A 72,089-nucleotide genomic window follows, 5' to 3' on the forward strand; every position below is an offset into this window, starting at 1 on the left:
TCTTACCCGCCAATACTTAAATCTACCCGCATTTGGCGGGTGTAAATGTTATGCCCTGATTGGAAAACCTCCCTGGTGTGTGTGGTTGAATCTGTGTTTGAAATTCACTGCTTGACTGAGGGACCTTACAGATAATTGTATGTGTGGGGTACAGAGGTGAGGTGGTCCTCTGTAGCTCAGCTGGTAGAGCACGGCGCTTGTAACGCCAAGGTAGTGGGTTCGATCCCCGGGACCACCCATACACAAAAATGTATGCACACATGACTAAGTCGCTTTGGATAAAAGCGTCTGCTAAATGGCATATTATTATTATTATTATTATTATTATTATATTATTATTAGTCATTCAAAAATCATGTTAAACACTATTGCACACAGAGTCCGTCCAACTTACTAACCACATTTTTACTCCTGAACTTATTTAGGCTTGCCTCAACAAAGGGTTTGAATACTTATTGATGCATTTGTAAACATGTCTAAAAACATAACATCTTGGGGTATTGTCTGTAGGCCACTGAGAAATAATCTCAATTGAATTAATTTTAAATTCAGGCTGTAACACAACAACATTTTGAAAAAGTAAAGGGGTGTGAATACATTCTGAAGGCATTGTAATTTCAATGATAAATATTCCTGCTGCTGGAATGCCAACGAGTGGTGTCAGTTCTGTCTCTTGTTTGTCTTGAATTGGGTTTAAAATGACTGTGCTCTGAATCGGAGTGGTTTATTTCTACTAATGATGAACACAGAAATGTGCCATTTAGCTTTATGCGCTTCTCAGTCAGTCATTACGTACCTGAGTCAATTGAGTAGATCAAGCAAAGATCAGACAGGCCAGCCAGCGCAGTATTTTAAGTTTTGTTTTTATATCCTGTTGCTTTTATATAGGCTAGTCCTAGCCTACTGTTTTCTTGTATGAAGGTCAAAAGATGTTTCCTCACGTTAAAAGAAAAGTTAAACAAATAATTTCATCCTCACTGCCTGTGTAGACTACTTTACAAACTGTCTAATCATCAATTCCTTTTGGTCAAGGATGGGCAACTCCAGTCCTCTGGGGCCTGATTGGTGTCACTTTTGCCCCAGCCCAAGCTATCACACCTGACTCCAATAATCAACTAACCATGATCTTCAGTTTAGAATGCAATTAGTTTAAAATCAGCTGTGTTTGCTAGGCATGGGGAATAAGTGTGATACCACTCGTGCCCTGAGGACTGGAGTTGCCCATCCCTGCTTTAGGCAAACCACATTATAAAACATGGTGTGTGCGGTGGTAAATCCATGTAGTTTTCAGCAATGCTACGCATTCTCACCTTCATGACCATGTCGATCTCCACACCAAAGGTGTCCTCAAAGTGCCATCTCCAGGCCTCGAAGTCATGTGGTTTGAGATCCACCAGGATCTGGCTGAGGGCATCGTCCAGAGCCCCCGTTCTCCAGGTGTCCATTCCCTCCAGAAGCTTCCGGATCTCTGCCACTGCTTGCCGAGAAAGTCTCACTTTGGCGTCGTAGTGGATATCGTTCTTGAGATCGGTGGGCTGGTGGTTAGACAAGGAATGGAATAGAATAGTACATAAAGTATATGCACTTGGCATACAGACAGCATACTACATTCCAAGGTGGTAACATACATTTAAAATTGTTTTACATAAAGAGAATAAGATACATCGATTGTCGGCATTCATAAGAGTTGAGAGAATGCCAAAACATACCAGGCCAACTTTTTCAATCTCCTTCAGAAGCTTGGTGAGGAATCGCTTGAACACTGGGTTGCATGACGGCTGCTGTGCAATATGCGTAATCTTCTTCTTGTACCCTTCAATCTAAAAAAAAAAAAAGAAAAGTGACTCTTTGCCACTGTTTCATAAATAAGCATTTAAGAGAGGTTGTCCAAAATAATGTTTCCAAAACGAACCTCTCTTTGTAACCCTTCCACTTTGTTGTTGCACTCCTTTACTTCCACTTGATCTGAGTCCTGGCTGTATTCCCTTCTTTTGGTGGGTACATTAGGGTAATTACTCAGCTGTGAAGATGAATTTCATTTAGTTATCCGATTACATTAATATCACGAGACAAGACATTTTGCTGTATTTTCACACTTCAGCATTTTGTTTCATATAGTTACTATAATATGAAACATGGCAAAGGAAAAACACAAACAACAAAGCAATAGAATGATTTTAACTCATGGCACGGAAACATGCATTGCACAGCTGCTTCGTAATGTACCTCAACCGGTTGAGCAGGCTTTCTCATGGTCTTTGAGCTTGGATCGTAGTTCAGCATATCATGCGGATCAAGCCATTCGTCGTCGTCCATCTGCCCTTGAGCAACCAGCACTAGGCTGCATACAGCAACAGTGATGGTATGCATCATGATAGCACTTGTTGACTTCTTCATGTTAAAATGGCTATTGAGGCTACTCTGGCTAACAAACTACAGAGAACTCTGGGCTTATAAGCCAGACACAGACACCCTCAATAAACCCAACAGAGCAATAAACGTCAATGACAACATAGCTGCATATTTTCTTCTAGCTGAGCCTGTGTGACTGAACAACAGTAACGTTAGGCTAGCTACACTGAAACTATAACTAGCTCCTGTAGCTAGCTGCTATCAAATCAACAATTGGAGAGTTAAATAACAACTAGGTAACAGGCTAACATAGAATTGACCATAAATAATAGACCAAATAGATACTGTACTAAACGTAGAATAGGCTTGTTCAGGCTAGCGGCTGACAAAGTATTTGCTGTTAGCTAACGCAGGGCTCACAACTTTTGAAGATAGCTTGGAGTGAGTTTCTTAGTGTACATTTCCGGCAGACTAGTCTTCTTCTCCTGTGGGTTTTATGGCGGACTACAACCCAAAAAGGTGTATTGCTGCCACCAGCTGGACGAGTTGAAAACCAAAACAAGGTAAAAAAGAAAATCCATATGTGATAGGGAAACTAACTTAATCCACCCAAATCAAAATAGTACATTAAAAATCTCCATATCTCCCTTCTCAGGCTCTAGGGCCTGAGAGGGTGGTACGGCTTGTGCCAATATTCCATGTAACTCCTCTGCAGAGAAATCTTTCAGTCGTAGGAACTGCTCCGCCACATCCACAATGATATATATCTTACTGGACCTTCTCTCACCTTGGCAGTGCCATTAATCACCATAGCTATAAAGGCCACAAAGTCCACCTTCTTAACCTTTATAATGTCAGGGTCCTGCTGGTGAAACGCAAACCCTGCAGTCTGCAGTGAAGGCCTATCCACCACCATGGACTCTTCAGGAGCACCATTCAAACCCTCAACCCTTTTAACAGCTGCTGCATATGAAATGCTCTGTACAGCCCTGACTTTGGCCGCCTCATTCTCTTTCACCCTTGTCGGGCAATCGAAAGATGTAGCTTCATGGTTCCTACCACAATTGCAACATGTCACATTTTCCTCACTTTTAAAACACATGATATGATCTTTTCCACAACTTGGAAATCTCGGCTTCTCCCTTCTGCAAACACTTGAAACATGACCAAAAGCTTTACAATGATGACACTGCATTGGTCTTGGGATAAATGCTCTGACTCTGTAGTTAATATACCCTAACTGCACTTGAGTAGGGAGAGACTCCATATAAAAAATAAAAGGTCAGATAGACTCTTCACTTTTTCACCATTCACCACAAGATTCATCTGACGTGCATCAATCACACACACTTCAAAATCAACTTCCCACGAGACGCCAGACATAACCCCCTTAAGGGGTGCCCTATTCCGACAAGACACACGCAACACTTCTAACTTAACAAATTGGGTGAGACGCAACAAACGTTCCTTCTGATCCGCAGAAGCACAAAAAATCTAAACAAGCCCGCCTCTCGTGATCCTCACAACCTTCACTTTACCCAGCACTCTCTCCACCAGTTTGGATATCTCAAATGGTTTCTTCAAGATTGGTAATCTGCTCAGCTGCTCCTCAATAACAAACCGTACTCCTACTAGATACGAAGGGACATTCTCATCGCTGTACTCTACTTTGCTCCGTTTTCCATTCTTTTGGACAATACTCCAATTCTCCTTGATTCTACTGCAATTGGATTCAGAATCCACTTCATCGTCCGCTTCCGCCATTTTTTTCCAGCCTGTTCTTCCGCCAACTAGACGCTGTATTGCTTATTGAGTGGCGCAGTGGTCTAAGGCACTGCATCGCAGTGCTAACTGTGCCACTAGAGATCCTGGTTAGAATCCAGGCTCTGTCGCAGCCGGCCACGACCGGGAGACTCATGGGCGGCGCACAATTGGCCCAGCGTCGTCCAGGGTAGGGGAGGGAATGGCCGGCAGGGATGTAGCTCAGTTGATAGAGCATGGCGTTTGCAATGCCAGGGTTGTGGGTTCGATTCCCACGGGGGGCCAGTATAAAATAAAAAAATGTACTCACTAACTGTAAGTCGCTCTGGATAAGAGTGTCTGCTAAATGACTAAAATGTAAACGTAATTGCTGCCTTTCGCAGGTCGGAGGGCGGATTGCACATTTTGGTCACCCCAAAAAAATGAAAAGGGGAATGGGGAAAACTGAAATTGCACCATCATCTAACCCTGCACCTATACACTATCCCCAGTGCTTGACTTGGACTGAAATAGGTGCCGGTACTAATTTTGGGTGCCGGTACTGTTTACATTTAGGTGCAGGAGCGCCGCAATACTTTTCAGTTAATATTCTATAAGAGGAACAGGAGCTCAAGCAGTAGAACATTTGAGGTGCTGGTACTCACCTTGGGTGAGCTCCTGCCCAAGTCAAGCACTGACTGTCCCCCAAAACACCCATCCCACTATTCTGGGAGAATGGAACCCTTTCTCTCAAAACTTCCTATAGATCTTCTGCACTAAAATCTCTCACACCCAAATATTTCTCAGTTGCTGCAACTACCACACTTCTGTGATTTCTGCTCCATCAGTGCAGTGCAGTTGATCACCATGGCTATAAACGCAAGAAATCCAACTTTACTAAAACTCATCCTCACTCTCTCTTCAGGCCTACTCACTGGGGTCCTCCCAGTCGACACACTCACCCTTGGGCTATCCTCTTCTCTCTTCACTGTCTCAGCATAGGAAATGTTCTGCCCCACTTGAACTCTGGCAATCTCAACCTGTCTCTCTCTTAAAGGGCATTTCGGATCCCCAGTTGCATGGGCACCCCCACAGATTTAGGCTTTCAATCTTCAATAGCTCTTACACAAAGTGTGCCATGACTATAAAAAATGATATATTCTGAATCGGGGCAGGATGGACAGAAATCCACTGCTTTTCTTGTTGAAATTACGGGGGTATTTTTCTTTCGGCTTTGATCTTCAATACCGCTTAGACAAAACGTGCCTGACTATGGAAATTATGTATTCCATATTATTTTTGAAAAAGGTGTGGAATGTTCTCCATCAACCCCTGATTTGGGATATACCATATTCATAGTCATGGCATGTTTGGTTCAATAGCTATTGACGAGAGAAAACCAAATCCACCAAGGCTACTCCCGCCTCCCTGATCTAGAAGTGTTGGAGAGACTACAGAAAGATAGGGAGGGTGTTGATCCATCTGATTTGTTTAAGAGACGTCTGGATACTGTGTATAAGGATTTTGTGGCCATTTACACAGATGGTTCAAAACATCAAGGACATACTTGGTCAGCATTTGTAGTGCAGGAATGTGGGGTGGCAGTCAGGAAAAGTATTACAGATCATCTGGCTGTATATACGGCAGAGCTTATGGCCATACTGTTGGCCTTGCAGTTGGTGGAGGAAGTCAAGCCAGACAGAGTAGTTATTTGCTCTGATTCATGTGCAGTGTTGATGAGTCTCCAGTCCTTTAGCTCACGTCGCAGAGAAGACCTGCTTTATGAGGTGCTACAAACCCATGGCAGGATTAGACAGATGGGTATACAGATAAGTTTTACTTGGGTCCCAGCCATGTGGGGGTGGAGGGGAATGAGGCAGTTGATGTACTGGCTAAACAAGCACTTAGTAGTGGGGATGTTGATGTTGTAGTTTCAATGAGCAAGGCAGAGGCAAAAAGCCTGATAGTGACATTGATGGTGCTGAGATGGCACGAGCAGTGGAATAGAGATACTATGGGCAGGCATTTATTTCAAGTACAGAGGAAAGTCGGGGAGGGGAGGACTAGCCTCCTGTAGCTCAGTTGGTAGAGCATGGCGCTTGCAACGCTAAGGTTGTGGGTTTGATTCCCATGGGGGGCCAGTATGAAAAATGTATGCACTCACTAACTGTAAGTCGCTCTGGATAAGAGCGTCTGCTAAATGACTAAAATGTAAATGTAAAATGAGGACAGCAGGAAGGGACAAAAGAGAGGAGGCTATTTTTACAAGATTAAGGGTGGGACAAAGCCGGTTGAATAAGACCTTAAATGTGATAGGAAAGCATCCAACAGGAATGTGTGATTATTGCCAGGAAACAGAGACCGTGGAGCATGTATTGCTATGGTGTGGGCAGTATCAGAGGGAAAGAGAAAGGCTGAGATCTAGTATGAGGGAGAAGGGGATACAGGAAGTTAGTCTATATTGTATTGAGTAGAACGCCATTAGGTATAGTCTCAAATAGTTTGTTATCTTTTTTAAGAGCGACGGGGCTGGCAGGTAGGATTTAGTTTCGCCGTCTCTGGCCCACACTCCAGTACAGTAGGTGGCGGTAACGCACCATAACGTTGGATGCCAACCGCCGATAAACCCCACCGAAGAAGAAGACGAGCAAAACCGGATATCCACCGAATATTCCAACTTTACCTCAATAAGTAGTAAACTATATTATCATATGCTGTCATAAGGAAGCATTCTTCAACAGTGCCAGCAAATTAATTTGTTGACAATTATGTGTAGAAAACAGCACTACAAGTTGCCGTGCTGCTCTTTTGACAATTTAGGTTATAAACGTTGATCAGCGGAGAACGAACTTGTCTGTCCAGTCTGCAGTCTGCGCATCCAATCGCCTTGGTCCCGGACGCCTACTAAACCAATATCAAGCTTCAATCTGCCGCGGTTCATAGTACGATATAAAGAAAACGATGGCTCTACCGGATGAAGCTGCCGAGGTTAATCCTCGTGATGTAGAATTGCAGGCGCATATGCACTTATTTCAAAACGATTAGGAGGTAAAGTTGAATAGTTAACGCACTGAATATACACTAGATTAATTAGAAAATAAAATATACTAAACAAAAATATAAAAGCAACATGCAAACATTTCAACGATTTTACTGAGTTACAGTTCAGTTCATAGAAGGAAATCAGTCAATTGAAATACATTTATTAGGCCCTAATCTATGGATTTTACCTGACTGGACTGGGGCGCAGCCATGGGGTGGGTCTGGGAGGGCATCGGCCCACCCACTTGGGAGACTGGCCCACCCACTGTGGAGCAAGGCCCAGCCAATCAGTTTTTCCCCACAAAAGGGTATTATTACAGACAGAAAGATGGTTTGTTAAAGAAGAATGGTATAACGTATAAGCAGAGTGAGCTGAAGTCAGGAGGAGAAATGGAAGTGAATGAGGGTGAAGGATCGGAGGTGGTAGGTGTGGTGAAGTTCTTGGAACCCGAGGATTGCACCGAGGGTCAGGATGAAGATGAGTCTGTGACAGTAGCAGGGACGTTTTTGGAAAAAGTGGAACCTTGTCTTTTGGCTGATCCATTTGTGGTTTCAGGGTGGGTGAAAACAGAGTTGAGTGCTGTGGAATCGGTGAGGGTAACCAGAAGTGGTCTTGTGATAATTGTTTTGTGTTTCTGCTCATCAGAGGGAGCAGGCGCTCTGCGTTAAACGAATGGGGGCAAGAGATGTGAATTGTTTTACGCTTAAGAAAAGGGAGCCTTTGAAAGGAGTGATTACTAAAAGTTGACCAACTGAAGGGGAAGATTCCCAGTATTGGTGATGCTTGTCGCTTGGTGCGATGCAGACAGGGTGATGTGAGTGGTGAAATAGAGTCATTGTCTGTTCTTTTGATTTTTGATGTTGAGTCTTTGCCCGACAAAGTGATGTTAGGATATATAAGTTATCCTGTATGAGCTTTTGTGCCGAATACATTACGTTGTTACAGGTGTCAAGCTTATCGGCATGCAGTGTGTAGGAGGGAGGTTCCTAGGTGTGAGAAGTGTGCAGAGGGGCATGAGACAAAGGAATGTGTAGCATTGGGGAAGGTAGTGGTATGGGTTGAGTATGAAAAAATAAAAATGACTAAAATGTAAATGTGTTAATTGTAGGGGTGCCAATGGGCCTGGGGATCTGAAATGTCCGGTGCGAGAGAGGCAGGTTGAGGTTTCCAGGGTTAGAGTAGTGCAGAAGTTGTCATATGCTGAGGCAGTGAAGAAAGTAGAGGAAGATGGGTCAAGGGGGAGGGATCCTGAGAGGAGTGGTGTGAGTAGTAGATATGTACCAGTACAGAGGGATAGGCCAACAAGTGATATGTTTAAGTAAGATTGGATTTGTAGCATTTATAGCAATGGTTATCAACTGTACTGCAGGGATGGAACGTAAGTCGCAGAAAATTGAGGTTGTGGTGGCAGCTGTAGGTAATGCAACATTTATTGGATGCCAACCGCCGTTAAATCTCATCGAAGAAGAAGAGTGCCAAATGCGTGAGAGTTGGCAGCACTGAATAGTCACAAGTTTTTAATGGAGGCTTCACTACTCTATTATGTAAGTCTCCCCTCTCTCTAATTAGTACTCTAGCTAGCTAAATCTATTTTTCCCCTCATTTGTTGATGTAATGATCATATAGTGACACTAGGTGACAGAGTAGCTAAGTGCAATGCGGTTGAAGTTATACCTTTAGACAAGGAAATACTGTATCTGAGTTTATTTGTTCCGTTTTGGTATTGTTCTTTTTGAGTCTATTTTTGAGAGCCGATGTCATTGGTATCAATTTTGGTCTTGAAACAACGTAATGAATTTTGTAACCACATACTGTATCTGAGTTTTTATTTTACCTTTATTTAACTAGGCAAGTCAGTTAAGAACAAATTCTTATTTACAATGACGGCCTACACCGGCCAAACCCGGACGACGCTGGGACAATTGTGCGCCGCCCTATGGGACTCCCAATCACGGCCGGTTGTGATACAGCCTGGAATCGAACCAGGGGGTCTGCAGTGACACCTCAAGCACTGAGATGCAGTGCCTTAGACCACTGCGCCACTCGGGAGCCTAACCAGGTCTGTTTTGTTGCCTACAAAATGTCTAATGTTTTGATACTCCTGTTCCTGTGTGTTTGCATACATCAATTCCAATAGCAGGCAGTCTCAATGAGCTGACAGTGAGACCCAGCTGGCAGAGACTGTGCCGTGCCATCTTAGTGCCAATGGCTGTCTGTTAGCCATCCTGAGCCAGTGAGCCCTCTGGGCGATACACAGTGCCTTCCGAAAGTATTCATACCCATCGACTTATTCCACATTTAGTTGTGTTTCAGCCTGAATTTTAAATGGATTCAATTGATTTATGATTTATTTTCTCTCCCATCTACACACAATACCCCATGAAGACAAAGTGAAAACATGTTTTTAGACATTTTTGCAAATGTATTGAATATGAAATACTGACAAATATTTACATTCATTTTCACACCCCTGAGTCAGTACTTTGTAAAATCCTATTTGACAGCAATTACTGCTGTGAGTCTTTCTGGGTAAGTCTTTAAGAGATTTCCATACCTGGATTGTGCAACATTTCCCATTATTATTTTCAAAATTCTTCAAGCTCTGTCAAATTGGTTGTGGATCAATGCTAGACAACCATTTTCAGGTCTTGCCAAAGATTTTCAACTGTCTTCTGGTAAGCAACGCCAGTGTAGATTTGGCCTTGTGTTTTCGGTCATTGTCCTGCTGAAAGGTGAATTAATCTCCCAGTGTCTGGTGAAAAACAGACTGAACCAGGTTTTCCTCAAGGATTTTGCCTGTGCTTGGCTCCATTCCGTTTCTTTTTTCCCCCTGAAGAATTCACCAGTCCTTAACGATTACAAGTATACCCATGACATGAGGCAGCCACTACTATGCTTGAAGCTTGAAAATATGGAGAGTGGTACCCAGTAATGTGTTGGATTGGATTTACCCCAAACATAACACTTTGTATTCAGGACAAAATTGCTTTGCCAATTTTCTTTGCAGTATTACTTTAGTGCCTTTTTGTAAACATGATGCATGTTTAGAAATATTTGTATTTTGTACAGGTTTACTTCTTTTCACTCTGTCAATTAGGTTAGTGTTGTGGAGTAACTATAATGTTGTTGATCCATCCTCAGTTGTCTCCTATCACAGCCATTAAACTCTGTAACTGTTTGAAAATCACGATTGGCCTCATGGTGAAATCCCTGAGCAGTTTCCTTCCTCTCCGGCAACTGAGTTAGGAAGGATGCCTGTGTCTTTGTAGTGACTGGGTATATTGATACACCATCCAAAGTGTAAATAATAACTTCATCATGCTCAAAGGGATATTCAATGTCTGCTATTATTTGATTTTTTTTACCCATCTACCAATAGGTGCCTTTCTTTGCAGTGCATTGGAAAACCTCCCTGTTCTTTGTGGTTGAATCTGTGTTTGAAATTCACTGCTCGACAGGCACCTTACAGACACAGTGAATTCAGAAAGTATTCAAACCCCTTTACTTTTTCCACATTTTGTTGTGTTACAGCCTGAATTTTAAATGGATTAAATTGAGATTGTGTGTCATTGATCTACACACAAAACCCCAATAATGTCAAAGTGGAATTTTCTGTTCTATAAACATTTTTTAAATTAATGAATAAAAACAAATATCTTGACTCAATAAGTATTACACACCTTTGTTATGGTAAGCATAAATAAGTTCAGGAGTAAAAATATGCTTTAACAAATCGCATAATAAGTTGCATGGACTCATTCCGTGTTCAATAATGGTGGTTAACATGATTTTTGAATGACTACCCCATCTCTGTACCCCACCACACCTTTCTATTTCACACAGTGACGACTGCATTATACTGTAGTTAGAGATCGAAATAATAATTGAATTTCTGGAGAAATCCTCTAAGCTAGGGGTAGACAACTAGATTCAGCCGCAGGCCTATTTTTGTCTGAGTGAAAGGTTGGGCGGCCGGTAAATAATTATAATAATTTGTACACTGCAAATTGACCAAAACCAAAAAGAGATTGTTATTTTCAAATATAATAATTTCATACCATGATTACATTGAGACACAATCACGTGATAATTTTGGACTTTTTTGACGAAAAACGAAAGTCTATACTATATATATGTTTTCTTAAAAACTTTGGGGGGCCCAAAACTGGCCTGCGAGCCGCCTGTGTCCGACCCCTGCTCTAAGCCTTGGGCCCAGTGTGCCGATGTACTTTGCGGTGCTCGTGTGGCCTGTGCTTGAGTTGGGCCTGGGCCAGTTACCTCGGAAATCCCCTGGCCTGTTTTTACTCTCAATCACCTGAGCAAGGAAATTTGTGGTAGACGTTTTAAAATGGAAATGTTTTTTTATTAAAAGGCACCGGTCGGGATGGATTTACTGATGTATTTAGGGGTCGTTACTTTTACCCGGTAAGACTTTCTCCAGATTTGTTTTGCCTCATATTGTAAAGGACTGATTATGGGAGATTCAGATTCAGAGTGTTTAATAGTCACATGTACAGGGTTGCAGGTGTGATTGCAGGATACAGTGAACATTTTAGGCTTCGAGCTCCAACATGCAGGACTAAGTCAAATAAAATAATTAAAATGGTAATAAACAACAATAGAAATAGCACTGTATAAACACATCATAACAACTGTAGCAGTGATGAATAAATAAATGTCCATTGGGGTGGAGGCAGAGTAAAGACTGATGAGGGGAGGGAGCAGCATGACCATTGAGGGGGTGTGTGCACCAAGTAAAAAAAAAAAAAAAACATTTAATAATATAGATGTCAGAGAACACAACAGCCAGCTGGTCTGCATATGCTCTGAGGGCACGGCTAGGGATGCCGTCTGGGCCGGCAGCCTTGTGAGGGTTAACACGTTTGAATGACTTACACACAGTACGTCCTCAGTGGAGACTGAGTATGTAGCCGGTGTTGTCATCAGGGGCTCTCCTCGGCAGCTCAGGTTCAGTTAGCAATGAGCAATCGGGAGGCCGGCATCCCTCCAGAGTGGTCGCACGCCGTGCAACAGCTTTTTTGCCCATCGCCTCATTCACGGGGCGATATGACGCTTTGTCAAGCGGCAGCCGTGCTCCTGCCGTTCACGATGCGGTTTTCCGCCCTTCTCCCGACCCACGAACACTACAGCTGCCAGTCGGAGACAATATGCTTTTGCAGCGTCATGGCAGCGGCATGCCTACTCCCCTTCGCCACTTATTTGCATATACTTTCATTATTTATTGGATGCCATGTCCATTTAAAAAACGGTTTGTGATTTCCTATAAGTATTTACAAGTACTGTAAATGATTGTGTGTGTGCAAAATATATCAGATAATGAGGGCCAGTCCTGGTTCCCTGGATCAACAATCGAACGCTGCTTGCACCCGCCCGCCCGACTAAAATCACTACTATCAGCGGGTCTGACTTAGAATATGTGGACAACTACAAATACCTAGGTGTCTGGTTATACCGTAAACTGTCCTTCCAGACTCACATTAAGCATCTCCAATCCAAAGTTAAATCTAGAATCGGCTTCCTGTTTCGCAACAAAGCCTCCTTCACTCATGCTGCTAAACATGCCCTCGTAAAACTGACCATCCTACCGATCCTTGACTTCGGCGATGTCATTTACAAAATAGCTTCCAACACTCAACTCAGCAAATTGGATGAAGTCTATCACAGTGCCATCCGTTTTGTCACCAAAGCCCCATATACTACCCACCATTGTGATCTGTACGCTCTCGCTGGCTGGTCCTCACTACATATTCGTCGCCAAACCCACTGGCTCCAGGTCATCTATAAATCACTTCTAGGCAAATCCCCGCCTTATCTTAGCTCACCATAGCAACACCCACCCGTAGTATGCGCTCCAGCAGGTACAGTAAGGGAAAAAAGTATTTGATCACCTGCTGATTTTGTACGTTTGCCCACTGACAAAGAAAGTATTAGTCTATAATTTTAATGGTAGGTTTATTTGAACAGTGAGAGACAGAATAACAACAACAAAAATCCAGAAAAACGCATGTCAAAAATGTTATAAATTGATTTGCATTTTAATGAGGGAAATAAGTATTTGACCCCCTCTCAATCAGAAAGATTTCTGGCTCCCAGGTGTCTTTTATACAGGTAACGAGCTGAGATTAGGAGCACACTCTTAAAGGGAGTGCTCCTAATCTCAGCTTGTTACCTGTATAAAAGACACCTGTCCACAGAAGCAATCAATCAGTCAGATTCCAAACTCTCCACCATGGCCAAGACCAAAGAGCTCTCCAAGGATGTCAGGGACAAGATTGTAGACCTACACAAGGCTGGAATGGGCTACAAGACCATCGAAAAGCAGCTTGGTGAGAAGGTGACAACAGTTGGTGCGATTATTCGCAAATGGAAGAAACACAAAATAACTGTCAGTCTCCCTCGGCCTGGGGCTCCATGCAAGATCTCACCTCGTGGAGTTGCAATGATCATGAGAACGGTGAGGAATCAGCCCGGAACTACATGGGAGGATCTTGTCAATGATCTCAAGGCAGCTGGGACCATAGTCACCAAGAAAACAATTGGTAACACATTACGCCATGAAGGACTGAAATCCTGCAGCGCCCGCAAGGTCCCCCTGCTCAAAAAAGCACATATACAGGGCGGTCTGAAGCTTGCCAATGAACATCTGAATGATTCAGAGGAGAACTGGGTGAAAGTGTTGTGGTCAGATGAGACCAAAATGGAGCTCTTTGGCATCAACTCAACTTGCCGTGTTTGGAGGAGGAGGAATGCTGCCTATGACCCCAAGAACACCATCCCCACCGTCAAACATGGAGGTGGAAACATTATGCTCTGGGGGTGTTTTTCTGCAAAGGGGACAGGACAACTTCACCGCATTAAAGGGACGATGGACGGGCCATGTACCGTCAAATCTTGGGTGAGAACCTCCTTCCCTCAGCCAGGGCATTGAAAATGGGTCGTGGATGGGTATTCCAGCATGACAATGACCCAAAACACACAGCCAAGGCAACAAAGGAGTGGCTCAAGAAGAAGCACATTAAGGTCCTGGAGTGGCCTAGCCAGTCTCCAGACCTTAATCCCATAGAAAATCTGTGGAGGGAGCTGAAGGTTCGAGTTGCCAAACGTCAGCCTCGAAACCTTAATGACTTGGAGAAGATCTGCAAAGAGGAGTGGGACAAAATCCCTCCTGAGATGTGTGCAAACCTGGTGGCCAACTACAAGAAACGTCTGACCTCTGTGATTGCCAACAAGGGTTTTGCCACCAAGTACTAAGTCATGTTTTGCAGAGGGGTCAAATACTTATTTCCCTCATTAAAATGCAAATCAATTTATAACATTTTTGACATGCGTTTTTCTGGATTTATTTGTTGTTATTCTGTCTCTCACTGTTCAAATAAACCTACCATTAAAATTATAGACTGATCATTTCTTTGTCAGTGGGCAAACGTACAAAATCAGCAAGGAATCAAATACTTTTTTCCCTGACTGGAACGAACTACAAAAATCTCTGAAGCTGGAGACACTTATCTCCCTCATTAACTTTAAGCATCAGTTGTTAGAGCAGCTTACCAATCACTGCACCTGAACACAGCTCATCTGTAATTAGCCCACCCAACTACCTTATCCCCATATTGTTGTTTACATTGTTATTTCTTTTGCTCATTTGCACCCCAGTATCTCTATTTGCACATCATCTTCTGCACATCTACAGTTGAAGTCGGAAGTTTACATACACTTAGGTTGGAGTCATTAAAACTCGTTTTTTAACCACTCCACACATTTCTTGTTAACAAACTATAGTTTTGGCAAGTCGGTTAGGACATCTACTTTGTGCATGACACAAGTAATTTTTCCAACAATTGTTTACAGACCGATTATTTCAATTATAATGTATCACAATTCCAGTGGGTCAGAAATTTACATACACTAAGTTGACTGTGCCTTTAAACAGCTTGGAAAATTCCAGAAAACGATGTCATGGCTTTAGAAGCTTCTGATAGGCTAATTGACATAATTTGAGTCAATTGGAGGTGTACCTGTGGATGTATTTCAAGGCCTACCTTCAAACTCAGTGCCTCTTTGCTTGACATCATGGGAAAATCAAAAGAAATCAGCCAAGACCTCAGAAAAAAAATTGTAGACCTCCACAAGTCCGGTTCATCCTTGGGAGCAATTTCCAAACACCTGAAGGTACCACGTTCATCTGTACAAACAATAGTACGCAAGTATAAACACCATGGGACCACGCAGCCGTCATACCGCTCAGGAAGGAGACGCATTCTGTCTCCTAGAGATGAACGTACTTTGGTGCGAAAAGTGCAAATTAATCCCAGAACAGCAGCAAAGGACCTTGTGAAGATTTAAACTCAGTTTTTCACAATTCCTGACATTTAATCCTAGTAAAAATTCCCTGTCTTAGGTCAGTTTGGATCTCGACTTTATTTTAAGAATGTGAAATGTCAGAATAATAGTAGAGAGTGATTTATTTCAGCTTTTATTTATTTCATCACATTCCCAGTGGGTCAGAAGTTTACATACACTCAATTAGTATTTGGTAGTATTGCCTTTAAATTGTTTAACTTGGGTCAAACATTTCAAGTAGCCTTCCACAAGCTTCCCACAATAAGTTGGGTGAATTTTGGCCCATTCCTCCTGACAGAGCTGGTGTAACTGAGTCAGGTTTGTAGGCCTCCTTGCTCGCACATGCTTTTTCAGTTCTGCCCACAAATATTCTATAGGTTTGAGGTCAGGGCTTTGTGACGGCCACTCCAATACCTTGACTTTGTTGTCCTTAAGCCATTTTGCCGCAACTTTGGAAGTATGCTTGGGGTCATTGTCCATTTGGAAGACTCATTTGCGACCAAGCTTTAGCTTCCTGACTGATGTCTTGAGATGTTGCTTCAATATATCCACATAATTTTCCTTCCTCATAATGCCATCTATTTTGTGAAGTGCACCAGTCCCTCCTGCAGCAAAGCACCCCCACAGCATGATGCTGCCACCCCCGTGCTTCACGGTTGGGATGGTGTTCTTCGGCTTGCAAGCACCCCCTTTTTCCTCCAAACATAACGATGGTCATTATGGCCAAACAGTTCTATTTTTCTTTCATCAGACCAGAGGACATTTCTCTAAAAAGTATGATCTTTGTCCCCATGTGCAGTTGCAAACCGTAGTCTGGCTTTTTTATGGCGGTTTTGGAGCAGTGGCTTCTTCCTTGCTGAGCGGTCTTTCAGGTTATGTCGATATACAGTGGGGGAAAAAAGTATTTAGTCAGCCACCAATTGTGCAAGTTCTCCCACTTAAAAAGATGAGAGAGGCCTGTAATTTTCATCATAGGTACACGTCAACTATGACAGACAAAATGAGAAAAAAAAATCCAGAAAATCACATTGTAGGATTCTTAATGAATTTATTGGCAAATTATGGTGGAAAATAAGTATTTGGTCAATAACAAAAGTTTCTCAATACTTTGTTATATACCCTTTGTTGGCAATGACACAGGTCAAACGTTTTCTGTAAGTCTTCACAAGGTTTTCACACACTGTTGCTGGTAATTTGGCCCATTCCTCCATGCAGATCTCCTTTAGAGCAGTGATGTTTTGGGGCTGTCACTGGGCAACACGGACTTTCAACTCCCTCCAAAGATTTTCTATGGGGTTGAGATCTGGAGACTGGCTAGGCCACTCCAGGACCTTGAAATGCTTCTTACGAAGCCACTCCTTCGTTGCCCGGGCGGTGTGTTTGGGATCATTGTCATGCTGAAAGACCCAGCCACGTTTCATCTTCAATGCCCTTGCTGATGGAAGGAGTTTTTCACTCAAAATCTCACGATACATGGCCCCATTCATTCTTTCCTTTACACGGATCAGTCGTCCTGGTCCCTTTGCAGAATAACAGCCCCAAAGCATGATGTTTCCACCCCCATGCTTCACAGTAGGTATGGTGTTCTTTGGATGCAACTCAGCATTCTTTGTCCTCCAAACACGACGAGTTGAGTTTTTACCAAAAAGTTCTATTTTGGTTTCATCTGACCATATGACATTCTCCCAATCCTCTTCTGGATCATCCAAATGCACTCTAGCAAACTTCAGACGGGCCTGGACATGTACTGGCTTAAGCAGGGGGACACGTTTGGCACTGCAGGATTTGAGTCCCTGACGGCGTAGTGTGTTACTGATGGTAGGCTTTGTTACTTTGGTCCCAGCTCTCTGCAGGTCATTCACTAGGTCCCCCCGTGTGGTTCTGGGTTTTTGCTTGTGATCATTTTGACTCCACGGGGTGAGATCTTGCATGGAGCCCCAGATCGAGGGAGATTATCAGTGGTCTTGTATGTCTTCCATTTCCTAATAATTGCTCCCACAGTTGATTTCTTCAAACCAAGCTGCTTACCTATTGCAGATTCAGTCTTCCCAGCCTGGTGCAGGTCTACAATTTTGTTTCTGGTGTCCTTTGACAGCTCTTTGGTCTTGGCCATAGTGGTGTTTGGAGTGTGACTGTTTGAGGTTGTGGACAGGTGTCTTTTATACTGATAACAAGTTCAAACAGGTGCCATTAATACAGGTAACGAGTGGAGGACAGAGGAGCCTCTTAAAGAAGAAGTTACAGGTCTGTGAGAGCCAGAAATATTGCTTGTTTGTGGGTGACCAAATACTTATTTTCCACCATAATTTGCAAATAAATTCATAAAAAATCATATAATGTGATTTTCTGGATTTTTTTTCTTCTCATTTTGTCTGTCATAGTTGACATGTACCTATGATGAAAATTACAGGCCTCTCTCATCTTTTTAAGTGGGAGAACTTGCACAATTGGTGGCTGACTAAATACTTTTTTCCCCCACTGTACCTCCATGGCTGTCCTCCACATGCTGCTGTGGTGAATATGATGCTGGGGAATATGATGCTTTGGATAGAAATGCCTTAAATGTCTGCAAGTCTGGGAATTATATCAGCTGGGCCAGTATTCCATGCACAATTCCAGAGTGGTGATATATACCACCAGAGAGTTCTGTTTTTTTTTTACATTAGGGTTCTTGGGTCTTTGGGCAGGTCTGGAGAGATCATTGGAGAGAATTGTCAATAGCTTTGAGAGTGCAATGTGAGGAATCATGTTGTCAATAGCCCACTCTGCCAATTGTGTCCTAAAGTCCTCCTCTTCACTATCTTCTCAGTGCTTGAATGTCAGATGGTGGCTCAAACTCTGCATCTACTAAACAGGGGTTGGTTCTTTCCTGTGCCACAAGGATTGCAATTTGCCCATGGCCTATTGGATCAATGTTATGATGACTTTCACTTTGAAGAGGATGCGCCCCAGTGGTACAGTCTGGAATAGCAGCAGCCAAAGCAGCATATGCAGCTGCAATCTCCTGCATGTCCCTCTGAACTCCCCTCACTATTCTCCTTCTCTTAATCCAGTCACTTTACATGGTTTAACGTACCTTTCACTTAAAGCACAAAGGTAAGGTTTGTCTGTCAAGGCAAGGCTTGTCTGTCAAGTTGTCTGTAGGAGAAACAAAATATATATTTCTTGCAAAATAGCATTGTAAAACGGTAGCAAAATAACAATTCTCAAAAGTGGATTCGATTGCATGGCAAGGTAGTTTTCCTGGTGTATTTCTGAGTCTTTCCCTTTAATGAAATCACCATAGAAACAGCCCCTCTCAACATTGATTGACCGGGGTCAATCTGGAGATGAATATTAAAAGGGTATCAAGTTGATTTTGATTGGTCCAATCTACTTCCCAACGCCGAAATATGGAAGAGATACAACCAGGAGCGGCGTAGTCTAAACTAGCAATGGTCACAACAAACTAATGCTCTTATTTAATCAACACTGTTAAGTACAAGCATATAAGGTCATAATATTGCAGAGAACAATCTAATTACTATACTGAACAAAAATATATATGCAACATGCAACAATTTCAAATATTTTACTGAGTTACAGTTCATATAAGGAAATCAGTCAATTGAAATAAATTAATTAGGCCCTAATCTATGGATTTCACATGACTGGGAATACAGATATGCATTTGTTGGTCACAGATACCTTTTTTTTTAATGTAGGGGCATGGTTTAGAAAACCAGTCAGTATCTGGTGTGACCACCATTTGCCTCATGCAGCGCGACACATGTCCTTCGCATAGAGTTGATCAGGCTGTTGATTGTAGCCTTTGGAATGATGTCCCAATCCTCTTCAATGGCTGTGCAAAGTTGCTGGATATTGGCAGGAACTGGAACATGCTGTTGTACACGTCGATCCAGAGCATCCCAAACATGCTCAATGGGTGACATGTCTGGTGAGTATGCAGGCCATGGAAGAACTGGGACATTTTCATCTTCCAAGAATTGTGTCCAGATCCTTGTGACATGGGGCCGTGCATTATCATGCTGAAACATGAGGTGATGGCAGTGGATGAATGGCACGGTGGATGAATGGGCTTCAGGATCTCGTCACGGTATCTCTGTGCATTCAGATTGCCATTGATAAAATGCAATTATGTTCGTTGTCCGTAGCTCATGCCTGCCCGTACCATAACCCCACCTCCACCATGGGGCACTCTATTCACAACGTTGACATCAGCAAACCGCTTGCCCACACGACACTATACATGTGGTCTGTGGTTGTGAGGCCGGTTGGACGTGCTGTCAAATTCTCTAAAACGACGTTGAAGGCGACTTATGGTAGAGAAATTAATTCTCTGGCAACAGCGCTGGTGGACATTCCTGCAGTCAGCATGCCAATTGCACACTCCCTCAACTTGAGACATCTGTGGCATTGTGTTGTGCGACAAAACTGCACATTTTAGAGTGGCCTTTTATTATCCCCAGCACAAGGTGCACCTGTGTAATGATCATGCTGTTTAACCAGCTTCTTGATATGCCACACCTTTCAGGTGGATGGATTATCTTGACAAAGGAGACATGCTCATTAACAGGGATGTAAACAAATTTGTGCACAAAAGCTTTTTGTGTGTATGAAACATTTCTGGGATATTTTCTTTCAGTTCATGAAACATGGGACCAACACTTTACATGTTGCGTTTACATTTTCGTTCAGTGTAGTTTGGGAGGGGCTCACCCCCTACCCCTCACCCTCTTTTCCCCTGCCACCCTAGCCAACCCATCTGAGTTATTATTTCTGGAGGTTTGGTTAGTAAACAGGACGTTTCAATCTCTCCTCCACGCTCTGTGATTGTATCAAATGTCTATAGAGGCCCGAGAAGGAGCCTTGCTGCGTTCTAGACTTTAAACTCTTTGTTGATAGCATCTCGCCCAGAGTGGGCTCTGACTGGGTAGTAGAGGGCAGTGTTTATCTCCCACTAAGTGTGCACTTAAAATAATGTTAATTAGATTAGCACAGCAGAGAGCCCCCCTTCCTGTATCACATCTCCAGGGGGTGGCTTGTCAAGAGAGCTGGATGGGATGTCTGTTTAATGTCTGCTGGGTAGAGGCTCGAGGGCTTAGTTTGGTGACAGAATGGGGCCATTTAAGTTTATGAATTAACTTCCAATATGGAGTGATTTGAAATTATATGAATTAGGTCACTTCGCCATTGATCTCACTTCTGAAGGTTTTGAGAGGCTTCATGCTGGGAATAGGCCTAGATGATCAACCTAAGTTAAAAGAAGTAAAAAGTTGACAATGGGCAATTCCACGTTAACGGAATTGCGCTGAGACTCAGATTTTCACTTAAAATGTATGCCAAACCCCATTGATTTCAAAGTTTAACAAACTCTATGCACAAGGACTACTTTTAACAATTTACACTGAACATTTTACAAAAACACATTTACTGGAAGAACTGTGCAAAGTTTGGTAACAGAATTTCTGTAAAATCTCCCTCAGTTTTTTGTGTCTCCACATTTTCCAAAAACTCTGTTAAATATCTGCTCAGAATTAAGTTAACGATGTTTGCAGAAAGAATGGGGTGTCAGCTATGACGTGCAGAATTAATGTGAAACATCATAGTCGAAAAATAGATGGCACATATCATGAGAGGGCGGATCACAGAGATATGTGGGATGGACTGAGAGTAGCTGAGAGTTGGGTTTAAAAGCTTGTGTTCTGTAATAGTTATGACTGAAAACACGATGTATAATGTACAAGTACTATCTATCTAGATGTAATGTGTATCAAATTATTTTATTCTTGCTATGTAACTAATGTAAAAAAAATTAAAGCCATGTACTGTATGTAAAACAACATTTATTTTTGTTCTCCAAAAAGGAAAAAATAAATCTGCAGCTCCTACCCTGACACAGAATTCCACCAACGGTTTGTTGCACTATGACCCCAATGTAAATGTAAAGTGTGTGTAGATGTTATTCACTAGAGTTGAGGTCTGGTTCTGTGTACTGGCCATTTTTCTAGCAGTTGGACCACCTGGTTACATTTGGCTACCTGGTTACCTGTGACAGTAAGACTAGGTTTAGATGAAGTTGCTATAAATCAGGCCAAAACCTTGACTACAGCTATGCCGGAATCCATTCAGTGGCTGGATTCTCATGTAAAACAGAACAGAGACCCATACCAAACGAAATCAAAGTACCAAAATTCAATTTACAGGGTCATAAATGATCATTAGACTCACTGAAACAGAGATGAAATGTCAACATCTCTGATATAACATATTTAGAGTTTCAATTAATCACATCCATTCTTTATTAGCAACTATATTAACAACAATCTTGTAAAAAAAAAAAAAAAACGATTTTGATATTAAACAGACATGGGAAGAACAAAATGAGTAAAAATAATGGGTGTCAGCTATGACATTATGACATGAAACACTGACTGGTTGAGAGAATGCCAAGAGTGTGCAAAGCTGTCAAGGCAAAGGGTGGCTGCATTATTCCATATATGTTATTTCATAGTAAAAATAAAGAAAAACCCTTGAATGAGTAGGTGTGTCCAAGCTTTTGACTGGTACTGTATTTCTAATACCTTTAAATAATTTCTGGTAGATGTTTTCTAAGACCCTTTTTCCATCTGTTTGACCAGAAATCAAAGCCTTCGGTAGAAAAATGTATATATGCCTTAATTAAAATAAAAAATAGACTTAGCTTTCATTTGAACCCCAATTTGACATGCACGTTTGTGCTCCTGGGTCCTTTTACATGGAAATGACCAGTTACAATTTAGGCTAGTTAATTTATCTTGCATTTATCTCTTGCTGTTGAAGCACAGTGTGAGAATGCCCAGACAAGGTCGTGCTGTAAGCACTAGGCAAGAGGGAAGGAATTGTCGCTGATAAAACACTAAAATCCCATGCTAATCTCACTGAGGTGGGTACTGGTAACTGTCCCCATCAGACCTTACCTCGCGCGCACACACACAGAACTCTCGGTACTGTACAGGACTAATGTCAGACAGAAGACAAAGGGGAAGGTGGAGATTTGTTTAGAGTGTTGTCCCAGAGCTTTGCACCCCTAAATGAAACAAAGACCAGGCCCCGTTTCCTGATAGCGATGGAATTTAGGTTTATGAGTGTTAACGATGTACGTTCCTACAACGGTCGAAAATATAACATGCGTTTCCCAAAACACCACGCAGATAGCGAATGATCTAAGTGCCTCGTTGGAGCATGTGTCGATACTGATTAGTAGCAGTGCGTGGGTAAAATCACTGGGCAAGCCAAGGCAATAAAAAAAGTCATATTACAATACTGACAGGATCGAAAGAAAGGCAATGCTGGTCTTGGATCAGCTTTCTCCATTCACATTTTACCTTAACATTATAATTATTCCACAATAGGCCTGACAATGGATCAGCTCCTAGAGAGAGAGGCTATTACCAACTATAGCCGATAATAATGCACTAAATCACATTGCTCAGCTGGTAGAGCACGGCGCTTGTAACGCCAAGGTAGTGGGTTCGAACCCCGGGACCACCCATACACAAAAATGTATGCACGCATGACTGTAAGTCGCTTTGGATAAAAGCGTCTGCTAAATGGCATATTATTATTATTATTATTATTATTATTAAATATATTAATTGAGGCAAAACATTTGACAGTAGCCTACACTTAGCAAAATAGAACCCAATTGATTGAACATGAAATTGATTTAAATATAATTGAAATATACCGTGCATTCAGAAAGTATTCAGACCCCTTGACTTTTTCCACATTTTGTTACCTTACAGCCTAATTCTAAAATGGGTTAAATAGATGTTTTCCCTCATCAATCTACACACAATACCCCATAATGACAAACCCAAAACTTTTTTGAAATTTGTGCAAATGTATTAAAAATCACATTTACGCAAATATTCAGACCCTTTGTGCCTCGCCACAATCCTGTCTCGGAGCTCTACAATTTCTTCGACCTCTATGCTTGGTTTTTGCTCTGACATGCACTGTCAACTGTGGGTCCTTATATAGACAGGTGTGTGCCTTTCCAAATCATGTCCAATCAATTGAATTTACCACAGGTGGACTCCAAGTTGTAGAAACATCTCAAGGATGATCAATGGTAACAGGATGCACCTGAGCTCAATTTCGAGTCTCATAGCAAAGGTTCTGAATACTTATCTGAAAAGGTATTTCTGTTTTTTATTTGTAATAAATTAGCAAAAAAATCTAAAAACCTGTTTTCGCTTTGTCATTATGGGGTATTGTGTGTAAAATGATGAGATAAAAAAAAATCTAGTTTAGAATAAGGCTAACGTAACAAAATGTGGAAAAGTCAAGGGGTCTGAACACTTTCCGAATGCACTGTATAGGTCTATGTAGCATATACTGTATCTGTTAATACTGTCATTTCGGTTTTCATTAGGCTATCCTCCGCTTGTTTGAAACAATTGCAAAGACATTGGAAACTTTGTGTTTGTAGTCAACGTCATTCCTAAGTTATTGGCAATCACAGAGAGACAGATAAACATTTTGATTCTATGTTTAGCAGATATCTTCTGTGTATAAAGTATTCATACCCCTGGAATTTTTCCACATTTTGTTGTGTTACAGCCTGAATTTAAAATGGATTAAGTTGAGATTTTGTGTCACTGGCCTACACACAATACCCCATAATGTCAAAGTGGAATTATGTTTTTAGAAATGTTTACAAATTAATACAAAATTAAAAGCTGAAATGTCTTGAGGTTAAGTTTTCAACCTCTTGGTTATGGCACACCTAAATAAATTCAGGATAACATTTTTGCATAACAAGTCACATAATAGGTTGCATGGGACTCTGTGTGCAATAATAGTGTTTAACATGATTTTTGAAAGATTACCTCATCTCTGTACCCCACACATACAATTATTGGTAAGGCCCCTCAGTCGAGCAGTGAATTTCAAACACAGATTCAACCACGAAAACCAGGGAGGTTTTCCAGTGCCTCGCAAAGAAGGGCACCTATTGATAGATGGGTTAAAAAAAAAGCAGACATTGGATATCCGTTTTAGCATGGTGAAGTTATTAATTACACTTTGGATGGTGTATCAATACACCCTAGTCACTACAAAGATACAGACGTCCTTCCTAACTCATGAAGAGGAAGGAAACCGCTCAGGGATTTCACTTTGAGGCCAATGGTGACTTTAAAACAGTTTTTTACAGAGTTTAATGGCTGTGATAGGACAAAACTGAGGATGGATCAACAACATTGTAGTTCCTCCACAACACTAATCTAAATGACAGAGTGAAAAGATGGAAAATAAGAAATCATGCATCGTGTTTGCAACAAGGCACTAAAGTAAAACTGCAAAAAATGTGGCAAAGAAATTTAACTTTATGTCCTGACTACAAAGCGTTATGTTTGGGGCAAATCCAACACTGAGTACCACTGTTAATGTTTTCAAGCATGGTGGTTTCTGCATCATGTTATGGGTATGCTTGTCATCGTCAAGGACTAGGAATTTAATCCATTTTGAATTCATGCTTTAACACAACAAAATGTGAAATAAGTCAAGGGGTATTAATACTTTCTGAAGGCACTGTAGCATTTCTATGAGTGGTCTGAGGCAGTTGGTAAATAACAAGTGTTTTCAAGTGCAACTTTAGTAACGATGGTTTTGGTAAACAGCTCTGAGATTTAACGACACTCCTACAAAGGTTCTAACGATGCACTTAGCTTTTAGGAAACCGGCCCAGGAGAGACCATCCTCAGAATAGCAGGATGTCCTCACTTTTATTTATTATTGTATACTCATGTTCCCCACTCAATCTATTTATTGTACTCTCAATTCAATTCCAAATATTTAGTTTATATAATATAACTTGTTCCCTCCTCTCCCCCCTCTCCTCTCCCAGCTCCATCCAAGCTCGAGCCCGTCCCTGAAGAAGAGCTCTGCCCCTTCTGTTTCCAGTGGCGTCGTCCAGACACCCACCGCATGCGTCTGTGTTCCAAGTGACGTGCTTCAGCAAGGGTGTAGAGCCCAGGGGCAAGAGACTCAGCCTGGCTCAGATGAAAATCCTACGGAGGTTCAGGGGCTCCTCCTCAGAGCTGGTGAGACTAATAACACTCCTCTTCTCCATTATCAATCCCCAGTACCTGAAAGTGGGTCATTCATTAGTGCAACATAAAAAAAACTTACTAAGGAAAAAACATTTAGCAACGTAAAAGAGCGTTTTCGAATTCAGGTAGCCCCTCCTCATTCCGGTCCCTTTTCTTCTGTTGGGTGTCTAGTGAATTCCACACTATCTCTACCTTTTACATAATATTGGAAATTGACCATTCCCGGAATAGATGACACTAGACACGGAATGGAGTTGTTCTCATCAGTTTCCGTCCACTTCACTGATAAGCCAGTTCAGATAAGGAAACTATGTCCAACCTCCTACCCCATGCCCTGAGAAGCTGGTCAGAGGGTAGATAGGGGCATTTTTCTCCATCAGGGGAACGGAAGGGGAAAGTACCATTGATTGATAAGGCTATCTGATCTGACATTGGCCTAATGATGACTCACATCGCTCGAAACACTACGTCATTTAAAATCTCTGGCAACATCTACTGCAAATGTTTTTCAAATCAGGTCCAGTATTCTCTTTTACTGTACACGAATTCGCCTTCCTTTCCTCTAGCGATGTCTGGCCCATCTCCCATTGACTTTGTAGATGGAAAGGAAGGGGAAAAGGGAGTCAATAAATCAATCAAATGTCAACGATGAAGACCTTTTTACAACGGCAGTGCTTTTACATTCCTCTGTTCAGCCTCATTGAGGAGGAATCCTTGGAAGGGCATACAGGGTCAGCGTGTGAAAGGCCAGCCAGATAATGACCACAGCCAGGGTCAGCGTGTGATAGGCCAGTCTGATAACAATCACATCCAGGATCCGCATGTGATAGGCCAGGATCCAGATAATGATCACAGAGGAACAGGAAGCATTTAGTTAGAGCAGACCCGGTATCTATCATGGAGACAGAGAAGTACAAGGCCAAACGAGATTAGCACATAGGTTATGTCAGAGTTGGACACGTGTAGTTTGCAGAGAAAGTCGTTATTTTGGCCAATTCTGTGGTAAAAGGTACAAGACTAAATTGTAGGGGATAGTTTTGTCTTTGAAGGTTACATGAGTTCCCCAGTCTCCACACACACACACACATACAAACAAATGCACGCACACACGTACACCCCTAGTATACACTTACAGTCATTTGTCTTTAACGTGTGATTAATGTACAGTCAGGTCCATAATTATTCACACTTTGATAACGACGAGTAACAAAGACTCTAAAATAAATAATACAAATACTGAGCTATATTGTATGCAAAAAAAATTGGGATATTATTTTATACTAACACAATTGCTCAGAGAAAGAGATTTTGTTTAACAAGTAATAAAAATAATAGCAAAAAGATAGGGGTTTGCATCCCTGTTTTCAATACTATAACACCCTCCCCTTGCAAGGATAAAGACACTGATCCTTTTTCAAAAATATTTTATGAGATTGGAGAACACGTTCGGAGGGATCTTAGACCATTCCGCCATACATCATTTTTTCAGATCTGCCTCTGCCAGGAGGAGGCCGCAAGTGGATCTTCCAGCAAGACAATAACCCCAAGCACACATAAAAATCATTTTTCAATGGCTATCTCAGTCTCCAGACTCGAATCCCATTGAAAACCTGTGGTTTGAATTGAAGAGGAAAGTCCATAAGCGCAGACGAAGGATATCAAGGATCTGGAAAGATTCTCTATGGTGGAATGGTCTAAGATCCATCCCAATGTGTTTTCCAATCTCATAAAACATTTGAGAAAAAGCCTCAGTGTCGTTATCCTCCCAAGGGTCATTGAGTACTGAAAACAGGGGTGCCAATAATTTTGACACCCTTCTTTGTGAGATTTTCTTTATTAATTGTAAAAAATATATATATATCTTGAGAATTTGTGTTAGTATAAAATAATATAATTTCCCAAAAAAATTTAGCATACAATATAGCTCAGTATTTTTATAATTTATTTTATGCAGTCTTTTTTTTCATCTTCATCAAGGGTGCCAATAATTATGAACCTGGCTGTATATTGTTGATATATTTTCCCTCCGTCGTGTGACTTCCTGGTATGTGAGTCCTCCTTAGCTGCTTTTTCACCTAGGTATTTTTACCCTCCAACTTCAACTTCAAGGTCACTGGTCACTCGCCCAGGCATAAAATAACAGTGTGTAGAAGAGCTCCACAAGCTGTGTACGTGCGAAGCCACCAGGCCCCCATAGACGTGGTTGTGAGAAAACTGATACCCCTTAAGCAGGCGCAGCACTCTGAAGATGCCCTCTCTCTCTCTCTCTCTCTCAGGTTTTAATGTCACATGCACAGGTACAGTGAAATGCCTTTCTTGCAAGCTCCTACCCCAACAATGCAGTAATCAATAACAATGTAATACTCAAAATAACATAAGGTAGAACAAAAACACACAAGCTATAAAAATAAGAAATAAGAACGAGAAAGTAAGCATACTATATACAGGGTCAGTCAGTTCCAATAAGATATTTACAATGTGTAGGGATACTGGAGTGATAGAGGTAGATATGTATAGGGGTAAGGTGACTAGGCATCAGGATGTATGATAAACAGAGTAGCAGCAGCATACAGTGCATTCGGAAAGTATTCAGACCCCTTGACTTTTTCCACATTTTGTTACATTACAGCCTTATTCTAAAATGGATTAAATAGTTTATTTTCCCCTCATCAATCTACACACAATACCCTATAATGTGACATTTACATACACTAGATAGCCCTATTTGGTAAAAGACCAAGTCCATATTATGGCAAGAACAGCTCAAATAAGCAAAGAGAAACGACAGTCCATCATTACTTTAAGACATGAAGGTCAGTCAATACGGAAACTTTCAAGAACTTTTAAAGTTTCTTCAAGTGCAGCCGCAAAAAACATCAAACGCTATGATGAAACTGGCTCTCATGAGTACCGTCACAGGAATGGAAGACCCAGAGTTACCTCTGCTGCAGAGGATAAGTTCATTGCAGCCCAAATAAATGCTTCACAGAGTTCAAGTAACAGACACATCTCAACAGCAACTGTTCAGAGGGGACTGTGTGAATCAGGCCTTCATGGTCGAATTGCTGCAAAGAAACCACTACTAAAGGACACCAATAATAAGAAGAGACCTGCTTGGGCCAAGAAACACGAGCAATGGACATTAGACCGGTGGAGTCCAAATTTGAGATTTTTGGTTCCAACCGCCGTGTTTTTGTGGGATGCGGTGTGGGTGAACGGATGATCTCTGCATGTGTAGTTCCCACCGTAAAGCATGAGGAGGAGGTGTTATGGTGTGGGGGTGCATGTTCCCACAGTTGACAGTGCATGTCAAAGCAAAAATCAAGCCATGAGGTCGAAGGAATTGTCCGTAGAACTCCGAGACAGGATTGTGTCGAGGCACAGATCTGGGGAAGGGTACCAAATATTTCTGCAGCATTGAAGGTCCCCAAGAACACATTTACATTACATTTTAGTCATTTAGCAGACGCTCTTATCCAGAGCGACTTACAGGAGCAATTAGGGTTAAGTGCCTTGCTCAAGGGCACATTAACGTCATTTAGCAGACGCTCTTAGCCAGAGCGACTCACAAATTGGTGCGTTCACCCTATAGCCAGTGGGATAACCACTTTATAATTTGGGGCGGGGGGGGTTAGAAGGAATACTTTATCCTATCCCAGGTATTCCTTAAAGAGGTGGGGTTTCAAATGTCTCCGGAAGGTGGTGAGTGACTCCGCTGTCCTGGCGTCGTGAGGGAGCTTGTTCCACCATTGGGGTGCCAGAGCAGCGAACAGTTTTGACTGGGCTGAGCGGGAGCTATGCTTCCGCAGAGGAAGGGGAGCCAGCAGGCCAGAGGTGGATGAACGCAATGCCCTCGTTTGGGTGTAGGGACTGATCAGAGCCTGAAGGTACAGAGGTGCCGTTCCCCTCACTGCTCCATAGGCAAGCACCATGGTCTTGTAGCGGATGCGAGCTTCAACTGGAAGCCAGTGGAGTGTGCGGAGGAGGGGGGTGACGTGAGAGAACTTGGGAAGGTTGAACACCAGACGGGCTGCGGCATTCTGGATGAGTTGTAGGGGTTTAATGGCACAGGCAGGGAGGCCAGCCAACAGCGAGTTGCAGTAGTCCAGACGGGAGATGACAAGTGCCTGGATTAGGACCTGTGCCGCTTCCTGTGTAAGGCAGGGTCGTACTCTCCGAATGTTGTAGAGCATGAACCTGCAGGAGCGGGTCACCGCCTTGATGTTGGCGGAGAACGACAGGGTGTTGTCCAGGGTCACGCCTAGGCTCTTCGCACTCTGGGAGGAGGACACAGCGGAGTTGTCAACCGTGATGGCGAGATCATGGAACGGGCAGTCCTTCCCCGGGAGGAAGAGCAGCTCCGTCTTGCCAGGGTTCAGCTTGAGGTGGTGATCCGTCATCCATACTGATATGTCTGCCAGACATGCAGAGATGCGATTCGCCACCTGGTTATCAGAAGGGGGAAAGGAGAAGATTAGTTGTGTATCGTCAGCGTAGCAATGATAGGAAAGGCCATGTGAGGATATGACAGAGCCAAGTGACTTGGTGTATAGGGAGAAAAGGAGAGGGCCTAGAACTGAGCCCTGGGGGACACCAGTGGTGAGAGCACGTGGTGCGGAGACAGCTTCTCGCCACGCCACTTGGTAGGAGCGACCGGTCAGGTAGGACGCAATCCAGGAGTGAGCCGCGCCGGAGATGCCCAGCTCGGAGAGGGTGGAGAGGAGGATCTGATGGTTCACAGTATCAAAGGCAGCAGACAGGTCTAGAAGGACAAGAGCAGAGGAGAGAGAGTTAGCTTTAGCAGTGCGGAGAGTCTCCGTGACACAGAGAAGAGCAGTCTCAGTTGAATGACCAGTCCTGAAACCTGATTGGTTTGGATCAAGAAGGTCATTCTGAGAGAGATAGCAAGAGAGTTGGCTAAAGACGGCACGCTCAATAGTTTTGGAAAGAAAAGAAAGAAGGGATACTGGTCTGTAGTTGTTGACATCAGAGGGGTCGAGTGTTGGTTTTTTGAGAAGGTGGCCTCAATCATTATTAAATGGCCTCAATCATTATTAAATGGAAGAAGTTTAAAATCACCAATACTCGTCCTAGAGCTGGCTGCCTGGCCAAACTGAGCAATCAGGGGAGAAGGGCCTTGGTCAGGGAGGCGACCAAGAACCCGACGGTCACTCTGACAGAGCTCCAGAGTTCCAGAGTGTGGAGATGGGAGAACCTTCCAGAAGGACAACCATCTCTGTAGCACTCCACCAATCAGGCCTTTATGGTAGAGTGGCCAGATGGAAGCCACTCCTCTGTAAAAGGCACATGACAGCCCGCTTGGAGTTTGTCAAAAGGCACCTAAAGACTGTCAGACCATGGGAAACAAGATTCTCTGGTCTGATGAAACCAAGATTAAACTCTTTGGCCTGAATGCCAAGTGTCACGTCTGGAGGAAACCTGGCACCATCCCTATGGTGAAGCATGGTGGTGGCAGCATCATGCTGTGGGAATGTTTTTCAGGGGCAGGGACTGGGAGACTAGTCAGGATCGAGGGAAAGATGAACGGAGCAAAGTACAGAGAGATCCTTGATGAAAACCTGCTCCAGAGTGCTCAGGACCTCAGACTGGGGCCAAGGTTCACCTTCCAACAGGACAACGACCCCCTAAGCACACAGCCAATACAATGCAGGAGTGGCTTCGGGACAAGTCTCTGAATGTCCTTGAGTGGCTCAGCCAGAGCCCGGACTTGAACCCGATCTAACATCTCTGGAAAAACCTGAAAATAGCTGTGCAGCAACGCTCCCCATCCAACCTGACAGAGCTTGAGAGGATCTGCAGAGAAGAATGGGAGAAACTCCCTAAATACAGGTGTGCCAAGGTTGTAGCGTCATACCCAAGAAGACTCGAGGCTGTAATCGCTGCCAAAGGTGCTTCAACAAAGTACTGAGTAAAGGGTCTGAATACTTATGTAAATCTGATATTTCAGTTTTTTGTTTTTTTTTATACATTTGCCAAACTATAAACTAAACTAAAAACCAGTTTTTGCTTTGTCATTGTGAGGTATTGTGTGTAAATTGAGTTTTATTTTATTTTTTGTTAATCCATTTTATAACAAAATGTGGAAAAAGTCAAGGGGTCTGAATACTTTCCGAATGCACTGTATATTGAAAATACCAGCGACAGAGTGAGCCCCCTGGGTCCCCTGGGTCCCCTTTCCCTTGTCTGGTACCCCGACCTGCATTCAGCTCATTCCTCTGACTCCTTGTCATGTCATACTTTACTATACTGTCATACTTTCCCCTCTTCTTCCTCCCCAACCGGAGCATCTGCCTCGAGTTGACAGGAGAGCAGGCGGAACAATGTGTCACTCGTGGGCTTTGACACCCGGAGAGAGTGAGAAGCGACCAGACGACAAAGGGAGATGGGAGGGCGATGGCCTTGGAGGCATTTTAGACATGCACGCAGGAGGAAACCCGCTACGCTCAGATGAAAACGCTTAGCTCACGTGTAGGGATTTGCCAGGTGTTAAATGAATTATTTTAAGCATCTCACACCGACACACCAAAACTGCAGCCACACACACACTGCTGCCTGACATGCAATGCTGTCGCACATATATACACACACACACACACACTGCTGCCTGACATGCAATGCTGTCACACATATATACACACACACACTGGGATCTGGGATCAGTGTTATATCTACACTCACTGTGTTAGTTTTCATGGCATGCCAACCAGATACCTCCTGTCTCCCTCTATGGCATGCCAACCAGATACCTCATGTCCCCGTCTATGGCATGCCAACCAGATACCTCATGTCCCCGTCTATGGCATGCCAACCAGATACCTCCTGTCCCCCTCTATGGCATGCCAACCAGATACCTCCTGTCCCCCTCTATGGCATGCCAACCAGATACCTCCTGTCCCCCTCTATGGCATGCCAACCAGATACCTCCTGTCCCCCTCTATGGCATGCCAACCAGATACCTCCTGTCCCCCTCTATGGCATGCCAACCAGATACCTCCTGTCCCCCTCTATGGCATGCCAACCAGATACCTCCTGTCCCCCTCTATGGCATGCCAACCAGATACCTCCTGTCCCCCTCTATGGCATGCCAACCAGATACCTCCTGTCCCCCTCTATGGCATGCCAACCAGATACCTCCTGTCCCCCTCTATGGCATGCCAACCAGCGGTAAGGGTTCAGCCCTTCTCCTTCTCTTTCCACTGCATCATAACGACATCATGTGATATGGCAGTATCGTAGAAGGGCATCCAGGAGGGTGGGCATGTTGTTTGAGCCCTACCCCTACATCACAAACTCCTGCTGTTTAGTACTGTATCAGATTGTGTCAGTACATGCGCTGCCCGCGTCCCAAATGGCACCGTATCCCCCCACATAGTGCACTACTTTTGAACAAGAGGGTAAGGAAAAGGGTTCCTCTTTTTCCAGACGCTGTCACACCATCCTGTATCCATTCAACACGTGCCACTCTGTCCACCTGTCGTTACCTCTGGAAATGAAAGCAGAACAACAACATGACATCCAAAACCAGCTAAAGCCAGCCCGTCGTTGTCTACATTATGCATCTGTCAACGCCCTCAAAGGGCATCTCTCTCCAGTCTCCAAACCAGCTTCCTGAGGGTTTTCCAGTCTAGCTCAAACCCTGTGTGCATCCCAATTCTTCACACTTCTTCCTACCATGAAGGGGAGTGTGAAAGTGCACGCTTTAAAAGAAGTGGGACACTGCCATAGTTTAGAGCAGAAGGACTAAACTATTGGCCATGTCATGTTTAAGGAAATGGAGTGCTGTGACTGTGCAGGCTTTGTATCGATCCATCCTCAGTGCTCTGGGCTTTGGTGTATCGATGTGTTCCGAATCTCCCCACTCACTGTAAACCCAGTGTGCCAGCACCATCCACCAATGCTGGAGGAGTCAAGGGCAGTGATGCCTGTTGAAGCCCCAGAGACAAGGTCATCGCAGCACAGCAACCAGCCTGGCCTGGCCTGGGGCAGCACAGGGAGGACTGAGAGAGAGTGGGAGGGAGGGAGGGAGGGAGGAAAGGGAGGGAGGGGGGAGAGAAAGGCGGGGGGGGGGGGGGGGGGGGGGGGGGGGGGGGGGGGAGGAGAGAGAGAGGCTGGTATTTATGGAACATAGCCTATTAATAGAAGACAAAGAGCCCATCTGCAGGATTGATTGGTGTGTGTGTGTCTGAGAGTTTGTTAGCATGCATGTTGTTCGGAAGTGCTTGTCTCTGTATGTGTCTGTGCTTCTATATGTATTTTGGAATTAATCCGCCGGCCCATCCCTGATTTAGATCAAAGGAAGATAACTTATGAAATATGCAAGGAGGAAATTGATTATGACCCCTGTTCACATATAAATATATGTGGTACATTTTGCTGCTTGAATGCTAAAGTCTAAAAGACCCAGCAGGTGCTGTTGGCATTCCAGGCATGATCATCAGTCTAGTCCAAAAGGATCTAGGCTACTGCTGACCTGTCTCTCTCTGGAGGTCTGGTGCAGCATAGGGAGAAGTTGCCCCTAAGATAGACGCTGATCTTGGGTCAGTTTTACATTTACGCCACTAATGGTTAAGGTTAGGATTGGGGAGGAGGGGAAACTTCACCCCAGAGCCTCTGTTGCTGGGGAACAGGAGGGAAGGACTGTATGGCTGTATGGGGCTGCATAGGAATCCAGAGGAGAGGAGGGTTTGAGTTCCCACTCACTCATCACCACAACCTGAAACTGCAATGCAAATTTAATTGGGATGGAATTAATAGACGTTGACCTCATTTCATCACAAGGCCTCTTTAATTGCTTAAATACGTAGGTTGCACGTGCAGTTAGCCAAGTTATTGGTCATGAATTGTTTACCTTTCTCTAGGCGTGTTTGTTTACACTCAAAGGAGGAGACAGACATTCTGGAAAGGTAGAAGGGGTTTACTTTTGGTCTTCAGTTGGTGGATCGAGTAGATTGACGTGTGCTATTTAATGATTGGTCATGAAATGGTGATCTTTGCTTAGTCGTGTTTGTTTATGTTCACAGATAGGGATAGATATTCTGAAAAGGTGGGAGTGTTCAACGTTTTTTTCTTTTTTTCTTCTGCATGCATTGGTGACCTTTGACTTCTAGAAGTGTTTGTTTACGCTCAGTGGTGAAGGGTTCAACTTTTAGGTATTTTATTGGAGCTTCTGTTTTTGTTTAGGAGTTTGCCCTTCAAATGCTCGGACTGCACATACTAGGCACATATCTAGCCTATCCTGAGCCCTGTCAAACTAGCAGATGTATAGGCCCCCTCAGATCTACCTACCCTCAGTTTACATGCTGCTAGACTGCTCTATGCCTTTACCCCTGCACCCAAGCCAGAATCAACAGGTTTTAATGAGCTGATGAACGCACTGCACTCTCCTTAGCCAGTGACTCACATGTACAGTGCCTTGCAAAAGTATTCACCTCCCTTGGCGTTTTTCCTATTTTGTTGCATTACAACCTGTAATTTAAATGGATTTTTATTTCGATTTCATGTAATGGACATACACAAAACAGTGAAATTAAAAACATTCTACAAAATAAATAACGAAAAAGTGGTTCGTGCTTATTTATTCACCCCCTTTGCTATGAAGCCCCTAAATAAGATATGGTGCAACCAATTACCTTCAGAAGTCACATAATTAGTTAAATAAAGTCCACCTGTGTGCAATCTAAGTGTCACATGATCTGTCACATGATCTCAGTATATATACACCTGTTCTGAAAGGCCCCAGAGTCTGCAACACCACTAAGCAAGGGGCACCACCAAGCAAGCAGCACCATGAAGACCAAGGAGCTCTCCAAATAGGTCAGGGACAAAGTTGTAGAGAAGTACAGATCAGGGTTGGGTAATAAAAAAATATCAGAAACTTTGAACATCCCACAGAGCAACATTAAATCCATTATTTAAAAAATGGAAAGAATATGGCACCACAACAAACCTACCAAGAGAGGGCCGCCCACCAAAACTCACGAACCAGGCAAGGAGGGCATTAATCAGAGAAGCACAAAGAGACTAAAGATAACCCTGAAGGAGCTGCAAAGCTCCACAGCAGAGATTGGAGTATCTGTCCATAGGACAACTTTAAGCCATACACTCCACAGAGCTGGGCTTTACGGAAGAATGGCCAGAAAAAAGCCATTGCTTAAAGAAAAAAATAAGCAAACACGTTTGGTGTTCGCCAAAAGGCATGTGGGAGACTCCCCAAACATATGGAAGAAGGTACTCTGGTCAGATGAGACTAAAATTGAGCTTTCTGGCCATCAAGGAAAACGCTATGTCTGGCGCAAACCCAACACCTCTCATCACCCCGAGAACACCATCCCCACATTGAAGCATGGTGGTGGCAGCATCATGCTGTGGGGATGTTTTTCTTCAGCAGGGACTGGGAAACTGGTCAGAATTGAAGGAATGATGGATGGCGCTAAATACAGGGAAATTCTTGAGGGAAACCTTCCAGCAGGACAATGACCATAAGCATACTGTTAAAGCAACACTTGAGTGGTTTAAGGGGAAACATTTAAATGTCTTGGAATGGCCTAGTCAAAGCCCAGACCTCAATCCAATTGAGAATCTGTGGTATGACTTAAAGATTGCTGTACACCAGCGGAACCCATCCAACTTGAAGGAGCTGGAGCAGTTTTGCCTTGAAGAATGGGCAAAAATCCCAGTGGCTAGATGTGCCAAGCTTATAGAGACATACCCCAAGAGACTTGCAGCTGTAATTGCTGCAAAAGTTGGCTCTACAAAGTATTGACTTTGGGGGGGTGAATAGTTATGCACGCTCAAGTTTTCTGTTTTTTTGTCTTATTTCTTGTTTGTTTCACAAGAAAAAATATTTGGAATCTTCAAAGTGGTAGGCATGTTGTGTAAATCAAATGATACAAACCCCCCAAAAATCAATTTAAATTCCAGGTTGTAACTGGAATTATAGGGAAAATAGGAAAAATGCCAAGGGGGGTGAATACTTTCACATGCCACTGTAGGTATTCAACACAGACGATGCATGCCACAGGATTAGGGTTAAATTAGATTGACACCGCACATGATTAGGCAAGATTTCATTGGGTCGGTGTCATGGTTTTCATCACTATTCGACGAACATGTCATTGATAGGTCTTTCCGGAGGGGGTTGGCGTGTTTTTGTGTTGATTTTCGTGGTGGATTTATGGTTGGGTAGAGCTAAGTTAGAGGAGGGAGAAAAAAGCCTAGCTACAATCTCTCTCTCTCAGTCAGTCATACCAGACCATGTGCAAATCATCACTGGGCAAAATAAGCTTTTCTTAGGATCTGTCATGTCACTAGATAGAGTATGGTATCGCCTGCCAGCTGATGATGTTAGCCTGTCCACCAGAGGTGCCTGGGCAGCCTAGACACACTCACCCCCTTCGCCTCCTCCTCTCTAAACTCCTTAAGGAGTGTCAAACTCATTCCATGGAGGGCCGAGTGTCTGCAGGTTTTCACTCCACCCTTGTACTTGATTGATTAATTAAGGTCACTAATTAGTAAGGAACTCCCCTCAGCAGGTTGTCTAGGTCTTAATTGAAAGGAAAAAAAACAACCTGCAGACACTTGGCCCTCCGTGGAATTAGTTTGACACCCCTGCCTTAAAGGCAGCATTCTCTGTTGGATTGAGTTCTTCCCTTTTAGTGTCTAAAGAACTATCCACACTTGCATATTTCTTGGTATGAAGCAATATATTAGGCATGCATTCTAAATGGTATGCCAGTATGGACATTGGGCTTAAGTGTGTGGACTCCCTACTAGCCAATCATGGACATTACGTGATCAAAAAGTGTAAGGGGATACCAAGTATGGACAACCTGCAGAGTGAGTGTACCAGCGATGTCTCCATTATCAGACATACTCAGAGTGTACAAAATCTTAGGAACACCTTCCTAATATTGAGTTGCATCCCCCTTTTGCCCACAGGAATGCTAGCCCATGTTGACTCCAACGCTTCCCACCGATGTGTAATGTTGGCTGGATGTCCTTTGGGTGGTGGACAATTCTTGATACAGATGGGAAACTGTTGAGCGTGAAAAACCCAGCAGCGTTGCAGTTCTTGACACACTCAAACCGGTGCGCCTGGCACCTACTACCATACCCAGTTCAAAGGCACTTAAATATTTTGTCTTGCCCATTCACCCTCTGAATGGCACACATACACAATCCATGTCTCAAGGCTTAAAAATCCTTCTTTGACCGGTCTCCTCCCCTTCGTCTACACTGATTGAAGTGGATTTAACAAGTGTCATCAATAAGGGATCATAGCTTTCACCTGGATCCACATGGTCAGCCTATGTCATGCAAAGAGCAGGTGTTCTTAATGTTTTATCCACCCTTAATATTGTTTTTGATCCGATTGTTATATTTAAACGTTTAGGGGAGCATAGGCTATTTTGAGGGGGATTTGGAGTAATGTTTCTGATGGGGAGGCTTTTATTGTGGGCTCTCCTCACTACAGCTTGAAATGAGCCCAGCCATCTGTCAACTGAAGTTTCCATTGGTGGCCTATTCTGGGACTGACATAAAGTTAGTAGTCATTGCTGTTCACATCTTGTCTCCATGGCACTGTTGTATTTATAGATTTTTTGTTATGATCACCTATAACTTTTACTGTCTTCTTTTATACAAAGGCTGCATAGCAGATATGAATCAGCCTAAGTAAAGTTATGTATTGATATACAGTGGCTTGTGAAAGTATTCACCCCCCTTGGCATTTTTCCTATTTTGTTGCCTTACAACCTGGAATTAAAATTTATTTTTGGGGGGTTTGTATCATTTAATATACACAACATGCCTACCACTTTGAAGATGCAAAATAAAAAAAATTGTGAAACAAACAAGAATTAAGAAAAACAAAAAAAACTTGAGCGTGCATAACTATTCACCCCCCCAAAGTCAATACTTTGTAGAGCCACCTTTTGCAGCAATTAGAGCTGCAAGTCTCTTGGGGTATGTCTCTATAAGCTTGGCACATCTAGCCACTGGGATTTTTGCCCATTCTTCAAGGCAAAACTGCTCCAGCTCCTTCAAGTTGGAAGGGTTCTGCTGGTGTACAGCAATCTTTAAGTCATACCACAGATTCTCAATTGGATTGAGGTCTGGGCTTTGACTAGGCCATTCCAAGATATTTAAATGTTTCCCCTTAAACCACTCAAGTGTTGCCTTAGCAATATGCTTAGGGTCATTGTCCTGCTGGAAGGTGAACCTCCGTCCCAGTCTCAAATCTCTGGAAGACAAACAGGTTTCCCTCAAGAATTTCCCTGTATTTAGCGCCATCCATCATTCCTTCAATTCTGACCAGTTTCCCAGTCCCTGCTGAAGAAAAACATCCCCACAGCATGATGCTGCCACCACCATGCTTCAATGTGGGGATGGTGTTCTTGGGGTGATGAGAGGTGTTGGGTTTGCACCAGACATAGTGTTTATCCTTGATGGCCAAAAAGCTCAATTTTAGTCTCATCTGACCAGAGTACCTTATTCCATATGTTTGGGGAGTCTCCCACATGGCTTATTTTTTTCTTTAAGCAATGGCTTTTTTCTTGCCACTCTTCTGTAAAGCCCAGCTCTGTGGAGTGTACGGCTTAAAGTGGTCCTATGGACAGATACTCCAATCTCCGCTGTGGAGCTTTGCAGCTCCTTCAGGGTTATCTTTGGTCTCTTTGTTGCCTCTCTGATTAATTCCCTCCTTGCCTGGTCCGTGAGTTTTGATGGGCGGCCCTCTCTTGGCAGGTTTGTTGTGGTGCCATATTCTTTCCATTTTTTAATAATGGATTTAATTGTGCTCCGTGGGATGTTCAAAGTTTTTTTTTTTTTTTTATAACCCAACCCTGATCTGTACTTCTCCACAACTTTTTCCTGACGTGTTTGGAGAGCTCCTTGGTCTTCATGGCGCCCCTTGCTTGGTGGTGCCCCTTGCTTAGTGGTGTTGCAGACTCTGGGGCCTTTCAGAACAGGTGTATATATACTGAGATCATGTGACAGATCATGTGACACTTAGATTGCACACAGGTGGACTTTATTTAACTAATTATGTGACTTCTGAAGGTAATTGGTTGCACCAGATCTTATTTAGGGCCTTCATAGCAAAGGGGGTGAATACATATGCACGCACAACTTTTCCTTTATTTATTTTTTAGAATTTTTTGAAGCAAGTTATTTTTTTCATTTCACTTCACCAATTTTGACTATTTTGTGTATGTCCATTAGATTAAATCCAAATAAAAATCCATTTAAATTACAGGTTGTAATGCAACAAAATAGGAAAAACGCCAAGGGGGATGAATACTTTTGCAAGGCACTGTAGATCAGTAGGACATTCTGTACTAGTGGTGGTCATTTTTAGGCCAGGGTTGTTTTTTTCCCCTCAACGTAGGTGGCACACAGTTCTTGTCCCCAGTCCAAATATATTGTTCACATATACATTCAGTATTTTTCAACTCAATGTTAAATGGTTCCTCACCCTGAAAGTAGACTATGGGCTAGGATAAACTGTCATCCATGGCTCTGTTTTCTTTTAACAGACACCACAAACTTCAGCTAATTTTAGCCACCGCTAGCTAACAATAAATGGGAGTGAGCTAGCTATCTGTGGCTAAAGTTAGCTGAAGTTTGTAGTGGCTGTTCAGAGAAAACCAAACCATAGATTACAGTTTCGTCTGGCCCATAGACTACCTTCAGGGTGAGGACCCATCTAACATGATGTTGTAAAATACTGAACTTCCCCTTTAATACTTACTGTATGTGATTTCACAAAATGTCAGATGAGAAAACAAGTGGATACCAACGAAAATGAGCTTTACAAATGCATAGTGTCATTGGCACACCTGCTAGGTTCCACTATCAAAGACTGTCACTGTGTCTGTATGGTGCTTTTATCATTTGAAAATTGGTTGAACTAATACTAATATGGTCAAAATATGATGTGTATGATGATATGTGAAAATAGCACACCTGATTGTGCAGATTTTTGGACATATCACCATTGACTAACTTCCCTATATGGCCTTATCTAACCCGGCCAACCACCACCTATCTAAATAGGGCAACCTTTTCGGGGGGGGGAGCACTTTAATCCAGAGTTTTCTGGAGGATGTGAGTATGGATTAGGATTGTTGGCATGGGAAGTGACAGTCCGTGACAACACAACCGCGGGAGTCAAAAACATTTACACGCCCAGCCCCCTTCCGCCCCTGCTGTTGAAAGATTGGCTGAACAGCTGTTGGGCTCCAGGTGGGCTCGGCTGCTCTCTGCTTTATAAAACTGGATACACCAGGCTCAGTAATAAACATTCTCTCAGACAGTCACATAGATAGAGAGAAGCTCTGTTTTTTTTTTATACTTACGTCTGCTAGGTCATCACTGAATCAGCGAAACTTTACTCTGAGAACTTCTGTCACCTGGTTTAGAGAAACTATTCTGCCATCTGTTAGACTCTATAGTCTATCCTCAGCAGTATGGCTACCTTCGTCTCGGTGAGTTGTTTTGCACAGCATCAGCATTCAGCACGCTCAACAGCCTGACTCAGAATCTACTGACACTGCGTTTTTGTTTCTGTTTCGCGTAACACCTATGGGTGCAGTTTGGCTCAGGGAAATTATGGATGTTGGTATCAAATGTTTGGGATGTCATTTGGGATGTGCTTGTCAGTGATGTTGAATTTGTTGTTTTTGGGGTGTCCTTATCTCGGTTAACACAGAACTAAAATCTTGCGTAATTTGGTCAGATGTACATGTTTACGTGTATGTTTACGTAGTCTATCCACGAGAGATTAGGGGAGTCCTGACGTCGTTGGGTGGGGTAGATTTACTTGATTTCGTCATCGTTATGTTACAACAAATGTAACACTAACACTTTTTGATCTGCTTGAGTAAGGATTTGGTGACGGACTGATGCCTGTTCTGTTTGTGTGCTGCAGGGCACGTTATAGGCTGGTAAAGTTTCAGTGGACCGTGTGACAGGCCGTTTGTGTCGCTGTTTATAGACCCAACTCATAAAACGACCCCACGCACTTTAAACGTTCAGGCCACAAATGGTTGTTGTCGGGCAGGACAGGCAGGGCTCCAGTAGATGCCAATCAGTATTGGATCACTGGAACAACATTGACATTGACTCCCAGCGGCTTAGTTTCAAGTGTGTATTACATTTCCAATGCCATATAATAAATATATTAGGCTAGATTTCATAGGCTTTGCATGTGCCTCATTGCATTTGATTTACTTGTACACAATATTTAATGGAAAAGCACAATGAGGAAATATTTGAAATGCAAAAGTCCGTATGACACATTACACAGGCCATTTTGTAGCCTTTAAAGCATAGTTGCAGAGATAAAAACACAGCAGATGTTTAGTAAGTGAATGGTCTCAGGAGGAAAACTGTCTTCTAAGTAATGATCTGCTGTGAGAAGGAGGGCAGAGGGTGAGACGAAAGGAGAATGACTGAGAGACAGTCTCTTGAGCAGGGGTTGGAACCAATATTATTTTTCTAATTGTTTAGCTCTGAAAATAACACTTTTTTTTTTGTTCAGTTCCAACCAGCAAAATGAAGTTCTGAACCGGTTCGAACCCCAAAAAAGTAACGGTTTATATTGTTCCTTTCTGGGGTTTTTTAAACCTCTGAAATCATTAATCTATTCCCTATTTAGTGCATTACTTTTGACCAGGGCCGATAGGGTCTTTGTGTCCTCTTAAGGATCGATTTGGAAAGAAACATAATCTCCACAGGAGAATCATGTTCCTTATGTGAAATTTAATCGAAACAATGAGTTTGTCAACATTACTCGTGCTTATAATCTCATCCCATCCTCCTCTCCCCATCCCAGATGGCTACCTGCCATACCTATAACAACACGGCCAGGCACAACGGTGTCAACAGGGACTTCATGGCCGCTCTCTCCAAGAGCCACGGGAGCACAGGCAAACGCAAGACTCCCCAGTCCACCAACAGAACCAATGCCATGGGCATACCAAAGTCTGCCTCCAAAGACAAGACAGCCTGCAGTACGCCAAGGTAAACAAACAATACCAGGCATCTGGTACCTAAATTGTCAACTATTTTATTGATATAGGCTACGTCTCGCCGAGGTGAAAATCAGCATTTAAGGGACTTCTTGGTAAGTGAGGGCAATAGATGATATCACTAAACTGATGGACAATGTGTGGTCCTATACTTTTCAATAGGTCACCTTTAATCTGTGTCAGTGTGCAGATTCTGACATGACTGTATTTCCAGGTCAATATCCTCTGAGACCACCAGTTCCTCCTCGACCTCCAAGCCCGCCAGCGTGAAGTCTGCCTTCTCCCGCCTCAAGCGGTTCCTCATGCTGGAGGACAACCAGAAGACCAAGACCAAGGGGAGGACTCAAAGACTTCCTCTCCTCTCTCTGAATGACTGACAAACACTTGGCTCCACTGCATTGGCCCAACAGTCAGCCATTACACCACCATGATATGACACTGATACACCAGGCTCTCGCTGGCCTGCTTACAATTCAGAATGGCCCTGCAGGAATTCAGAATGGCCCTCCTGGAATTCAGAACAACAAGGGGGGAGGGGTCAGCTGTCAGTCAATAAGTTCTACAGGGCTTCCTGTTGAGCTAATTAAAGGGATATGTTTGTTTCTTCACATGCCACCCCCCAACAGCCCCTGAGGTCCCCCTTCCGTAGAATGGTCCCACACCACGGCATCCTTGAGGAATTCCATTGTCCCTATGGATGGCGCGAACGGCATCGGAAGCGAAGCTCCCCCTTCTCTTCCATGTTATTTATGACGAGGCAAGCAGAATAACTCGTTTCGAGTTATAGGATGTTTTGATTGAGAGGGTGATTGTAACAAATAAAAATCACATTTATATGATGATAAATATGACTTATACGTTTATATTCACGCTTAAGTTTCATGCTTCTTTAAGTATTTATTTATGTATTATTGTTTTTTTTGTTCTCTTCACTTATTTTATTGGTTGATTTATTTTCGCGGACTTAACTTTCTCACTCTTCTCTTGTGAGGTCACCAGCCAAGTAGGGCTGATCTGTAGCTGTTTACACATTTGTTAATGTGGTGCAACTATCTTATGATCACTGTGCCAAATGTTTTACTTTTATGTAAAGGTCAAATTTTTATATACTGGTGGTTTTGAGATGATCATATTTGGATGAATGGGACGCATCAACTGTTTACAATGAAATAGGTTATATGTCTGAACTTCAATGACAAACCAAACATGTCATGAATTTCTTTCAGTAGTTTCATGTTTGTTGAAGATGGCTTTCATGTTGAAGGTTTCACTTTTTACCTGTTAGTTTGAAGAGTTTTTACGTTACAGTTTAGATTCACAATGTCTATTAGACTGCTTTTTCTAATGTCTGCTTTGTTCCAACACACTTTCTAATGCATTTAGTGACAGAAATGTTTTTCTTTGTTCATAATTAATCCAATGTAGCATTGCACAGAATCCTGAAATACCTCATATTTTATATTCTGTGAAATAAAAACGTTTTTCAGTCTTATTACTGTGTTGCATGATAGAACTCAGATATGTTGCGTGTCAGCGTTGCAATGCATTCACCAGTTGGGGTGGGGGGGGGAGTACCCAATTGTCATACTTGAGTAAAAGTAAAGATGCCTTAATAGAAAATGACTCAAGTGAAAGTCACCCTGTAAAATACTACTTGAGTAAAAGTATTTGGTTTTAAATCTACTTAAGTATCAAAAGTATAATAATTTTAAATTCCTTATATTAAGCAAACCAGACGGCACCATTTTTTATTCACGGATCGCAAGGGGCACACTCCAACACTCTGATATAATTTACAAATGAAGCATGTGTGTTTAGTGAGTCCGTCAGATCAGAGGCAGTACGGCTGACCAGTGGTGTTAATATAATAATAATAATATGCCATTTAGCAGACGCTTTTATCCAAAGCGACTTACAGTCATGCGTGCATACATTTTTACGTATGGGTGGTCCCGGGGATCGAACCCACTACCCTGGCGTTACAAGCGCCATGCTCTACCAATTGAGCTACAGAGGACCACTTGATAAGTGTGTGATTTTGACAATTTTCCTGTCCTGCTAAGCATTAAAAATGTAACGAGTACTCTTGGGTGTCAGGGAAAATGTATGGAGTAAAAAGTACATTATTTTCTTTAGGAATGTAGTGAAGTAAAAGTTGTCAAAAATATATAAATAGTGAAGTACAGATACCCCCAAAAACGACTTAAGTAGATATTTTAAGTATTTTTACTTAAGTACTTTACACCACTGGCATTCACAATGCGTGTTTTCAGAAGACAGTCACAACTTACACATTTTTAAGTGCTACAGATAAAACTTTAAAGGGTCACCCAACTACTTGTTTTGATTAAACACCTCAGGAATGGGGTTGGACTGACCATCCATGAGATCAATATGATAGTTTAACCATGTTTTGAAACTATACTGTTTGTTTACAATTACATTGTTTAGAAAGCAAGCTTGTGGGTGTATGACAGTTTAACAACTCATGAGGCATTTTGAAGTAATATGAATCAATGGCTCATTAATCTGAAGTCCAAACATTGATGTAGAGTATGAATCCCAGATTGTCCCTTTAATGCTTCTACACATACACCGTTTATAAGCACATTATAGTGTATAATATAGCTTGGGCAACACTTTGCTGATAATAACGATAACTGCCATTAAACTCCAAAGAAGAATGGAATGAATAACTAACTGCTCTTTATAAACCACCACAGACCTCCCTTTACCTAAGCATAGACCTGGCTGTAGATCAGGCGTCCTCGACTCCCTTTGACCTGCAGGCGGCGCTGCGTTTACAGATGGCATGCGCAAACAGAAACAGGAAGTAGCTGTGCAGAGTTCGAGAAAGATGTCCTGACTTAGTCCCGAATGTATTTTCTCTAAAAAGTGATTCACTTCAACGAATTTGTGATTAGAAATCGTATCAAACTCAAATTAAAGTGTTATTTCATAAACATAGCTAGTTATCCAATGACATTGCAATGTCTAGTAGAAAGAGATCGCGAGACTCGGAGGACAGAGGGGACCGCAAAAGGCACAAGGAATCAAAACACGATGTGGAAAAACTCAAGAAACAAGCGAAAAAACTCAACCAAGAAGTGCAAAAGCTGAAGCATTTGGAGACCTTGTAAGTAAAGGACACGTTTTTCGGTGGTATCGAACTTGTGTTAATAAAACATAACAGTGTAGTTGATCTGCCATGGGATTTAGCCTTAATGCTAGCAACGCTTCCCATCATTTCAGTTCTGATACTGTGCCTTGCCCTTGGCTGGTAGAACTTGCACAGGGGTACTGTACCTTAACCACTATCTGGACAAGGGAGACGATGCATGTGACGTGATTCATATTCAACGTCTCCTTTGCTCAGATACTGCATCAAGGGGTACCTAGCTACCTACACACAAAGTTTATCATCATATTGATTCTCACAAGCATTGTTTTCTTTTCCCCTCTATGCAGTTATGAAAAACCTCCTCCTGGACTCATAAAGGTTTAGTAGATGCACATTTTTGTCTACTTGCTTTATTACCAGTTAATTAATAACTGAGATAAAATAATATGGAATAGTTCATTTATCAGTAGAAGGACATGCATTTAGCCTGGTCCCAGATCCGTTTGTGTTCTTGCCGGCTCTGTCTGTCTGTTGTCAAGCCAAAGCATGACGATGAGTGACAAGGAGTTGGCATAAGAGCACAAGCAGACTGGCACTCAGGCTAACATGCATTATAATGGAAACTGGAATATGTGGCATCTTGCATCTACTTGAAACACGGTGACTGTGTTTTTTAGGCGGAGGAGTACAAACCAGAGGACTGTATTCCTGCTGATCCAGGAAATGAGGATGCTAGGGACTTCCTGGCTCACGCCCCCACCAAGGGGCTGTGGATGCCTCTGGGGAAGGAGGTGAAAGTCATGCAGTGTGAGTATAAACACAGAGGGTTATTATGAGTGTCCTGCATCCCCAATGGCACCCTGGTCAAAAGGATTGCACTATATAGGGAATAGGCTGCCATTTGGGATACATCCCTAAACTTTGGGATGCATCTCAAAAGTTTAATGTAGCTTCCTCACCTTGTCCTTCGTCTCCTGTCCTTCATCTATCCAGGGTTTCTTAAACTATGGGTCGGGACCCAAAGTGGGCCCTGGGCATGTAAGAAGAGGTTGGTCGCGAGAGTACTTCTATAGTCACACACAATTTATTCATACTTTTTTTGGGGGGGGAGTTACAGGTACATTATCCATTTTAAATGATACGTTTATAAAACCTGTACCCGTAGGCTGCCACTCAAAAGAAAAGAAAAACAGTAAGAAATACATGCAGAGTTTAATAATAAATAATAAATTCAGTATAAACAGGAAAAGAAAAGAAAACATTAGTGGGCCTCCACCCCAACCTCCCATTCCCCCAACCCCACCCAGCCAACATGTCTCCATCCAACCGCCCCACTCCCGGAAACCATGTTTCCCACCCCCCCACCCCTAGCAACTAGGGTTGCTCGTCAGTCACCCCCCGCCCCACATCCTGGCGATATATACAGTACCAGTCAAAAGTTTGGACACACCTACTCATTCCAGGGTTCTTCTTTATTTTCTACATTGTAGAATAATAGTGAAGACATCAAAACTATGAAATAACACATATGGAATCAAAAAAGTGTTAAAACAAATCAAAATATATTTTAGATTCTTCAAAGTAGCCACCCTTTGCCTTGATGACAGCTTTGCACACTCTTGGCATTCTCTCAACCAGCTTCAACAGGAATGCTTTTCCAACAGTCTTGAAGGAGTTCCCACATATGCTGAGCTCTTGTTGGCTGCTTTTCCTTCACTCTGCGGTCCGACTCATCCCAAACCATCTCAATTTGGTTGAGGTCGGGTGATTGTGGAGGCCAGGTCATCTGATGCAGCACTCCATCACTCTCCTTCTTGGTAAAATAGCCCTTACACAGCCTGGAGGTGTGTTGGGTCATTGTCCTGTTGAAAAACAAATGATAGTCCCACTAAGCGCAAACCAGATGGGATGGCATATCGCTGCAGAATACTGTGGTAGCCATGCTGGTTAAGTGTGCCTTGAATTCTAAATACATCACAGACAGTGTCACCAGCAAAACACCCCACACCATAACACCTCCTCCTCCATGCTTTACGGTGGGAACCACACATGTGGAGATCATCCGTTCACCTACTCTGCGTCTCACAAAGACACGGCAGTTGGAACCAAAAATCTCAAATTTGGACTCATCAGACCAAAGGACAGATTTCCACCTGTCTAATGTCCATTGCTTGTGTTTCTTGGCCCAAGCAAGTCTCTTCTTCTTATTGGTGTCCTTTAGTAGTGGTTTCTTTCCAGCAATTCGACCATGAAGGCCTGATTCACGCAGCCTCCTCATCGACTTAATTTTTGTTAATCATTATGAATTCATTCAATTCAGTTTCAAATTGTTCACATAAAGTCAGATTTTGTAGTAAGGAAACATTAAAGAGTCATCTTGTTGCTCTTTTAGGAGTTTCTGAAATGTGTATCTGGCAGTAATAAGCATGATGGTCAGATAGGCTCATATGCCGAATTTCTATTTTCTTGATGAATATTGAGCCAGCCAAATTAGGGTTAGCCTAGATCTGTCAGCTCGTCCCCTTGTTTGTTGGACTTGATGTGCTTATCGAATAATAAGAATAAGTCTTGAGCCTCCTTGGCAGTAGAAAACGTATGTGTTGTATTCTGGAAGGTCAAGATAAGTTTTGCCAGGTGGATGAAGCAGCATCTCAGGTTTAGCTTGCGTAGCTGGGTTCTCACCTCGTTGTAGGTCTCCCTCTGTTTCAGCAGTTCAGCACTCAGGTCTGGGTAAATGCTGATCCTCTTCCCTGCATAGGTCAGACCCCCGGGTTCCGCTGCAAGGCGAATAATTCACTGCTTGACTTCAAAGTTGTGGATCCGCACAATCATACAGCGAGATCCGTACCGGAGAGGACCCGTGTGACGCGCAATGGTAATCAGCGGCATGGTACACAGCTTCTCCTGCCCGAACAGTTCATAGAACAAATTGGTCATGAAGGAAGTTGGGTTGACCGTTACACCAATTTCAAGTCCTGTGACCCGCACATTGAATTTCCGGGAATGACTTTCGAGTGATTACGTCTTCTCTTTTGGGAGTTTGATTATCCCTTCCAACCTAGCTTGCGCTGTTTCCAGGTCATGGAGTCGCACCTCTGTCTTATTGGCTGGCCTCTCCAGACTTTCCACTTTGGTTGAATAGGTATCCAGTTTAGCAGTGAGCACTGCCAATGATTCATTTACTGGTTTTAATTGTAAGTCGAGGGCAGAGGTAATCTCCTCACGAACAATCTCTCGTATAGTAATGGCCAGCTCTTTCTGTTGTCTGGTATTAAGAGACGCCATGTTCCCACAGTTGAATTGTGGACAGACATTCTAGCTGCTGAAGTGTAATAGACCTAGTTATTTCTTGAATGAATGTCCCACACCTTAATATGATCAAAGTTCAGGTGGGCTTTCGCGCTAATAGGATGTTAAGTATTGACAAGTTTTAGGAAATGCTGTATGTCCGTTAATTCAAAGTAATTAGGAAAAGAAAGACACACGTTTCAATGCATGCCACCGGAACCAGAATTTATTCTTAATTTGACTACACTGATGTGATAGAACCTTAAAAACGTAGTGCTTCTGCCACCGACTGGGATGAAATAGCCACTCCTTTGTAAGTCGGTCACTATCACAGATATAGAGAATGTACAGCGTGAAATGGCAGAGGTCCATCCATGCTTATGTGAGCATGCACAGCACTATTAAAATATAGCAGAAAGTCAAGGAAAGTTGCCTTCATCGCTGGATAGTCCTGGTCCTTATCCTCTTCATGCTTCCCTCAGTCCAGAGGGTGTCACTTTAATTCAACCCCACTGAGAGAGACCGGAGAGTGGCTATGGCTGCTGCCCAAATGGCGCCCTCTTCCCTAATATGTAGTGCACTACATTTTAATGAGGTCAGGGTCGAGTCAGTGTAGCGGAGATTAACTTTTGTTCTGCTTGTCCCTCAAAGAACAAAGGCTTTCATTATTTCCCACCAATAATTCCTCCATCCATCCCTCCCTCCCTCCGTCCCACTCGTTTTCATGATATGCGAGTGGACAGAAATCATACAGGGTTAGTCTACAAAGTTCTCATTTGTTCTCCAGTGGAATTCCAAATCCTAATATGTTCCAGATAATACGGTGGCGAAATGTTGTAATGTGATTTTTAATTGCGTGGCGTTTCAGAGATTAAAAGGAGTTGAGAAACATTTTGTCAGATGTAGGCTAAGTCATAAACAGGTGTAGCCTACAAGCCATATAAAATAAATATGAATCTCTTCCAATTTCCAACACTAACTTGTTTGGGTGATTTCTGAGCGGGCAGGAGACGTGAATGTGCTTGTGGTACAAACATGACTATATTCTCCCTCCCTTGTGCAGGTTGGAGATGCAAGCGCTATGGGCACAGGACAGGGGACCGAGAGTGTCCCTTCTTCATCAAAGGAAACCAGAAACTGGAGCAGTTCAGAGTGGTGAGTCTCATCCTTCCGTCCATCCATTCATCCATCTTTCAACTGATCATCAAGCCTTTTGACTACTTAAATAAAATGTGTTACTGCTGGGCTCAAACAAACATGAGTCCCCAGGACCAGGATTAGCACTGGCAGACACCCTTTGGGACGTCTGCTCCTGGTCCCAACCATAACCCCTTGGGGACGTCTGCTCCTGGTCCCAACCATAACCCCTTGGGGACGTCTGCTCCTGGTCCCAACCATAACCCCTTGGGGACGTCTGCTACTGGTCCCAACCATAACCCCTTGGGGACGTCTGCTACTGGTCCCAACCATAACCCCTTGGGGACGTCTGCTCCTGGTCCCAACCATAACCCCCCTGGGGACGTCTGCTCCTGGTCCCAACCATAACCCTGTGGGGACGTCTGCGTGCTTGCCTGCCTGGGACCATGAGCATGCTTTATTGATGCAGCTGGACACAGTATGGTTGCATCCCAAATGGCACCCTACTCCCTATATAGTGCACTACTTTTGACCAGGAGCCATATTGACTTTTGTAAAAAAGTAGTGCACTATATAGAGAATCGGTGCCATTTGGGACGCAGAAGGCATCTGTGCTGCAGCTGGATGCTTCTGGAGCTGGACTCCTCAGCAGATTCACAGGGCAGTTCTTCTGTAGGCCTGCATGCAACGATGCCACTGCAATGATAATCATAAGTGCAAGTGTATCATATTTTGTGATAGAACCGGATTTTAAAATGCTGATCCGGCAGAGGAGAGTTGAATGGGTGGAAATAATGTGCCCAAAAGCCTGAATGGAGTTTTACCTTGCAGTGCTTGTTGTCATTGGAGCTTTGCAATGTATGTTATCTTTGAAATGTTGTAAATATGTAGCTAAACCGTGTGTTTCTTGCAGGCACACGAAGACCCAATGTACGACCTGATCCGAGAAAACAAACGCAATGAAAAAGAAACAAGGTACTTTCTGGCTTTATTATTAAAAAAACAAAAAACTTTATTATAAACAAAACTTATTTTTCAGAAGAATGTTTGAATAGATGTCCCCTTCTCTACTGTTTGGAGTTGGTCATCGTTAAGGTAGTCTGATGCATAGGGGTCGTTTAAAGGACATTGCTTGTGTAACTATATCGATTCAGACAAGCTATTTTGGAGCACGATCACAGGGGACTTTCCGATTCTCTTTGTTTTGCTCCCAACAATGCTGATGCTAAGCTACATCCAAGTAAACAAACTGACGACGATACTCTGCTTTTATAGACTAGGCTACATTCCAGTTATCAGGTTAAGATGACATACATTTGTAATTAGAGTGAACTAACCCTTTCATTTTCCGACTGTCTCAGTCAGAATAGTCTATTATTAATTGAGTGCATTTTAGCACAGGGAAAGAACAACAACAAAGTCACATGAAAGAAAACTCTGAGTCATCAGAGGACACACTGAAGTCAATGCCCACATGTAATTAGACTAAATCAATCACATCCTGACAGCTGACACAGCACATAATCAAACTGGTGAATAAAAGTACTTTAAAAACTACTATGAATGACATTGAATGTGAATTTTGGTGTCTACAGAGAAGTTTTAAAGTACCATCTGAACTGTGGTGCAATATGAGAGACTCATGTGAGTATGATAGGAGAGAGTGTGCGATGGACATGTTCTACAAGATCATATGAGCTATGATGATATGAGAGACGGAGTGAAATGTATTTGTGGTAGACTTGGCCAAAGGACCCACGAGTCAACCCAGCTCTGTCTCAGAGTGTTTGCCTTGAACAGTCCTTATGATTACTTCACTGTTCTCTGGGTGGATGTTGTCAACATAGAAGAGAACAACGCTCCTCTGATGAATTCTTAATGAAGTTTGAGGATTGCTCGGGAACCACCGTGTTTTAAGTTTGGGTTGTTTTCAGTCTCTTGCAACTTGCACAAGCTCTCTTGTTCCTCTCTGAGCATACCGAATCAATGGAAATGTAAAGTTTTGAGCTAATCAAAGGAAGTGGATGCCTCGGTCTCTGAACTGTTTGATCATTCGTGTTATATCCATATTTTATTGAAGAATGTTGTGTTTCTCAGGCAGTGTTTCAGCATCTTGATATCTGGTCTGGTCTGGTGTGAGCTGCAGTGCTGTGCTACTCTGCTGGCTGCCTGAAATGAGCTCGCACTCTCTCTGTCTCCCGCTCTCTCTCGTGACCCACTTTAGCACCAGCTGCAAGCACCTGTAGCCCATCCAAATCCCCATACTCAGGACTCACCAGCTGTCAGCTGACCATCACTGTTAAAGGACTTGATTCATAACCAGGGACACTTCTGAGCTAAATCTGAGATGGCCAATGATTGTAGAGGAAAACTCTCTGGGATATTCCAAGAAGAGGATGTGTGTGTGTTTGTTTGTGCCTGAAGATACTGTGTTTCAGTTCATCATACCTCTCCTTGAATGGTTCTAACCCATCTCCCTGTCTATTTCCCTCTCTCTTTCTCTCCCTCCCCCTATCTTTCTCATCCCTCTCTCTCTCTCCCTCCCCCCTATCTCTCCGCCTCTCTCTCTCTCAACCCCTCCCTCTCTCCAGGATCCAGCAGCTGCAGCAACTCCTGCAGGACACCACCTCCTCTTCCTCCGACTCGGACAGCTCCTCCTCTTCCTCCGACACCGGCGGCCGCAAGAAGAGGAAGCACAAGAAAAAGGACAAGAAAAAGGACAAGAAGAAGAGGAAGAGGAAGAGGAAGAAGAAGTCCCCCAAAAGCAGTGACTGTTCTGAGTCCGATTGAGCCATAGGAACCTACCTGGATTGTTCTAGCAGGGAGAGGTGGCTACACTGCAGTGTCTATCAGTCAGTGAGCAGCTATGGTGTTTCTTACCCAATGGCTCAGGGTCGCCTCAATTGCACACTACGAAGTGCACACTAGAAGACCCTTTTTGGTTCAGCCTTCTTCTCCCCTCCATCTGAGCCTTTAAACAATGCATGACTTGTCCCATCCCTCATATGGTTGATGCCTCTATTCCATTAGATCATACAGAATAAGATTCTATGGACGTGTAGTGCTGATTGTGAATGTAGGGCCCCTCAGGCGAGGTACTCAGAAAGCCCTTACAGCATTGGTAATGACATGACTGGCTCAGGAGCGCCTGAGCCAGCCAGAAGAGTTGAAATCAGTTTGTAGCTGTTATGAAGGATGTTGGCTTGATGGATCAGATCTGAATGAAAACATGTTACAAAACAGAGCATGTTGTTAAAGATTGTGTTTAACTTCTTGTTTTGCTTTCAAATTGCAGGTATCAAATAGCTTGATTGTAGGCATGTTGTATGACGAAAAGAGTGGGAAAAATTGCAGCAACATTTTTCCCATATTTATTTTCTTCTGTAAGATGCTGCTGGATGTTTGAATACTTACTACTGTACATAAATATTTGGAATAAATTGAGGTTGGAATTCACGTTTTATTTAAATCCAGTTTGAGAAAGGGAGAGACCGTGTGTTCTCTGTGACCAAGGAGAAAGCCTCTTACTCCTCACATTATATATATACTTTCGTTTTGTCATTATTCACTTTGTCTTTCAATATTTTTCAACTGCATGTATGTTGTTTGGCTCATAGTGTCTGATAGTGACAAGGACAAGACCGACCAACACGTACATCGGCCATCTGCAGTGGGTGGCCGTTCTATCACCACAGAACATCGGCTGTAATTTCCTGTTTATATCGCCACTGTTCGTCAACACCCAGCGGGAGTGTATTCCTAATGGAAACCGTTTACCTTTAAGAATCAAATGAAACAAATGGGGTGCGACCTAACTGAATTTGTCCAATAGAAACTTGTTTTTTTTTTCTCCATTTGAGTAAACGGTTTCTGTTGCAAAACGTTTTGCAACAGAATGGGTGTAATAATGACACCCCAACGCACGGCCAACGTTTGTGTAGGTCTTTCTTGTCCTTCATTGATTCTTAGAATTACACATCTCTATCCACTATAATGACCCCTTTTGAAAGGCAAAAAAGAAGACACTTCTCCTTTGATCTTGAAAGACCTCAGAAAGCCCAGGGCTGACTAGGGAGTATTACTCACTAATGTGCCATTTTGTCAGTACAACAACAACAAAACAGACACACTAACACACACACACACACCTTGCAGGCCACATCAAAAGACTTCTCCACTTTGCCCCTCCCTATTGATAGGATGTTAATTTAGAGAAGTGTGCTATCAAATCTAGAGGAGGACCAGAAATATGCACTGCTTATTTTAATGACCCCAATAAGAGGACTGTTTAAGCAGTCCTTCGGGGGGAGATGTATTTGAATTTTGATTAGCGTCCTAGTGGTTTCTGCATGTAGTTAAGCCTGAAGGGATCTATTTGTGCGTCAGAATGGGTTAGTGTGTGTGTGTTTCCTAGTAACTGAAAGCTTCATTTGATCTCTCCTCTCCCCCATCCCTCTCTCTTATCCTCCTTTCCATGGCAACTCCCTCCATTCCTTTCTGTGGTGCTTTGGCCAAAGGCCTCCGATAAATCAACAGCATTGAAACAGTGTGTCCCATCTGCACCATGTAGCCCTCTGAGCAGAAACAGACATGAATGTCCTAGATGACTTTCACGGAGACACTGCTGCTCCGAGGGAGTCATCTGCCACTTTGGCTAAGTTAGAGCAGAGAAGACTCTATATTGAACCACTCTATCTTATGGGGCTGGAGAATGGGTTAGGGTCAGTTAGGAAGTATCAGTACAGTCTTGAGATCAGGGAAGTTAGTCTAAAGATAATTAGATATGATTTGCCTGTTTGTGTATGCCATTTTGCTCTGCCACAAACTGCCATCGCATCGGTCCCTAACATTGAATGATGGCACAATTGACACAGTTCACTTGACAGATTCCATTGGCTATAGTTATGCTCTGACTTGGCTCAAAGGTACTGTGGTCATGGACTGGGATAGTTTTTATTTTATTTCTAAGTGTAAACAATATGTTGTTTGGATTTAGATGGCTCAGACAAATTATTGTGGGTATTAAAAAGAGAATACAAATATTTTTTACCAATTTTAACCGTATCATATGATAGCTCATATCAATCAAAGACATTATGCAACACCACTTAATACTGCTCATATTGCATGGCTTCATTCATTTTGACCTAGCCGTGATCTAGTACTAGAGAGAAAGCCATGGGATTCAGTCATACAGACAGGTTTCTCAGGATGGGTGTTTGGACACCATTAACCCAGATTATATTCCAGACAGACAGTAGAGGCACATGGCCCTGTATTAATCCTGTTGCTATACTGTGGAGAGGAGAGCTGTGTGAGCCTGGCACAGTGGCAACAGTTCAGATCACTCACTCCTAGATGTCTCTATCTCTCTCTCTCCCTCTTTTTCTTTCTTTATGTCTGTCTCGCTCTCTCTCTCTCTCTCCCTCTCCCTCTCTCTCTCTCTCTCTCTCTCTCTCTCTCTCTCTCTCTCTCTCTCTCTCTCTCTCTCTCTCTCTCTGTCTCTCTCTCTCACTCTCACTCTCTCTCTCTTGCTGGGTAGCTTAGATATTGGAACCAGTAGGTGTAGCTATATGACATGAATGTAATTAAGTCTGGTATTGACTGTACTGTACTGAACTGTACTGTAGCTTTTTCATGATTGTCTATTATTCTCGTCTATATACTGTCAGTTTCGATCTATTGTGAAATGTGACATAAGGAGAAGCTATGTCCCAATAGTAGCAGATCATGATTTGAATGTGCAATATTACTATTCTTTTTAAGGAGGTCTTACCCAAGCAAAGTTAGTTTTCCCCTTTTATTTCAAATAAAGGTATTTTATGGTAGGCTACAAGGTTATAGGCCTAACCCCCACCCCTATGCTGTCTTTGATATATTATGTATTAATTAATCGATTGCTATGAAATGTTAAATGCATTGTTCCCCGAGCCCTCCGCTTATCCCGAGGTTCAAGGTTGACATTATTAATTTGGCATCATAATAATTGCCACCCATCAACGGGGAGTGTCCTCTCGTCCCATTCAATTGTCGGGGTTTGTTGTGTTTTAATTGGTCGATGTCCCTCGCATTGGTGCTCGAGCCTCGGAAGAGAGTGGAGCCAACCAACAGACCGTGAAGAAAGAGGAAGTTAAAACATCAGCACAATCTAGCGCAGAGGAGAGGAGAGGAGAGGAGAGGAGAGAGACAGAAAACACAGAACTGACTGTGACACAAACTCCGAACATCAGCGCTTTGGCACAGGAGAAGTCCCCGCGCTTTGCCAGGTTCGTAAAAATTCAAAACGTTCTTTCATTTAGCCTCAACAGAAAGCATGCAGTTGAGTTTTTTTCTTTGCTTCTACTGATTTAGGCTACACGCTATAACGAACTGCTCAAGAAATTGTGAATAGTCTTGAGTTCGACTCCGAAACACCTCGCTACTGTTGCTTATATTACTGGCAGTGTTATATTGTAGGCTATATACAGTAGCCTAGTCTGCGCGCCCTGGACATTTTATCAGTCGGCTACTTTTCAGCAGGAGTGGCCGCCAGCGGTTCTGGGCACTGTTCTGTTGATTGACAAGCTCGCTCAAAACAATCCAGCCGCTCGTGAAGTTGGCTCGTTCGCGTCCAGTTTACAATTTCATCCTAAACACTGGAATTCCCATGAAAGAGGTCTGGTATGAAGTCGTTGTTTGTTGAAACACAAGTGAATAACTTCTTTACAAAAATAGCTCTGTCCAGACTTCTCTGTTCTGTAGCCTACAGGGCAAGTTACAATATATCCTAGATCAGTTTAGATGTCTTATTTATATAAATAAGAAGATTATGGAATGACTAGGCATACAATCGTATTTTTTCTCTTAGTTAATCAAAGAGGTCAAACTTCCACCCGCTTTCAGTGGTTTCATCTTTCCCTGGTTCAGCATTGGCCACTGTAAACAAACCTGAATTAACCTACAGGAGAGTCTGCTCTTTCCCGCTCCTGCCTATGTTTCCCATGCACATGGTTTTGAGCGTTTTCACCTCCTTCAGATTTAGTTGCTTTTATTCTAAGAGGGATATACGCAATGACTCCCCCAGTCAATTCAATTCATTGAAATCAATGGCATTTTGGGAGTAATTGTAGGCTAGAAGATGCATCCAGTGGCAGCAGTTTGCCTGCAGATGTTTTCTCTATCCTATATATGTTTTCTCTGTCCTATAGATGATTTCTCTGTCCTATAGATGATTTCTCTATCCTATAGAGGATTTCTCTATAGATGATTTCTCTATCCTATAGATGATTTCTCTATCCTATAGATTGGATCATTATCTTGAAAAGATTGACACACACACACACACACACACACACACCAATCCCATGTTTTTGGAGCTTCTTCGTCTGACTGTGAGTGTGTGTGACAGTAGTGTGACCCCAGCTATGATGATCTCAGAGGCCTCTTCACAGAGGGCAGTGCAGTTCGTGAGCCCCTCATCCATGCTCCGTTAACCAGAAGAGATGCTTGTGTTGTGGTGTGTGTGTGTTTGTTGTGATTGCACAGCAGCAGGAATGCCTGTTTCATCATGTCATATTATTATAAACACACAGAAGATACTGGCTCCCACTGAGGATGGCTGCCAGGGATAATGGGTGTCAGGATTGCGCTAGGCAGATGTGGCTGTATTGGAAGTATTTATGGAGTATCACTATCCCTTGTATTGATATTGGCCTTGCCTTGGACTGAGTTCCTCAAAGATGCCAACCGATTCTTCATTCCTCGGTTACATCAGTGGTATCTACATTTTCTGCCTTATGGAGATTTGGTATGGGACTTATGATTAAGCTAATTGCCTGATTTGATCAAGTTGTAGTGTTACAGTATGCATTCATCTAACAGAGTACAATACGTTGTCACAATTGATGTGGTGTCACTTGATGCCTCCATAACTCTACACAACAATGTAGTCACATACCCTATTCCTAAATCTAATATGCATGTGTGTTTTTACTAAATCTCCTAACTCTTCTTCACACCTGGAGAACCGGTGTCCAGTCTGGAAGGCCTTGACTAGGTGCCCAGAAGTGATGTGTCAGCAGAATATCATCCCTTTTATAGACACCTGAAGAACAGTATGACAAAGGAATGTACACACAGGGGAAATATTGTTTTAATGGTCATACACACACACACACACACACACACAGGAAAATACTGTTTAACTGGTCATAGCCAGCGCCTGCTCGCTTCTCGACTTGCCCAAATAAACATGTCTAAACCCCTAAAGGGTCTTTAAACGAAAATGACACAAAGTTAATAGTATTTAGAAGTGAATTCTTTCCAGCCTTGGTTTTCCCCCTCAAATATATCCCAGTATAAGCCTCATTGATGAAGAGGAATTATGTTAAACCGCAGTATCTTTTGTTTTAAGCACAGTAATAATCTAGAGATCAAGGTCGGCACCAAGAGTTTCAGAGTAGGAGTGCTGATCTAGGATCAGGTCCCCCCTGTCCATAATAATCTGATTCATTATGACCTAAACTGCTAAACTGATCCCAAATCAGCACTCCCACTCAGAGATGCTTGATACATATGGCCCCAGATTAGATTGCAGACTGAAAGGAGATCGTTCCAAGGGAGCATGGCTCATTCAGATTCACCACATGTGCCTGGGTGCACATAAATTACTCTGCAGTTTGGCACCCTCTCACCTCCAACTGCAACCATGCCAATTTATGAGTAGAAAACCTCGCCTGGCAGTTCTCTCTCTCTCTCTTGCTCTCTCTCTCTCTGCGTCTGTTCTTGCTCCCAAGGGGAGGCTGAGGTATGTAAATTGTTATCCTATTGATGTATTCCTCCCTCGTTTTTTATCTGTTAATTTTAATGGTTTCCCCCACCAGAAGTCCTCTCTAAAAAGCCTGGAATTGCCGCTGCCAAACCTTTTTGACTCAAACTTCACTGTCATCACTGTCTTTTTTACCTCGCTGGGTTGGCAGTGTTTAATACCTTATAAAACATTATAAAACATTTAATCTACTAGTAAATCTCTCTACATGTCCTCATGTAGCTTAAGGTTGAATTGATTCGATGTTCCAATTAAGATTTATGTATCCATGCGTTTAATGGCTCCCTGCAGTATTATAGTGTTAATTGAAACAGCAGGTAAGTGTAAATGAAGGTGTGTTATACTGTAAGGTAACACACACACAGAGTTTGAGATGAGGTGATGATAATCCAGTCATTTGCAGTGTAAAGCTCTGATGCTGCAACCACTGAATACACAATGAACTTCTTTATCTTGTGACAGTTGTTATTAATACTATACCACAGAAGCACCGGCTTAAGGAAATGGCAGAACTGTCAGGAAATGGGCTCACTGCTTTTATATTCTTCTGCTGTACTCTGATCAGTTCTTGAGATCATTGGTTGTACTCTTCAGTAAGTAAGTACTCTTCTGTAATCTGTACTGAGACCAGAGGACTGAGTCTGATTTGAGGGCAACAAAGCTCCCTCAATTAGGTTTGACATTGTTATCGTACAGCCAGCTCAACAGAGTTTAAACTGTACAGTACACAGATAAATAATCTATTAAGTGATAGTATTCACTTTCTCCACTAATATTCCAGCTGTACTCAGGAAGACTTTGGTCCTAATGAGTTGAGTGTTAGTCAGATGTTCCTGTCTATTTAGTTTTTAGTATCCCACCACCACAGACCATCCCTCCCCACAGATATTGGAACCAGTTCGCTAACCAATAGTTATTGACTTGGTCTACCTCTTTCCAACTGACTGTGGAAGAGCTGGTACAGTATGTAGCCTTTTAGAGTTTTGGGGTTTAGTTCCCTGTTAGTATGAACCAGTCAGATAAACATTTAGTGTTTGGCATTTATCTAAGTATAGCTTGGATGGGTGCAATTGTGTTTTTTCTCTCTGTTACTGTGTGTGAGTGTGTCAGGATGGTGTTGGATGTGTTGATTATATTTCTCTCTGTTATATACAGGTCATCTCCAATACTTACTGCAACACTTAACAAAGAGCTGCGAGTTAGTTTCAGAATGGGTGGCAAGGAAGAAGTTAGTCCTAAATATTTAAAAAACTAAAATCATTGTCATTCACTAAACCCTAAACCTCAACTAAATCTTGTAATAAATAATGTGAAAATTGAGCAAGTTCAGGTGACTAAACTGCTTGGCGTAACCTTGGATTGTCAACTGTCATGGTCAAAACATGTTGATACAACAGTAGCTAAGTTGGGGAGAAGTCTGTCCATAATAAAGCGCTGCTCTGCCTTCTTAACAGCACTAACAGGCTCTAGTTTTGTCGCACCTGGACTACTGTTCAGTCGTGTGGTCAGGTGCCACAAAGAGGGACCTCAGAAAATTACAGTTGGCTCAGAACAGGGCAGCACGGCTGGCCCTAATAGTACACGGAGAGCTAACATTAATAATATGCATGTAAATCTCTCATGGCTCAAAGTGGAGGAGAGATTGACTTCATCACTACATGTTTTTGTAAGAAGTGTTGACCTGCTGAATGCACCGAGGTGTCTGTTTTAAACTACTAGCACACAGCTTGGACACCCATGAATACCCCACAAGACATGCCACCAGAGGTCTCTTCTCAATCCCCAAGTCAAGAACAGACTATGGGAGGCACTACATAGAGTACCACATAGAGCCATGGCTACATGGAACTCTATTCCACATCAGGTAACCGATGCAAGCAGTAGAATCAGATAAAAAAAAAAAAAAAAAAAAGATCAAAATGCACCTTATGGAACAGTGGGGACTGTGAAGAGACACACACACAGGTACAGAAACACATGATAAGACACGCACTCTACACATTTTAGTACATACAGTTGAAGTCTGAAGTTTACATAGACCTTAGCCAAATACATTTAAACTCAGTTTTTCACAATTCCTGACATTTAATCCTAGTAAAAATTCCCTGTCTTAGGTCAGTTAGGATCACCACTTTATTTTAAGAATGTGAAATGTCAGAATAATAGTAGAGAGAATGATTTATTTCAGCTTTTATTTCTTTCATCACATTCCCAGTGGGTCAGAAATGTACATACACTCAATTAGTATTTGGTAGCATTGCCTTTAAATTGTTTAACTTGGGTCAAACGTTTCGGGTAGCCTTCCACAAGCTTCCCACAATAAGTTGGGTGAATTTTGGCCCATTCCTCCTGACAGAGCTGGTGTAACTGATATGATATGCCATTTAGCAGACGCTTTTATCCAAAGCGACTTACAGTCATGCGTGCATAATTATTTTTTTTTTGTGTATAACTGAATCAGGTTTGTAGGCCTCCTTGCTTGCACACGCTTTTTCAGTTCTGGCCACACATTTTCTATAGGATTGAGGTCAGGGCTTTGTGATGGCCACTCCAATACCTTGACTTGGTTGTCATTTTGCCACTACTTTGGAAGTATGCTTGGGGTCATTGTCCATTTGGAAGACCCATTTGCGACCAAGCTTTAACTTACTGACTGATGTCTTGAGATGTTGCTTCAGAACACCATCCCAAACGTGAAGCACGGGGGTGGCAGCATCATGCTCTGGGGGTGCTTTGCTTCAAAATTTTCCTTCCTCATGATGCCATCATGTGAAGTGCACCAGTCCCTCCTGCAGCAAAGCACCGCCAGAGCATGATGCTGCCACCCCCGTGCTTCACGTTTGGGATGGTGTTCTTCAGCTTGCAAGCATCCCCCTTTTTCCTCCAAACATAACGTTGGTCATTATAGCCAAACAGTTCTATTTTTGTTTAATCAGACCAGAGGACATTTCTCCAAAAAGTATGTTATTTGTCCCCATGTGCAGTTGCATAATGTAGTCTGGCTTTTTTATGGCGGTTTTGGAGCAGTGGCTTCTTCCTTGCTGAGTGGCCTTTCAGGTTATGTCGATATAGGACTCGTTTTACTGTGGATATAGATACTTTTGTACCTGTTTCCTCCAGCATCTTCACAAGTTCCTTTGCTGTTGTTCTGGGATTGATTTGCACTTTTCGCACCAAAGTACGTTCATCTCTAGGAGACAGAACGCGTCTCCTTCCTGAGCAGTATGACGGCTGCGTGGTCCCATGGTGTTTATACTTGCGTACTATTGTTTGTACAGATGAACGTGGTACCTTCAGGCGTTTGGAAATTGCTCCCAAGGATGAACCAGACTTGTGGAGGTCTACAAATTTCTTCTGAGGTCTTGGCTGATTTATTTTGATTTTCCCATGATGTCAAGCAAAGAGGCACTGAGTTTGAAGGTAGGCCTTGAAATACATCCACAGGTACACCTCCAATTGACTCAAATGATGTAAATTAGCCTATCAGAAGCTTCTAAAGCCATGACATCATTTTCTGGAATTTTCCAAGCTGTTTAACTTCTGACCCACTGGAATTGTGTACAGTGAATTATAAGTGAAATAATCTGTCTGTAAACAATTGTTGTAAAAATTACTTGTGTCATTCACAAAGTAGATGTCCTAACCGACTTGCCAAAATTATAGTTTGTTAACAAGAAATGTGTGGAGTGGTTGAAAAACAAGTTTTAATGACTCCAACCTTAGTGTATGTAAACTTCCGACTTCAACTGTATGTGGTAGTAGAGTAGTGGCCTGAGGGAACACACTTAATGTATTATGTTATGAAATGTCATGTAATATTTTTAATTGTTTATAACTGCCTTAATGTTGCTGGACCCCAGGAAGAGTATGGGGATCCTTAATAAATATAATACAATTTGGTGTTTTGTTGATGATGGTGGAAAACGCTGTCTCAGGCACCGCTCCAAAATCTCAAATAATTGTTCAATTGGGTTGAGATCTGGTGACTGAGACGGCCATGGCATATGGGTTACATCATTTTCATGCTCATCAAACCATTCAGTGACCACTTGTGCCCTATGGATGGGGGCATTGTCATCCTGGAAGAGACCACTCTCATCACGGTAGAAATCATTCACCATAGGTTGAAGGTGATCACTCAAAGGCTGTTTATTTATTTGTGTTTACCTTGCCCTCTAAGAGACCTAAACCGTGCCAGGAACATATACCCCACACCATAACAGAGCCGCCAGATCCCTCATTTACTCAAGTGTTTCCTTTATTTTGGCAGTTACCTGTATATAGCGTCTGTTCTGAGAGTGACTTTCTTCAGTACACTGACAGTGATTCACAGGCCTGTCCCTTAGCCCAATGGAGAGCACTACATCAGTCTCTCTACACCAGTGGAGGCTCCTCAGAGGAGGAAGGGGAGGACCATCCTCCTCAGTGAATTTCATAAAAATTAAAAGTGTAAAACATGAGTTATCCTTTTGAGATAAAACTATACTAGATATAATCACGTCACCAAATAACTGATTAAAAGACACTATTTTGCAAAGAAGGTCTACAGTAGCCTCAACAGCACTCTGTAGGGTAGCACAATGGTGTAGCCAGAGGACAGCTAGCTTCAAATCAAATCAAATCAAATTTTATTGGTCACATGCGCCGAATACAACAGGTGCAGACATTACAGTGACATGCTTACTTACAGCCCTTAACCAACAGTGCATTTATTTTTAACAAAAAAAGTAAAAATAAAACAACAACAAAAAAAGTGTTGAGGAAAAAAAAGAGCAGAAGTAAAATAAAGTGACAGTAGGGAGGCTATATATACAGGGGGGTACCGTTGCAGAGTCAATGTGCGGGGGCACCGGCTAGTTGAGGTAGTTGAGGTAATATGTACATGTGGGTAGAGTTAAAGTGACTATGCATAAATAATTAACAGAGTAGCAGCAGCGTAAAAAGGATGGGGTGGGGGGGCAGTGCAAATAGTCCGGGTAGCCATGATTAGCTGTTCAGGAGTCTTATGGCTTGGGGGTAGAAGCTGTTGAGAAGTATTTTGGACCTAGACTTGGCACTCCGGTACCGCTTGCCGTGCGGTAGCAGAGAGAACAGTCTATGACTAGGGTGGCTGGAGTCTTTGACAATTTTGAGGGCCTTCCTCTGACACCGCCTGGTATAAAGGTCCTGGATGGCAGGAAGCTTGGCCCCAGTGATGTACTGGGCCGTACGCACTACCCTCTGTAGTACCTTGCGGTCGGAGGCCAAGCAGTTGCCATACCAGGCGGTGATGCAACCAGTCAGGATGCTCTCGATGGTGCAGCTGTAGAATTTTTTGAGGATCTGAGGACCCATGCCAAATATTTTCAGTCTCCTGAGGGGGAATAGGCTTTGTCGTGCCCTCTTCACGACTGTCTTGGTGTGTTTGGACCATGATAGTTCGTTGGTGATGTGGACACCAAGGAACTTGAAGCTCTCAACCTGTTCCACTACAGCCCCGTCGAAGTTGGACGAAGCTTCCGTCCTCCTCTGGGTACATTGACTTCAATACAAAATCTAGGAGGCTCATGGTTCTCACCCCCTTCCATAGAATTACACAGTAATTATGACAACTTCCGGAGGACGTCCTCCAGCCTATCAGAGCTCTTGCAGCATGAACTGACATGTTGTCCACCCAATCAAAGGATCAGATAATTAATCTAGTACTGAAAGCATAAGCTACAGCTAGCTAGCACTGCCGTGTATACAATGTGGTGAGTAGCTGACTCAAAGAGAAAGACAATAGTTGAACAGTTTTTAACAAATTCATTTCTTCCAAAATGAAAGAGAAGCAAGAGAGAAAATAGAGAGATTTCATCATTTTTTTTTCACTTTCAGTTTCACTTACTTAGCTAGCAAATGCAGCTAGCTAGTTTAGCCTACTGAAACACCCTGCTCAAACAGAGGGATGTTATGTTAGCTAGCTGGCTATAACTTTCCAACACAACACTGGAACTCTTCCAAGTCAAGGTAAGCTTTTGGTATTACTAATTTATTGCTACCGGGGCCCGCCGGTGTAACTGCTTACTGACTACACTAACTTTACTGCATGATTGTAGCGGGTTTACTAACGCGTTAGTCCTATTAGCTATGCTGACTATGACGTTACTTTAATATGGTGACAACGATGTAGGATGTGTGTAGCGGTTTGACTTGGAAAGGTTTTTCTGCCTGGTCACATACAGCTGATGTGTTGTGCATTGAAGTTCACAAGCAAAGGGAAGAGCAGGAATACAACGTGGCTGCTATGAAAGTGAACTGTGTTTACGCGTGATCACGGGTGTATTCATTCCACCGATTCTGTTGAAAAACGTTTCTTAAATGGCAGCAAACGGAACAAAACGGGGATTAACATACCTGAATTTGTCCAATAGAAACTCTTGTTTGCAACTATTGGACTAATGATTACACCCTATATCAGCTAGATGCAGGCAAGAGTGTGCAAGGTGGTATTGAATGTCACTGTCTGTCACCTCAAATTTGTCTCTCTACCTGTGTGCACCTACGTTGTAAACTTTCATTCATAGGCTAGGTTGTAGCAACCTCATGATGTGTATAGGGAAAATGTTTGTATCATGTCGTAGCCTAAACCTATCGCTGTTACATTGAACTGGGTGAATGGAATATGAATGAGAGTCATCCAATATGCTGTAATAGAAATAAGGCCACGCTCATGAAAAAAAATATTGTCCTCCCTCATCTTAAACGGCACCGACTGCCACTGTTGTACACTGTAGCTCTGCCGTGCGTGTCTGTATGTGCGTCTCTCCCTCCCTCCCTGCCTGCTCCGCGTCCACGCACCATGGCCGTGGCATGTGAGTCACAGCAACAGCACTCCTCTTCTCCTGCCGCTCACAGCACACGTCTCATCACAGCTTGCCCCTGATGGGAGAGGACAGCACATATGGATGGATGGATTGATGGATGGATCGTGATCTGAACTGGAAATAAAGCAAGGCGTTAGATTGGATGGAGGTAGAGATGGGTGGATCAGTTTGCTCAGTTTTTAAGAAACCATGAGCTCTCTTGCTCTCTATCTCTGTTGTGTATCTCACTCCTTCCTTCCTCCCTCCCTTGGCTGACCCTCTTGTTATCTCTTTGATCTGTTTCTCATTTCCACTCCAGTACGGTCTGGCTATGCAAATTTATAGAGCCGTTGCCTAATGAAACAACACTGTGTACGGAAACCGAAGTGATGTGCTCCTTTTTACCACATCAATGAAAGAATGTTGCATAAGGCCTCCATTTAATAATTATGAGACCAAAGGGGGGTAGGATAGATGTTTGATTTGAAAGAGACTCATATTTGAGAAATATTGTGTTGATTGGTTTTAAGGATGTAGCGCTAGCTAAATTAATTCTAAATGCCAGTAAAACTGGATAAGACTATTACTGTTTGTGTGTGTGCGCACGTGTGCCTGCATGTGTGCTCCTGTACGTGTGTGTGTGTGTGTGTGTGTGTGTGTGTTATGATGTTGTGGTGGAGTCATGTTCCCAGGGCAGTGATACACTCACTATCTTGTCTTGTTGACTGTGTCATTCATCGCAGGCTGACCTTGAGGTTAACAACAACTCACAGACACAGGACCAGGAATCTGACTGTCAGATGATAAAGAATCAAGAAAAACAGTGGACACATCCCAAATGGAACCCTATTCACTATATAGTGCACTACTTTTGACGAAGGCCCATAGGGCTTTGGTCAAAAGTAATGCACTATCTGTGGTATTCTCTCAGAATCTGTGGTATTCTCTCAGAATCTGTGGTATTCTCTCAGAATCTGTGGTATTCTCTCAGAATCTGTGGTATTCTCTCAGAATCTGTGGTATTCTCTCAGTATCTGTGGTATTCTCTCCATTTTCAGCTAGAACCCAGATTAAAGGAACTCTGTCTTTACAATGGAGTTTAGAGAGAATACAGACATTATCGTTGGCAGCATCAGGTCCCCATTTGAACAACGGATTACATTCCTTAACCACAGTCCGAAAGGCTCATTCATGTCTGAGTCTTAACAAGAGAAGGCTGCTCAAAACACGGCAAGGACTGCGTCTCAAACATGGTTTTCGTTAGCCGGTAATTGCTGGCTTTTGGCCCAAAAAGAAAAAGAAAAGCAGATAAATAACATTATTGCCAAATTGACTCAGAGAAAAAACAACTGTAAACAGGCGCATCACCCACCACTTTACAATGTGATCTGGAGGCAGTATGCATTTTGAAAACATACTTAGTTGTTTGAAACCTGAATGTTTTACTGCATATTATGAGGCATGTCTTACCTTGTTTGAAAATCCGACCATAGAAACGTGGAGGCAAATATCTTATGAAGACTTCATAGGCTACGCGTGAGTTTCAAGTTTGAGGAAGCATACAATTTATCCTACCATTTCTACCAATCTGCATGCCAGTTATGATTTTCATAAGTGCATTTTCGTGGAACAGTTTTTCATTTCAATAATAACGTTTTTAGTTTCTCAATCATTGTCAAGTGGTTAATCATAAAAAATCGTAATTAAAATGATAAAAATATTCAAGTTAAAATTCAACTAATGCGAGAGCACCAGCCTCTGCCATATGGACACATTGGTACACCGTGATCATTGGCTGCTAAATTGCCTAAATGAGCGAATGGAACTCCGATATGGACAATGCGGCCTTTGGCCTCTAACTTCAATTGTCAACTAAGTAAAAATACATAAAGCCGACAAATAAAAACAGTAGAAAATATACTGATGAAAATTCCTGTTCTTTCAATCACATTCATCTCTTTACCTAGCCTGTCTGACTCCCTTTTCTATCTGTCTTCACTTGAGCAATTTTTTGTGAAGTGCAACATTGTATCAAATCAATCAACTGGATCCAGCACCACACTGTAGCTAGAGAACTTGCAACATTGTATCAACTATAGCCTATTCCGGGCTCTCAGATTTTCCTTTACAGGACAGATAGCTGTTTTTGCTTAAGGGAAAGGTATTTTATGACATTTCCACTGGATATATGGGATCATCAGATGGCTTGGTGATTACTGAGGGGGGAGATTGTTGGAAAGATTTTTCAAATAGGCCTACTGTGAGGAACTATTAGGCTATTATTTGCAATGGATGTTAAAAAAACAGACTTTGTTGACTTACTGTGTAAGGTGAAAAAAATATACTGAGAAGCTCAGCTTATTAGTGGTGGATGTGGTGAGTTAAGACAATCGGAAATCAAACATCCCCAAATGGGCATTTTCCTAAATTTTGTGCACAGCAGGCCAGCCTGTCTACATCTATGCGTGCTCAGGCGTGCGCTCTCCCTCAACATGCATGTTTTCGAATATTTGTATTCTGTGCAGGCTTCCTACTTTTCACTCTGTCAATTAGGTTAGTATTGTGGAGTAACTACAATGTTGTTGATCCACCCTCAGTTTTCTCCTATCACAGCCAGAGTTTAAAGTCACCATTGGTTTCATGACAAAATCTCTGAGCGGTTTCCTTCCTCTCCGACAACTGAGTTAGGAAGGATGCCTGTATCTTTGTAGTGACTAGGTGTAAAAATACAATTTGATTTGAATTTATTTAGGCTTGCCATAACAAAGGTGTTGAAGACTTATTGACATTTGAGGTTTTCATTTTTAATTAATAAAATAATAAATACAAATATAATTCACACCCCTTGACATGATGGGGTATTGTGTGTGTGTGTGTGTGTGTGTGTGTGTGTGTGTGTGTGTGTGTGTAGGCCAGCAAGAAAAACAATCTAAATTTAATCCATTTTAAATTCAGGCTGTAACACAACAATGTGGAAAAAGTCAAGGGGTGTGACTACTTTCTGGATGCACTGTATGTAATGGGGAATTGATGAAAAATAATTCACACAATGAAACAATGAATGCGCAAGAATTGGCAGGAGACAGTTGAGTGGATTCTGGAGATCTGAGCGCATGCATTATGACGATAGACGCGCCAATAGGCTATCTTCACCACACACCCCTCTTCTTCTTGACTCAACATATTAAATCATACTCAAGACACATTATCTTCACACATGTTTTAGATGCTTTTCACTGACAGCCGCAACTAAATAATCAACTAGGCCTTTTGCCACTAGCGCTGCCTATGAATGACTTCCTCATATGCCATTTATCTCCTGTTCTATTGGTTTTCATATAACTTTCTTTTGTTGTCCAGAATTCAAAGGCACAATCCTAGTCATATTAGCAACCCATCGTAGTTGTAGCATCTTTAGATTCACCTCTTTCTACGTTTCTAGCGGAGATTTTCATCTCTGTCAAATACAGTGCCTTGCAAAAGTATTCATCCCCCTTGGCATTTTTCCTATTTTGTTGCATTACAACCTGTAATTTAAATGGATTTTTATTTGGATTTCATGTAATGGACATACACAAAATAGTCCAAATTGGTGAAGTGAAATGAAAAAAAAAAACTTGTTTCAAAAAATTCTAAAACATAAATAACGGAAAAGTGGTGCGTGCATATGTATTCACCCCCTTTGCTATGAAGCCCCTAAATAAGATCTGGTGCAACCAATTACCTTCAGAAGTCACATAATTAGTTAAATAAAGTCCACCTGTGTGCAATCTAAGTGTCACATGATCTCAGTATATATACACCTGTTCTGAAAGGCCCCAGAGTCTGCAACACCATTAAGCAAGGGGCACCACCAATTAAGCGGCACCATGAAGACCAATGAGCTCTCCAAACAGGTCAGGGACAAAGTTGTGGAGAAGGACAGATCAGGGTTGGGTTATAAAAAAATATCAGAAACTTTGAACATCCCACAGAGCACCATTTTAAATCCATTATTAAAAAATGGAACGAATATGGCACCACAACAAACCTGCCAAGAGAGGGCCGCCTACCAAAACTCACGGACCAGGCAAGGAGGGCATTAATCAGAGAGGCAATAAAGAGAGAACCCTGAAGGAGCTGCAAAGCTCCACAGCGGAGATTGGAGTATCTGTCCATAGGACCACTTTAAGCTGTACACTCCACAGAGTTGGGGTTTATGGAAGAGTGGCCAGAAAAAAGCCATTGCTTAAAGAAAAAAATAAGCAAACATGTTTGGTGTTCGCTAAAAGGCATGTGGGAGACTCCCCAAACACATGGAAGAAGGTACTCTGGTCAGATGAGACTAAAATTGAGCTTTTTGGCCATCAAGGAAAACGCTATGTCTGGCGCAAACCCAACACCTCTCATCACCCCTAGAACACCACCCCCACAGTGAAGCATGGTGGTGGCAGCATCATGCTTTGAAACTGGTCTGGGACTGGGAAACTGGTCAGAATTGAAGGAATGATGGATGGTGATAAATACTGGGAAGTTCTTGAGGGAAACCTGTTTCAGTCTTCCAGAGATTTGAGACTGGGACGGAGGTTCACCTTCCAGCAGGACAATGACCCTAAGCATACTGCTAAAGCAACACTCGAGTGGTTTAAGGGGAAACATTTAAATGTCTTGGAATGGCCTAGTCAAAGCCCAGACCTCAATCCAATTGAGAATATGTGGTATGACTTAAAGATTGCTGTACACCAGCGAAACCCATCCAACTTGAAGGAGCTGGAGCAGTTTTGCCTTGAAGAATGGGCAAAAATCCCAGTGGCAAGATGTGCCAAGCTTATAGAGACATAACCCAAGAGATTTGCAGCTGTAATTGCTAAAAAAGGTGGCTCTACAAAGTATTGCCTTTGGGGTGAATAGTTTTCAGTTTTTTTGTCTTATTTCTTGTTTGTGTCACACATTTTTTTTATTTTGTATCTTCAAAGTTGTAGGCATGTTGTGTAAATCAAATGATACAAACCTCCCCAAAATCCATTTAAATTCCAGGTTGTAAGGCAACAAAATAGGAAAAATGCCAAGGGGGGTGTGAATATTCCCAGCCCTAGGTGTGAATATTTTCTGAAGGCACTGTATATAACAACATGACTGACTCGCAGGCACCAGCATGCAATTCACCTGCTGGTTTCAACCTAGAGGCAATCCATTTTCCGATTTGGCCCAGCTGCCAGTTTAGACTCACTAACCCATCACCTGTTAGCAACATGAAGGAAGTAGCTGGCCAGTGAAAGACCCATGGTGAAGTTTCCCCTTGCTACAGATCTAGGATCAGCTTCCCATGCCCGAATCCTAACCTTACCCATTAGTGGGGGATATCCTAAACTGACCCAAGACCAGTGCCCTAGTCCCTGTATATGTGTGCTGCCTGGCCAGGGAACAGACGCTCACTTGGTCCTGCAGACTCCTAGATTTGTCTGGAAAAACAGCAGACTTTACTGAATAAGAGATGAGACAGAGTTGCTCTAAATATGAAATACTGTAACACTGTAACCTCGCTGTCTGTCTTTGAGAAATGGAGGCAAGTCTGGGGGAACCTCACAGCATGACACGTGGACCTCAGGGGAAGCTTTGTACTGTTGCGCCATAATCTGTTGACAAGCTTAGAGGGCACAGATAAATGGATGCCTCTAATATTTATCTTTGTCATTTAATAATGAGGAGTGTGTTTCTCTCTCTGTCTCTATCTCTCAATTCAATTCAAAGGGCTTTATTGGCATGGGAAACAAATGTTTGCATTGCCAAAGCAAGTGAAATGGATAATAAACAAAAGTGAAATAAACAATATAAAATTAACGGTAAATATTACACTCACAAAAGTTCCAAAGGAATAGAGACATTTCATATGTCATATTATGGCTATGTACAGTGTTGTAACAATTTGCAAATAGTTAAAGTACAAAAGTGAATAAATCAACATAAATATGGGTTGTATTTACAATGGTGTTTGTTCTTCACTGGTTTCCCTTTTCTTGTGGCAACAGGTCACAAATATTGCTGCTGTGATGGCACACTGTGGTATTCCACCCAATAGATATGGGAGTTTATCAAAATTGGATTTTTTTGTGGGTCTGTGAAATCTGAGGAAAATATGTGTCTCTCTAATATAGCCATATATTTGGCAGGAGGTCATGAAGTGCAGCTTAGTTTCCACCTCATTTGGGCTGTGTGTACATAGCCTGTCTTCTCTTGAGAGCCAGGTCGGCCAACCCTACGGCGGCCTCTCTCAATAGCAAAACTTG

General features: G+C 42.7%; 2 protein-coding genes and 1 pseudogene across 3 annotated transcripts in view; 2 read left to right on the top strand and 1 right to left on the bottom strand.

The window, feature by feature from the left end:
- The window catches only part of LOC311116340 (chloride channel CLIC-like protein 1), a 10,696-nt gene extending 7,883 nt beyond the window's left edge, over nt 1-2,813 (bottom strand). The window contains exons 1-4 of the mRNA XM_084191433.1: nt 2,227-2,813; nt 1,913-2,020; nt 1,710-1,820; nt 1,311-1,535 (exon numbers count right to left, since the gene is read on the bottom strand). Of these exons, the coding sequence (XP_084047559.1) occupies nt 1,311-1,535; nt 1,710-1,820; nt 1,913-2,020; nt 2,227-2,397 (615 nt within the window). The 5' untranslated portion in view covers nt 2,398-2,813. The remainder of the gene's footprint in view (nt 1-1,310; nt 1,536-1,709; nt 1,821-1,912; nt 2,021-2,226) is intronic.
- A 38,186-nt stretch (nt 2,814-40,999) lies between these two features.
- Nucleotides 41,000-44,083, top strand: LOC311116338 (UPF0711 protein C18orf21 homolog; annotated as a pseudogene). The gene is made up of 3 exons: nt 41,000-41,102; nt 42,452-42,639; nt 42,862-44,083. The product of its transcript is annotated as a UPF0711 protein C18orf21 homolog (transcript).
- A 1,382-nt stretch (nt 44,084-45,465) lies between these two features.
- Nucleotides 45,466-53,666, top strand: LOC311116339 (retinitis pigmentosa 9 protein homolog). The gene is made up of 6 exons (XM_084191432.1): nt 45,466-45,783; nt 46,116-46,146; nt 46,446-46,575; nt 50,120-50,211; nt 51,107-51,168; nt 52,785-53,666. Exons 1-6 carry the CDS (start codon nt 45,638-45,640, stop codon nt 52,981-52,983), a joined length of 660 nt encoding a protein of 219 aa, XP_084047558.1. The 5' UTR covers nt 45,466-45,637; the 3' UTR covers nt 52,984-53,666.
- The last annotated feature ends 18,423 nt before the right edge of the window (nt 53,667-72,089 follow it).

This window comes from Coregonus lavaretus (assembly GCF_964263955.1).
Source record: "Coregonus lavaretus genome assembly, contig: HAP1_SCAFFOLD_1017, whole genome shotgun sequence".
Taxonomy (NCBI): Eukaryota; Metazoa; Chordata; class Actinopteri; order Salmoniformes; family Salmonidae; genus Coregonus; species Coregonus lavaretus.

Coding starts and splice junctions, on each gene's coding strand:
- LOC311116339 (XM_084191432.1), top strand. CDS start 45,638: ATGTCTAGTAGAAAGAGATCGCGAGACTCGGAGGACAGAGGGGACCGC. Junction 46,147..46,445: donor CTCCTCCTGGACTCATAAAG/GTTTAGTAGATG, acceptor TGTGTTTTTTAG/GCGGAGGAGTACAAACCAGA. Junction 51,169..52,784: donor CGCAATGAAAAAGAAACAAG/GTACTTTCTGGC, acceptor CCCTCTCTCCAG/GATCCAGCAGCTGCAGCAAC.